The sequence below is a fragment of the Arachis hypogaea genome, chromosome 12, assembly GCF_003086295.3.
Source record: "Arachis hypogaea cultivar Tifrunner chromosome 12, arahy.Tifrunner.gnm2.J5K5, whole genome shotgun sequence".
Classification (NCBI taxonomy): domain Eukaryota; kingdom Viridiplantae; phylum Streptophyta; class Magnoliopsida; order Fabales; family Fabaceae; genus Arachis; species Arachis hypogaea.
Window position 1 is genome coordinate 91,268,592 of NC_092047.1, and position 72,089 is coordinate 91,340,680.

The window sequence follows — 72,089 nt, forward strand, 5'->3', positions numbered from 1 at the left end:
CTAGCCTAGAATTTGTTCATCAAAAATTAATTTTTTTTTTATCATTTTACAGGCATTTCTATTGTTAGTTACTTAGCTCTATTTTATCTCTATTACTAAGAGGTAATTTAATTGGGATAAAAATATTACTTTTCATCCTAGTTATTTTTGCAATTATGACTTTCTACTAACATTCAACAACTTTTTTGTTAATAATAAAAAGGTTAATTACTCTATTGGTCTTTATAGTTTTGTGAAATTTTTAATTAGGTCTCAGTATTTTTTATTTTTAATTGAGTCCATACACTAAAATTTTTTTTTAATTGGGTCCCTACACTTTTTTTTTCTTTTATTTGGGTCCTTGCACCAATTTTTTTTTTTAGTTGAGTCCCTATAAAATTAAGTCAATTACTGCTAAAAGGGACTTAATTAAAAAAAATTGGTGCAGAGATCCAATTAAAAAGAAAAAAATATAGAGACCTAATTAAAAATTTTGTAAAACTATAGAGACCAACAGAATAATTAAACCTAATAAAAATTTGAACACCTGGGTCATATCCCCCTAGCTAGGATATAACATGTCCATCCTTCATATTATTATAGCTTGCATATATATAAGTTTGAAAATTTTTCAAACATGAGTTTCAGTAAACTTAGCCATGGTCTGAGTTAATATATATTAAAGTATATATACTTTTTGTCCTTCACTTTTTAAAAAATTTTAAAAATATTTTTAATATTTAATTTATTTTAATTTTATTTTTAACATTTTTTATAAATTTCAATTCTATTTCTATAATCAAATTTTTTATAGTTAACATATAATGAATATTTTTTTTTTAATTTTACCTTTTTTTTAACCTTTTCTCCCATAATCATCATACACTACTCTTTCCTCTCTCTCAGCCATCTCAACAACCACAGTTAGCCATTACTTTCATCATGCCATTATTCTCACCTTTGTTATGCCGCTACAAATTCCAACAAAATCTCACCATATTGGAGCTCCTCCCAATTCCAACTTAGTATTGTACTGCTCCCATTACCAAAAAAATGTTTATTAAATACGGATATTTCTGACATATTTTATCTCACGAAAATACAGACATATTTTGTGAGAAAATTTTTGTCGAAAACAAAGAAAAATGGATATGCATGAACTTACTGACAAAAAGGAGAATCTATTGATACTTTTGTCGAAAAAATTAGTGTCTTTTCTTGGAAAATAATTACCGACAGAAAATATGTCTATATTCAAATTATCAAAATATTGCGTTTTAATTAAATTATTATAGACAGAAGATCTGTCTGTTATTTAAAATATTCCGTCAAAAATATTGAAATAAGGGTTTGGCATTACGTGCTCCTCATTTCATAGAACACTTCTCATAGCTTTATCCCCAATCCTCCGCGCCCATCCTCTCCAAATGCTCCATCGACGGCACCTCCCGGCCTTGCACTGCCGTTGATGCGAGCTAAATATTGGTTTAGAATTTTTGCGAATTAAAAACTCGAATTCGTTGTAAGCATAGTTTCAAACTGGCAAATAACCATATCAAAATTTAGAAAGGTTATCACAATTCAAATCAAATACCAGGAGTTTTAAATTCTGGGTCGTTCTCCCCCAAAATTGCAATCCGGTGTGCGTATTATTGGCTATGAGAGATCGAAATTTGATAGCAATAAACAAGAAATGTAAATAGTAAGGAATTAATGAACAAAGCAATATCTAAACGACAAAAGAAATTAAACTGAGAGCAATAAAGCAATTAACTAGTAAAAGAAAAAAAATTCAAGTGCAAAAAGGATCTTGGCAAGGGTTGAGAGCCAAGGATTACTATTCTTGTTATTGACCACAAAAATGATAATTACGAAGAGTTAATTCCATTTAGTCAACTCCTAACATCGAGGGTAAGTCAAATAGGTATAATTGATCTCAATCCATAAATTCTAACCAACTTCCCAATTTAATTTGGTAGAAGATTAGCATTAGTAGAAACCAAATCAACTAACAACCCTAAATCATGAATCAATATCGGATATTAATGATTCAAGGTCACTTAAGTCCTCAATCCCAAGTTAAGAATACAAAAATCTACTCTAAAAACAAAGAAAGACATTTTGTCAAACACTTAAAAAGCATAAAAGTAAAGCACCATAAATTGCAATAATAACAAAATCTATAACTGTCTAAGACAAGAAAGCAATAATAACAACTCAATTAAGCATGAATAAAACATAAAACATCAAATTGCATTAAAAGCAAACAAAAATTCGACAATGTTCATCAACTAAAAAGTAGCAAAATAGAGAAATTAATAAGAAAAACTAGGCAAATTAAGAAACTAGAACAAGAAAATATAAAGAAAACTAAACTAAACTAAAATAAGATCAAAACCTAAAAATAGAGAGAAATTAAACTAAGAAACCTAGAATTCTAGAGAGAAATTGGAGTTTCTCTCTCTAGAATTTGACCTAAACCAAATTGAAAATCTAAACTAACACTACTTCCTCTACTACTTGGTTGATTTTCCTTGAATTCTTGCTTCAAATGCTTCAAAATGAGTTGAATTGGGTCTAAAATGGGTTTGAAATCGCGATCCACGTGTTAATTTAAGTGAGTCACGTGCTGCGAATCGTGCGTACATACAAGCCATACATATGCACACCTAGAAAATGTCCAATCTTCATTTTTTTTATGAATTTTTCACTTTTGTATGATTTTCCTTCCTCCTTCCAAGCCATCCTTGCCTTCTAACCCTTGAATTACTCAAACAACTATATCAAAGGCATCAAATGTGATAAAAGTGAATTAAATTTGGCAATTTAAAGCATAAAAGTATGTTTTTAATAATTAAGCATAATTATGAAGAAATTCACAAAAGCATGCAATTTCAAGAAATAAATGCAAGGTAAGTGATAAAATCCACTATTTTCAAGCCAAAATAATTGTAAAATATGGATTTATCAATTCTTCCATGTAAAATTCGGTTAATTAACGGCTAATTAACCCATAAATGAGAATTTATTCTAAAAAGCCAAAAATGTTATTTTTATGGCTAAATATGATAGAGGAAATTGAGACGAGAATTTCGGTACCAATTTTATAGAAAACGGACCAAGATTGGACCGAACGGGCCAAACCGGGCCAACCGGACCCAAAGTGGGCCCTTGGCCCAACTAAACTAAACCAAAACCCTAGTTTTCAGTACTCTCTCTCCTCACTTGACACACTCACACGCTGAAAATGGTGGAGAGGAAGGGAAGAACACTCTCTCAAGTTCTCTCCCTTGGTTGATCTTCAAACCACCATAACTTTTGATCTAGAGCTCCGATTGCCGCTCCGTTTGTGGCCACGCGTTCACCGCGGAGAGCTCTACAAAACCCATACAATCAATCTTGAGGTAAGCTACGTTTTTCTCTTCGAAATTCCAGCCCTTGTTTTCGAGTTTCATGGGTGAAATGTTGAGATTTTGGATTCTTTGATGTTATAGGACCCAACTCTCTTGAAGGAGAAGGTTAATCTTGTCTCCTTGAACCTTGGGTGTGGTAAGATTCTCAACCCTAGTGTAATTTGTTGTTCTATGATGTTTGGGTATTGAGATGTTGTGTATGGATATGATGATTGTGGCTTAGGTTGTGTATATGTGAATATTGGAGCTTGATTGGTGATTTTGGAAAGCTTGGGAGAGGGCTTTGTGTGATAAAATCTATTCTTGGAGGTGTTGAGACCTTGAGAGCTTGTGGACAAGTGGTTTGGAAGTGCCCCGGTTGAGCTTGGGAAATCGGCTAAGGTATGGTTTCGGTTTCCCGTATCTAATATGTAATGTGGTAGGAAATACTTAGACTAGAGGCCCTAAGATAGGCATTGAATTGTTGGTGTTGTTGAATGGTTGAGATATATGATGTGTTCATATATGTGATTATGAATATTGATGCCTTGATTGTGTGATATATGAGAAAATGCATGTTGTGATATATGCTTGATGAATGATTGAGGTTGAATTGATGGGTGGTACCATGTTGATGGTGAGTATGATGATGATTATGTATATTGATGGTTGATTGGAAATGGAATTATTGGAAATTGGGAAGAGGGAGGATGTATGATATGATATTGTGTTTGTCCTTTAGCCATTGATTGAGAAGTGTTAAAATGGTTAGATGGTGATTTTGGGAATTTTTGGGTAAAGGGTCAATGTGAGTTGAGGATGGTTTGTTGTTGATTTTGGTACATTTTGAATGATTTCAAAGAGAAGGGTTGAAATTGGCATGTTTTAATTGATTTTGAAAAGAGTTGAAAGTGGCTTGTTTTGAAGATGGCACTTTGTGGTTTTGTATGAAAATATGGTTTTTGGGCATACTTTGACGGGACATAACTTGGACTACGGATCTCTGATTTGTGCCAAATCTGTTTAGAAATGAAATTGGATCCGGGATGTCCATGCCGTTCGAAAAACGGGTGAAAAACGATTTGAAATGAGGGAGTTATGTCCGTCGGAAGATTGGGAGTTGAATCTGTGAATTCTGCAGCTTTTAACTTAGAAAAATTTTAGCAGAATCACCCCCCGCGCGTAGGCGCACTTGGCGCGTAAGCGCCGTTCTTCGAGAAAAGCACCATCCACGCGTGCGCGTGGTGTGCGCGAGCGCGTCGATGCGCTGCATCGAATGCCCAGCCATTTTCCAGAGAGTTGTGCCAGTTTTGTGCCTGGGGCGCAAGAGTACCCACGCGTACGCGTGGCTGACGCGTGCGCGTCGTTTGGCTAATTTTCAACCCGCGCGTTCGCGCGTATGACGCTTGCGCGTGGAGTGCGCGTACGCGTGGCCCTGTTTTCATCCCAAAGTTGATTTTTGAGTTTTAAAAGCCAAATTTCATACTTCTAAGCCTCTGATCTCACCACTTATGTCTTAAATCATTATGATATGCCTAGCATGAGAAAAAGGACTAGTGAATGTGGTAACTTGCGAGTGAAGCAAGGGGAAAAATGAATGATTATTGAGGATCAAAGATGATTATGTGAGATGCGGAGAATGGCAGTGGAAGTGCTTGTTATGCCATGGGCCGAAGGGCCATAATTGTTAATGAATTGGCTGGTTATGGATTTAACCGTGAGCCGGATGGCTGGATTATGCCGTGTGACGGCGGAGCCATGTTTATGGCTAAGTATAAATGCATATATGCTGTTGAATAAATTGTGAATGTTTGCACTTCTACCATTGGAGATGAGGGTTTCCCTGGGTAGTAGCAGTGGCTAGCCACCACGTGCTCCAGGTTGAGACTCGAAGCTCTGTTAACCCAATGTCGTAAGTGTGGCTGGGCACTGTGAAAGGCCCGGATGAGCTCGCCCCCATAAATATTCACCAGTGATGGTGATGGATAAATATTCACCAGTGATGGTGATGGATAAATATTCACCAGTGAGGGTGATGGATATGGATCATGATTATGATCAAGTTTATGATGAGTATAACTCGAGTTGGGGATGCACGACAGAGGGACAGTCCAATGGTTAGCTACCAGGACTTGTCGGGTTGGCTCTATAACCGACAGATGATATCATCAGCCACTAGGGACAGGCATGCATCATAAGCATACTACATGAATTGTTTGAGATTGCCTATTTGACTGCATATTACTTGCTAATTGTCTAAATGCCTTATCTGTTCCTATTTGTAAATCTCTTGTCTGATATAACTATGTTTGCTATATTATACTCCTGCTGGTGGTTGGGAGGTCTGAAAGAATTGGAAAGGGAAGTATTAGTTAGACTGAAGAATCTTTAGTCAGTTGCCACTTACGGTTTAGTTTGTTTATAAGCTTTGATATTATCTGGGGGAAGTTCTAGGATTGCCTTCGGCTTTCCTCTATTATTATGTATTATATATGTGGAAGCTGTTACCGTGCTGGGGACCTCTGGTTCTCACCCATGCGGATTTTGTGGTTTTCAGATGTAGGACGTGAGGCTTCTCGTTGAGGCATGCTGGAGACTTCTGGATTAGCGAAGATCCTTTGTTCTCGGGACTCTGTTTTGGGTTATATATCTTGTTTAGATACTTTTATCTCCATTAAATAATACAAACTATGATGACTCCTCTTATAGGAGGTTTTGGAGAATAGGTTTCTGTATTTGTGTCCCTTTGGGTTTTCCTTGGGGTTTTCCTTATTTTACTATATGTATATATTGCTATGCTCGGACCGGTTATCTTCGCGGCCGGACTTTGAGTCTTGATATTCCCGTTTTTGACACTCTTTATATACATGATCTTGCGCTAGCTTATCCTTTGCTCGTTACGTTATCGATCGGAGTGTTGCGCTTTCGAGTTACGGTTTTTGTTTACCCCTTTTTCTACAAAGGCTCCTAGTTATAATCAATTATTCATAATACTATACATACTAAATTTTTGTTTTAGAGGTCGTAATACCTTGCCATCTCTGAATTATGACTTAAGCATAAGTCTCTGTATGGTAGGGTGTTACATTCCACACGTAAACAATAGCATGTCCTCATGCTAAACATAAAGAAAGACAAGATCAAAGGATGGCACATTTATTAAAAAGTAAATTATATATATATATATATATATATATATATATATATATATATATATATATATATATATATATATATATATATATATATATATACTTGGTTAAAACAAATCAATTTCCAAGATACATAAAGGACTAAAATAATATAACAATAAATGCAATCCCATAAATCAATTTGAGTTCCAAAAAGAATGTCACAACTTGCAAGATAAGAGGTCATAATAGGTGGAAACATAGAATTGAACAATCGAACTCCTCACTGGATGTGTATACTCTCTAATCGCTCAAGTGTATAGGATTGATTCACTCAATTCTCTTCTACTTTTTCTTTTTAAGACTTGTTTTTCTTCTAACAATCAAAAAATATTTAATGCATGCATACGAATATCATGAAAACTTCCAAGGGTTGTAATAGGACTAGGATAAAGGTAAGGATGTGTTTGGTCAAGTGGACGACGAATTTGAATTTTTGATTGGTTTAAACTTCCACCTAACCTACAATAACCTATTCAATTATAATGCAAAACCTAACTACCTATATTCATTTTTCACACGCTCATGCATTATGTAGCAGAGATTTGCTCTCCTATGGCAGATATCCCTTTAGTTAATACATTATTTTCTTTTTCATCTTTCTTTTCATTTTCTTACTTCTTTTCTTTCTCTCTTCTTTTCTTCAATCTTTTAATTCTTTATCATAAATCAACTTCACATTCTTCCCTCGCTTTTCTCTAAGTATCTTATGAAAAAAAATTGTAAAGTACTTTAATTAAGTCTGCATTCTCTAAAGCTTTTAAGATCACTCTATTTGCTCTTCTCTAACATATAATAATATTAATAATATCTTTACTAGATAATATTCTTAATAAAATAATAATAAAAATAATATAAATAAGATATTTTAAATAATAAATAAATAATATATTTATATCTTTTCTTAAAACTCAGTTTATAAAACTTTACTTTTAAACTTTTATCAATTACTTTCTAAATCACGAATCTTTTAATATTCCATTTTTTAACCTCAATATTTTATAAAATTATATTTAAATCTTCAATTATTTTAATATTTCTAAAAATAGCTTGAACTTTTATAAGATACCCATTTTATCCCTAAACTTTACTTATTATCCAAAATACCCGAAAAACGTACATAATTATAAAATTAACATCAATTTTTTATTAAATTACTATTTCATTAAAAAATATAAATTTTAATTCCCCGATTATAACTTTATCAAAAAATTGAATCTCGTTTCCAAAATTTTTCAAGTTTTCAACTTGAGTTTTAAGTCCATTTTTTTAAAGCTTTACTATTATCGATTTTTTTTCAATTTTTAATTTAATCTTTCAACTACCAAATCTCACCAATTTCCTCAAAAATATCATATCACAACAGTCCCAAAATTATTAAAACAACCACTGCTGAGCTATTTTTCAAAGCCAAATCAACAAATCATAAGCAACAACAATAATTCAACATAAACTCATTTAAACTCAAACAATTATCAACCAAATCAACATTCACATATCAAATTCACATTTAATTATTATAAAGTTACCAAACCCTACCTCTATACAAAATCAAAATACTCGAGGCTACAGAGAAGCTTTCTGACCGAGCTGTCGAAGAAGAAAATGTCAGAAATTGTTTGTGCCTCCTAGAACTCCAGTTGGCCGAACTCAAGGGAAAGGAGAACTATTTCACCGTCAACTTTTATTGGACAAAAATGACGTCAACATGTAGAAAAAGAAAATATAAACACTTTTATCGGATTAAATTTTTTATTGGAGTTATAGATATCAAAAAATAGAGACCGGAAGATTGGAGATTCCACGGTTCTCCTCACCCACAGTTCACTCTCTTTGTTTCTTTTTCTTAATGGTTCAGTTGATATATATATGAGAAGAATGATGATGATGGTGATTAATGAAAGAAAGAAAGTATATATATGGTATTAAGTATCCACATGTCAAGCTTATATATACATGCATACCATCCCCATTTCAATTTCTTTCTTTTAATTTTAGATTGGTTTGAGCCAAGTAAATGAATCCACGTTTTATATATATATATATCATGCATATGAGCCAAGTTTCAATTTTTCTTTTTTCATTACCTTAAAGGTTTCGACCACTTTTTTTTTTCTTTTGAACGTTAATAATAATAATAATAATAATAATAATAATAATAATAATAATTTTTTTATCTTTTTTAAAATATCTCATTATAATAAAAATTATTTAAAAAATTTTAGTGGATTTTAAATTTATAATATCATAAAAATTTAATTTAATTATTTTTAAAAAAATAATTTTAATTTTTTTTAAATAAAATGATAAATCATAAATAACTCATTATTTAATTTTTAAAAATTTATGTCGTTATACTTGTCTTGCTTGTTGCTCTTTCTTGCTCTTCTTCCTTCTTGTTTGTGCTTGATTTCTTTCAAGATCTCATATAACAAAAGAAAAAAATTCACACACTTAAAGTAATATGCAATAAACCATGAATTGATTACTTAATATAGCAAAAATCATTAGTTTATGGACTGAAATTAATAAGAAAAAACTACTAAAGATGTAGATACATCACCAATGTTTTTTTTTTCCACACTTGAATGATGCAGCACCCACTAGCATAAACTAATCAGAGATCTAAATCGGGACATTTATTTTTTTTCACTTAGGATTGTGATGTGCTAAGATTAAAAAACAAAAAGGGATTAAATAGGCTTAAAATTGGCTAACAATGGTAGATAAAAGGGTAAGGTCATTTGGATAAATAAGCTAAAATGAACTAAAGGCCTCAATCATGTAAATGTATTCATTCATAAAATATTGAAGAGAATAACACACAAAAATTAAGATAGTGGTTAATATAATGTAACCATAGATTGAAGTTCAAATCTCACTTGGTTGTGTGTTCAAACTTTAATCTGTAAGACTCGGTTAAATTATAATTAATAAATTAGTTATGAACAAAGAAGGCTAAGAAATTAGAATTTATATTTTGGGGAGATAAAAATAATTAGGATACAGATTAAAACTCTTATATTAAAAGCTTTTGGCCCAAAGTTGGGCCAAAGGACTAAGAAAATAAAATTGGGCCACACCAAGCCCAAGTCCACATATATAAGCCCATACATAGATTTATTTCAGTATCATTCTTCCCCATTTGTGTGTGAGCCACGGATTGAAGAGAGAAGAGAGGAAAGGGAAAAGAAACCCTAGCTCTATCATTTTTATTTGGCCATAACTTTTTCTTCGGAGCTCCGATTGACGAGCTATGGCCACACATTTGTCTCGGATTCCTCTTAAATTCTATCTAGGAATTGTAGTAAGTAAATAGGAAATCAATTTTCAATTTTTCATTCTCTTCCAATTCGCATTTTTGGAAATATGTTGGTAAAAAATTTGTGATTTTGATTCTTTAGGGGTACCTTAGCATGAATTTAAAGTGGGTTCCATTCCAATTTTGAGTGAATTAAGATGAGGAAGCTTAAATTCCTTTATTATCTATAATTTTGAGTAAAATCCTAGTATGAATATTGAGTAATTATTGTAATTAGATTGTGTGGCTTGTCTTGGCTTGTTTAGAATTAGATTTGGCATTGATTTGGTGTGGAGTTGATTTGTGGATCAAAGTGATGAGATTTTGGTGGAGGTTGAAATTGCTGGAGAAGAGTTTTCCAAGGTTGAAACTATTGTCATTAAGGTACGGGTTTTAATTTTGGATACGCACTGTGTAACACTATGTGAAAACCTAGATTAATTTTCTCTAGGATAAGATTGGATGATAAATGGTGTATATTGATGATGGATTATGTATTAGTATGATTTTGTGCATTGAATTGTTTGGTATGTAATTTGTGTTGGTTTGAATGAAATTGGATATGAATGTTGTGGTATGATTGAATATTGATAAGATAAAGTGTGAACTTGAAAAAATGAGTATGAGTTTGATTGAGTTTGAATGAAATTGTGATTGAATAAATATTTTGATGTGATTGCCTATTGAGGCTTGATATAAAAATTGGGTCAGAGATCGTGATAGGGTGAAAAAATTTTTTTACTGGGTAAGTTGAGGTAAGTAATGGTGTTATTATGTTGTGATTGATGAAGTGATGATGTTGAGTTGGATAATGATCTAATTTAGTATGAATTGTTGCTATGTTGTAATTAGTTGAAATAATGATTGAATTTAGTTTGGTTATGAATTTTGGATATGGGAGTGTTATGAGTTGTTGTTGAGAAAGGATATATATGATGGAATGTGTTAAATGAGTTATGATTGGGTTGATTAGGCTTGAAATGGATAGGAATTGATAAGTGAGTGTTTGAACTATTTAGAAATGGTATTGGAGTGGATTTGAACTAAATTGCTTTGAGATTTGATGAAATTGGAGAATTAAGAGGATTTGGTAAAAAATGGATTTTTGACCAATTTCAACGGGGCATAACTTAGTGCTCGAAGTTCGGATATGAGTGAAATTTTGTCTTAAATTAAAGCTAGTAAAAATATCTTTAAAATGGTTTAAGAATGAAGAAAAATTGATAATTGCACAAAAAGTTATAGAGGTTTAAATTTGGAGGTTAAAAATTAAACTCTGCAAATGTTGTAGAAATTTGGGGTCATGCGTACGCATGAGGGGTGTTACAAAACTGAAAGAGTTTCGTGCGCATACCGTACGTACACAAAAAAGCTATGTCATACATACGCACGATGCATGTGTACGCACAACTTGCATTATAGAATTGATTATTTTTCGTGGGTGTTTCGTGCGTACGTGCAAAAAGGGGGCTCGTGTGTATGCACGACTGTCCTATTTTTCAAGAAAATGTGATTTTAACTGTTTTTGCCTACCATTCTACTTTTTTACCTCTGTAAACCCTGTTTAAGGTTCGAGAACTAGTTTTTATACTCTAGAAGGAGTGAGAGCATGTTGATATCATGGAAGACAGTTCACCTGAAGCTGGTGGCAGGATTACTCGTGGGGAAGACGAAGGTAAAACTATCTCCTTTACAGTTTGCAAATGATATCGTGCTCTTCTATCCACCTAATTAGGTTGTTATAAGGAACTACAAGAGGATTCTGGAGTGCTTTCGAATAATGTCAGGGAAGACAATCAATTTTTAAAAGTCAGACATTATCCTAGTTAACTGCAATAGTGAAGAGGTGATGGATATGAGGAGAGCCATGCGTTGCATTATAAGGTCATTACCAATCACATACTTAAGAGTGTCACTAGGTGCTAGCCTAAGGAGAGTGGCAACGTGGAAGCCAGTTTTGGATAAAGTAGAGAAAAACTTAGTTGGAAGTTAAACCTACTAACAAAGGTAAGAAGACTAGTGATTATTAAGTCAGTTATTAACATTCTACCATTGTACTTCTTGGGAATCTTTAAAATGAAAAAAGAGGTAACAAAAAAAATAATTTTACTATAAATTAAGTTCTTTTGGGGAGGAAAGAAATATAAGAAGGCTATGCCAACCATAAAATAGAGCACTATTCAAAAGCCAAAGGAGCATGGGGCCTCGAAATGGGAGACTTGGTGATGATAAATGTGACCATATTGTTTAAATGGTAGTGAGGATTCTCGGATGAAGGTGACATGCTGTGGAAGAAAGTGGTAGCATCATGCTATGATGTAGATATGTGATTACTGGTAGAGAAATACTTATGTAAAGGTGCTAATGGTCTGTGGAAAGAAATAGTCGGCATTGTTGACAGTAACAATGTGTTCAAGGAGATGTGCAATAAAGGGTAAAGGGTGTGTGTTGGTCATGGAACTAGAACTAGGTTTGGAAAGACAATGGGCTAGGACAAAAACACTACTTGAAGATATGTTTCCATCTCTTTATAGAGTATCATGTCAAAAAGAAAGTATGATTAGTGATTGTGGTGAGTGGTGTGGGTCAATTTGGGTTTGAAACTTTTAATAGAGGGGAACATTTTTTAGAGCAAAAAATGGCACAAATGAGTGAGTTTAATAATATTTTAGAAAATATGACTTTATTTGCATATTACAAGGACAAAGTGGTGTGGATCTTTGGCTCGGAAGGGACATATAACGTGAAGTCATACATCAATACGGCTACCAGGAAAATTCTAGGAGCACCAAATGCAAAGCACATTTATGATCAGATTTGGAGAGGGCCAGCTCCTCCAAGGGTGAAAATGTTTATCTAGATGGTAAGGACAGACGGACTGAATACAAAGAACAAGTTGGTGAAAAAGAATACGATACCTCAAGGTGAAGATGAGTGCGTGTTCTGCAATAAAGCTCCAGAAAGGGTAAATCATTTATTGATACATTGTAAATTTGTTTCAAAGTTATGATAGCTGGTCTTATATAGTAGTAGAGTGTGTTAAGTAAGGGCTAAAGATATTATGACATGATTTGAAAATAAGGGTAGTTAGAAAGTTTGTAATATGACAAAAAAAATAATTTATTTTTTTTCTTTGCTATTTGATGTGTGAAAAATGATCCAACACAAAATTCACCGGCAAGTATACCGGATCGCATCAAGTAGTAAAACTCACTTAGAGTGAGGTCGATCCCACAAAGATTGATGGATCAAGCAACTTTAGTGGGTGATTAGTTTAGTCAAGCTAACATTGAGTGAATTGTGTGACGTTGATCAACAGAAAATAAATTGCAGTGAAATATAAATGGCAGAAAGTAAATGACAATAAACGTAAAGGGCAAAGAATGTAAATTGGCAAAATCTTAAATGACAAGAAATGTAAATTGCATCAAATGTAAAGGGGGTGGGTGCTGGAAATTTAAAGAAAGCAGCAAGCAGAACTTGGAACAATTGCATACGAATTAAATTGCATGAAAAGTAAAAGGAATTGGGCGCTGGAAATTCGGAAATTAAGCAAGAGAATATAAGTAGCACTCAAACAGAGAAGTAACTTGCAACAAATCTTAAACAGAAAGCAGAATTGCTTGAAGAAGCAAACAGAAAGTAAATTCAACTCAATTGCAGAATCAAAATTTAAGGTTAAAGATCTCAGAAAATCAATGAGACTAGAAAACAAGTCTAGATCTCAATTCCTTCCTTGATCCAATAGCAAACAAGATGCAGGAAAATTAAAGATGAAAGCAATGAAAAGAACTTTGATTCAAATCACAATTCACTTGAAAGTTTGCAGAAGAAGAAAACAGAGAGAATTCTCAAGGTGAGATTGAAACAGAATTTCTTCAATTCTCAACACAAGATTCAAAACAAAAATGAAAACTAAGAGAGAGCTCTCAAATCCTAATGCTCCTTAGTGAAGCCAGCCTCTAATGCTCTCTATTAGAGCCAACCTCCCTAATGAGATGAAACAGATGCCTTTTTATAGGCTTTTTACAAAATGAAAATGAAAATAAAATTAACAAATTACAATTAAAATGAAATTTCTATTCTAACTATCTCATGTGCCTTTGAGTAGTGTCAATTGGGCTTTTGGCCTTGATGGAATTGGGTTGAAGATAGCCTCTGTTGATCGTTCTTGGTCTTGAGAAGAAACCCGTTTGCATAATGGACTTTGGAGCCTTTAAGTTTGAGTCAAAGTTTGAGGCAAACTTTAACCCAAACGTTGGAGTGTTAAAATTATGCAGAACGGTAATTATCTGTCACTCACGTTTGAGGTCTAACGTGAACTCAAACGTGCTCCTTTCAAAACTACTTTGGCACCAACGTTTGCCTCCAAGTTTGAAGCAAACTTGGGCGCAAACTTGGCCTCCCCTGGGTATAGATGTTTCACCAACGTTTGCGCTCAAGTTTGAGGCAAACTTGGTCGCAAACGTTGGCCTCCCTGGGTATAGATGTTTCACCAATGTTTGTGCTCAAGTTTGAGGCAAACTTGGTCGCAAACGTTGGCCTCCCTGGATGCATACGTTTCACCAACGTTTGCCTCCAAGTTTGCGGCAAACTTGGGCGCAAACTTGGGCTTCTCCAGGGTATAATTTTGAATTCAAGTCTTGGAACGCTTCTTTGTCCTCTTGTCAACGTTGCCAATTTCATGCCCACTATAGACTATTATATATGGTTGAAAAGCTCTAAATGTCAGCTTTTCAATGCAACTGAAAGCACATCAATTGGACATCTACAACTCAAGTTATGCTCCTTTGAAGGGGATAGGGTTGCTGGCTTCGGAGTGCAACGTTTGAGGCGACGTTAGCACTCAAACGTGGACGAAAACGCCAGATTCTGGAGGCTCAAACGCATTGTCCAACCCATACTATTATATATTGTTGGAAAGCCCTAAATTTCTACTTTCCGATGCCATTGGGAGTGCGTAGTTTGGAGCTTCACAGCTCGAGTTATACTCCATCGAAGGTGCAGAGGTCAGCTGGCCTTACTACAGGTTGACACCATGTTCATCTATGCACTTTTGGGGCAGTTTTCTCCCTCAGATTTAGTGTCCACCATGCAGTGCCATATATGCTTGGAAAGCTCTAGATGTCTACTTTCTATTTCTTTTTGAATCACCTCATTTGGAGCTCTGTAGCTCAAGTTATTTTTGTTGGAGGTATACCCCTTCAGGCTGTGGGGAGCAACATTTCCAGCAACGTTGGAGCACCAACTTTGGCTCCAACGTTGCTTCCCTTTGCTTCTTTTCATGGTCTTCTTGTTGCCTCTTTGCCTTTCCTTTTCTTAGCTTACTTTCCACCTATCATCAACCAAACAAAATGCATGAAAGCTTTGCTAATCTCACAAGAAATTGCATCATTCATAATCAACAAGTAATCATAGCAAAATTCTTATGAAAATGCATCAGAATAACAATGTTTGATTAAATAAAGGCATGTATGAATTTCTCATCCAAATATTTATTTATTGCCTGAGAATGCATGAAAATCAAGTAAAAACTAATGAAAAAGGCTTGTGAAACTAGCTTAAGATGACTTGTCATCACTATTATATGGTCAATTTGGAGATATAGAAATGCAACTATTTTTGAGAATAAAGTAGTTCATTAGAAAAGTGCTCGAGGACAAGTTAAGGAGCTGGTTAACCAATGGAATGTTAAAAGGAGAGTAAAAAAGATTATGATAGTAGAGAGAATTCTAGAAATCATTGATAATACATGCATATAATGACTGTGTACAATGTATATGAGTGATGCAAACAAATATATAGTGGGAGAAAACTTAGCTGTGGGTGGTAAAGAGTGTGGTGCTATATGGAGAAAGTGGTAAAAAAGAATTCTATTGTTGTTGCGAATTTAAGTGGCATACAAATAGTGATACAATTTTTATTAGAAGTAGCAGGGATTAAAGAAAAGGATATTAAGTTAGAGACTACTAATAAAGAAATGGTAGAGTAGATAAAAGGTAAAAAAGAAGTGGGATGGGATCAAAGATTTTTAAGGAATAAAGCAGTAACCATACAAACAAGTCTTCAAACATGAGTTTGGAGTTTCGATGTGATAAAGAATTCATATTCAAAGTAGAATGAACAAATATGACGTTGATGGAAATAGATGCATGGACAAAATTGATACATTAACAACTTCGAATTTGACAGAGCAGGGACAACATATATTGAAGCATGTGGAAAGACTTTGTTGTTTTGTTAAGAACCCTTTTTATTTATCTTTGTTTTATGATTGTAGTCTTGTGTTTCTTAGCTTGTTTTATTTGACAACATATATTGAAGCATGTGGAAAGACTTTGTTGTTTTGTTAAGAACCCTTTTTATTTATCTTTGTTTTATGATTGTAGTTGTTGTGTTTCTTAGCTTGTTGTATTTGTGTGACTTTTCATTGATTTTTTATGGCAATGCTGAAGGAAGTCTAATGTTGGGTCATGTAACTTGTATGATCTCCTTTTTTGGGGGTTGAGTGTTTTCAACGATCTAAAAAAAAATAATCTTTTCTTTCAATTGTAATAATTTGAATTGTTAACTTAAGGGTTATATCAACACCTTTATAACCAATACCTCCATTCAATACAATTTCAATTCACAAAACAAGTCATAAATAATTTATCACACCCAAGCAATACATGTAAATACATATGATAAATGTCTGCCTTATTAAAAATGAGCTAACATGTTAATTATATGTTAGATCCAACAACATCCAAGAACCTTCATCAAACATAGTCTCTTTATCATGCATCTCATAAGAGAAATACATAGCTTTCTCAGAAGCTTGAAAATCATTGTGGACTGTAAAATCCCAAATGTTTGAAGAGAAAAATGAAACACACTTTATATGGATGTGGATACCACTTTCTTGTGGATGCATTTTTAATGGATTAAGTGGAGTACCAAAGCAGATAATATCGTCAATTGGGTGCAATAGGCTGTTATAGATGGTATTAAAGCATGTTCCCTAATTGATAGGTCAACAAGGACATTGTGCTCTATTTTGAGGTGGAATGCAAAACACATTGGTTGGAGAGAAAAATAAAACACATTTTATAAATATGTAGATACCTCTCCCTTGTGGAGAAATTTTGCTAAATTGAGTAGTTTTTGTCCTCGATCAAGAACAAAACTGTGAGGTCTAGAGTGCCAAGCAGGCAGAGTACCTTCACGTACCCGACCATATATCACGTATGCGAGACTCTACTATACTTGACCATCGTGTACACGAATGAAAACTACGTACGTAGGACATCACTTCTGATCTCGTCCCACCTTCACTTTCCCAAACTCGCAGATATATGGTCACCTTTTGCATACGTAAGGCATCGCATACTTAAAACTACGTTATGCAATGATCTTCTGCTTTTTCAATGTCGGATATTCAAAATTTATCGTATATGTAAGGATCCATTTGCTATCAGATCCCCTATAAAATTATTCTGCAACATTCGATGTTCAAAAATTTATAACTAATGTTAAAAAACCGTGTAACTTCTATTCTTTGGAGGTATAAAATTAAACTCAATTATCTTTTTAACAAATTTATTAGAACCTCAATTGCTCTATATACCATTATGGTCATGCGAAAGTTTTGTAACATTTTGTAGAAAACATTGCATAATATTATCAAATTCTATTTTCTTTCTACATCCAACAACAGCAATTATCACATATGAACCAAAATCCAAATAACTCCTAAAATCCTTACTCCATACTACAAGTTTAAATCCCATATATTCTATCCACTCATCAATATCACATCCATTCTAAATTCAATAAATCATATTTCAATTATCCTTAATTCAAAGTACTCCTATCCACTTATAACAACAATACCCAGCATCATGTTCTAAAATCAATTATCAATGCTCATATATGCAATAATCTACAATATCAACATCAAAATTCGGTTAACTTATAACCCAATCAATTATCATAAATTTCATCAAATTCTCTAAGCAATCAACACATATCAATTCATTAACAAAATCTAACCTAGAGTTCACATGTCATTAAATAAAAATTATCCAAAAATAAATTCTACTTTGGGTGTCAATACACGTAACACTGTAGAGTTGAAATTTGAGCTCTAACCTCTTCTTATCCAATTAAAAATTTTATTTTAGCTAAACCCACAACTCATGATTTCAAAAATTAAAAAGAAAAAGAGAGAAATCACTCCTCTTACTTTTATTTCTTGAAAATCCAATTGCTCTTCTCACATAGAAAGAGTGGAATTGAATTATAATACAAACAAATGAGCTATTGGGCCGATTCATTAAGAGTATGTTTGGAAAGTCTAGAATCAGAATTCTTTTGAGAATTGAATTTGTTTCTTTATTTTAGAACATAAAAAATATTTGAATTTATCCTCTTTTAAAAATTTTAATTCTCATTTTTAAGCCAAAAATAAATCAGACCTAAAATAGCTCTGATTTGCAAATCTATTCTAATGAGATTTGTATTTAAAGTTAAAATATCCAAATTAACTTTATTATAATTTTTATTTCAAATATATTTATTTTCTTTTGAAAAATCTATACGTATAAATTTTTTTATTAATTAATTCTAATCAAATTGAACAATAAAATTTGGATGAGTAGGTTAATGAGAGTAATAAAAATAAATTTTGTTGATTTTAAACTAATTTGATTAGATTTAGTTGACCAAAAAACTTATACGTAAAATATTATTCTTTTTTTTATTGATTTTATCTTTCTTCTTCCTTGAACCCCTCCAACCTTCATCGTTCTCTTCTTCTCTACGCTTCACCATCATTTATCATCACATCACATCTTCTCTCTCCTCTTCTTTCCGTTCGCAATTACTATAAGAAATAGTTTCTTTAATTAAAGGTAAAATACTAATGTTAAATATATTTTTGATATTTATTTTTAATTTAATTTTTTACTCCAAATTTAAGAATTGATGTAAGAATTGAATTACAAATCAATTATTTCAAGAATTTAATTCAATTTCGTCCCAATAAAATTTTCAAACACACCCTAAAATGGATTAAGGGTAATTTTGTAAATTTGGCCCTTGGATCTGTCCATGGCCTAAAATCAAAGTTATTTGTCTGAGCCTGTGTACTAAATAATTTTTCGGTTTATTTCGTTTTGTTTAGTCGTCTCGGTTAACGAAATTGTGTTTAATTTCTTGTGACACACTGACACGAAATTTATTTGGATTATGATATAATTATACTTTTGCATTCTAATAAATTTTTCTAACCCTTAATTTATATGTGGATCCACTAAAAAGATTGGGTTAGTTGAACTAAATCAAATAGTTTAAACCATTCCCAATTTAATTAAATTACGAGATTAACTAATGACATTCTGATCCTCAAAAAAATAAAAAGACTAAAATACAATAACTACCTTTAATCATATAAATATTTTTTATTAATATTTTGTATTATTAATTCACTAGTACTCATGGTTTCATAAACCCTTATACTACTCTATTTTATTGAGTTTTGATGTGATCTATTATGCAAGTGTTTATTGAGTCTGAAAGAGTTTTCAATAAAATAAAAAGTTGAAATAAATTATTGATTTATCGTTGAATAATTGGATGTGTTATAATAGATGAGACAACTCTGCTATATATAGCAAGCTACTATAGAATTCTGTTGAAACAAAAAATAGAATAACAGAATTGAAAACAAATTAGGCTTGACTATCACTTAACAACTGTGTCTTGATCTTCTTGATCTTGATCCTCTTGATCTTGATCTGTTATATTACGTATTCTATCTCTATTATCCTTCCTCAAACTCATGGTGATTTTGGAAATAACATTGAGTTTGAAACAAAACTTCTCAAAAGTAGGAGCTGATAAGGCTTTAGTGAAAATATCAACAACCTGTTCTATAGAGGGTATGTGCACAACCTTCAATTGATTCTGATTAACCCTCTTACGGATAAAATGCATATTCAAGTCAAAGTGTTTTGTCCTGCTATGAAGAACAGCATTTTCAACAAGCAACACAGCACTGATGTTGTCACAGAAAAGAGTGGGGTCCCAGAGAGTGAAATGCGCAGTTCCTTTAATAAATTTTGTAGCCAGATGATTTCAGAGTCTGCTGCAGCTAACCCGCGATATTCAACTTCTATGCTAGACCGGCTCACTAAAGATTGTTTCTTGCGAGACCATGAACAAGATTTGATCCCAAATAGATTCCATATCCACAAGTAGACTTTCGGTCATCAATATCTGACCCCCAATCCAAATCTGTAAAACCAAATAGCCTTAAATCAGTAGAGGCATGAAACAATAGACCTTGATCAATAGTACCAGCTAAGTATCGCAAAATCCTCTTTACACATTTCCAGTGTGTGAGAAGTGGGCATTGCATATACTAACTAACCTTATTTACCGAAAAGAAGATCTCAAGCCTGGTAAGAGTTGCATATTGCAATGATCCTACTATACCTATATAGATATGGATTGTCGAATTCATCATCTCTCTGACCTGAGAGTTTTAAATTTGTGACCATAGGAGTAGGAACTCCTTTGGAATTTAGCATGTTAGCCTTTTTTAACAGTAAGTGAATATATTTTGATTGAGACAAATAAAAAGAATCTAAGGATAATTTAGTAGCTTTTATCCCTAAGAAGTAGCTAAATTCTCCAAGATCTTCTAAAGAGAAGGCATTGTTTAATTGAGTAATGGTGGTTTGAATGACATTGTTATCATTACCCATAATAAGAAGATCATCAACATAAACTAAAATGTAAAGAATAATGTTACCAGAGGATTTAACAAATAAGGAAGGATCTTACCTTGTTCTGTAGAAACCAAAAGCAGCAATAATTGAGGCCAATTTCAGAAACCAAGCTCGAGGAGCTTGTTTAAGACCATAGATGGACTTATTTAACTTACATACATATGAAGAATCACCTTACTGAAAGCCTGGTGGCTGAGACATGTAGATAAGTTCCTTAAGATCCCCATTCAAAAAGGCATTATTGAAGTCCAGCTGCCTGATTGTCCAATAAAAACTCAGGGCCAAAGAGAGCACCACCCGAATTGTAGAAGGTTTGATCACAAGAGCAAATGTCTGATCATAATCGATTCCTTCAAGTCAATGATTGCCTTTGGCCACAAAACGATCCTTATACTTCATGATTTGGCCATTGGGATGTCTTTTGATGGAAAAAATCCAAAGACAACCAATAACTTTGTTTGTTGTTGTTGAATTGACCAGTGTCTATGTATTGGTCTTGTATAAGGCTTGTAATTCTTCCAACATAGCATTCTTTCAGTGTTCTGATTTTAGGGCAGTAGCAACGAATAAGGGTATATTATTAACAAGATCACATGAGGTGGAGAGTGAGGCAGTAAGGACTTTTGGTTTAAATATACCAGACTTAGATCTGGTTTGCATAGGGTGAGTGTTAGAATAAATTCTGGTAGGAGGAGAGTTTTCAAATTGAATAATAGTGACATTGATTGGGATGTTGTAAAGATGGAGAGATTGGTATGGCTGAGCTGATTTAACTTGTGATGTTGGAAGGGGAGTAGTAGGTTCTAAGTTCTGAGTGGAATCAGTAGTGGTCTTAGGGACAAGACTCGAAGGAGAAGATGACAAGGATTCTGTCATACTTGAAGAAGATGGAAGAAATGAAATAAGAGGTAAATGGAGAGTTGTATGAGGAAATTGACCAGGATTCTAAGTTGTGATTGAATTGTGATTAGTTAGCCCAAGTTTATATATCGAATTGTTAATTCTTGATAATTTGCATTCTTGATTGGCTAGTTTTGAACTCTGAGAATAGATTCTTAAACAATTAGTTAATTTTAACTTGTAAGTTCTAAATTTTATTCGGATGAAGATAGTGTTATGTGTTATTCTTTAATTTTGGTTTTTATTGTTCATATTTGTAAGGGTACAAAATTGATGCCAACATGCTAGACTTTATATTGACTGAAATATGCTAGAAGAGTCAAGAATTATAAATTCGATATGATACAATTTTATGTTAGGAAAAAGTTGTGTTTAGTTGAATTTGTAGAACTTATTTTATTGTAAAAGAATCTTAATGACATGTAAGATATTTTAATTATATATATGATTATATATCAGATAAATGTTGAGTTAGTGGGATTAGAAAATTAATTGATATATCAATTATTAATTAAATATTTTAAAATCAACTTTCTATTTTTGTAACTAAAAGAATAAAAAATGTTACAAAAGTAAATAGTATTTTGTGACAAAATATTATGACACAAAAATCTAAATTATTACGAAAAATATTTTAAACGTAAAAAAGTGTTACTACTTTCGTAACAAATTTTGGTTTTTGTATCAAAAAAATTTGTTACAAAATATTACTTTGAATTGTAATAGTTTCATGATTTAATAATATGAGTATATAAGTATACAAAAAATAGACAAAAAAACCTTAAAGAAAGATTAATCAGGTGGATGATAATGTAGAACTTCAAATGGTGATAGATTGTTAGTGTTAGAGGAAGGGAGTCTATTAATAATATATGTCAAAGAAATAAAAGCATCATCCCAATGAATTAAACGGATTGAGACAGTGGCTAAAAGTGCCAAGCCTACTTCAGTCACATGTCTATGCTTCCTCTCTGCCCTCTCATTTTGTTGATGAGTATAAGGGTAGGAGAAGCAATGAGATATACCTTCTTGAGCTAAATATTGAGTGAAGACATTAGAGAGATACTCCCTGCCATGATCAGTCTGCAGTTGTTTCAATTTTAAACCAGTGAAAGTTTCCATTTCAACTTTGTACTGAAGGAAGGCTTGAAAAGCTTGTGATTTAGTATGAAGTAAATAAATGCAAGTATACCGAGTATAAGCATCCACAAAAGAAATATAATATGTGAAACCATGATAAGATGTATATGGTGCAGGGCCCCAAATGTCACCATAAACCATTTCTAAAAGGGCATGAAAATTAAATTCATCTAATTGAAAAGGCAACAAGTGCATTTTAGCCTGACAACAATATTCACAAATACCAGATTTTATTAAAGTAGAGAAAATAGGTAGATTACACTTGTTCATGACAGAAACAACAATTTGGATGCACAATGACCTAAACGTTTGTGCCATAAATTGTAAGTGTCTAATTGAGAAGCATAAGCAGCAGGTACAGAAGTACAAGAGATAGAATTCGATGGAGATATATGTCTTTTCTTAGGTGCAGATTTTGTGACAGCAATGTTATCAAACTTTTACACTCCATTATATGGAGCTCCTTGTAGAAGAATCTCCTGGGTGTCCTGAGATTTCACATAGCAAACATTAGGGTGAAACTCAAAAAAGCATGCATTATCAGTGGCAAACTTATGTACACTCACTAAATTTTGTGTAATTTCAAAAACAAATAAAAGTTCGTTCAAAAGAAAGTGTTTCTTTGAATCTAAATTCACCAAATATGAGTGTCCAACACGAGAGATACTATTACCTGATCCATTACCTAGAAGGAGTTGGTCTTTACCAAGAAATTCAGAGGGCGCCAAGATAGATTGTGCATCATTTGTGACATGATTGCTTGTCCCCGTGTCAGGAAGCCAGCTTGCATCTGAAAAAGTAGATGGAGCAGCCATATAAGCCCTTGGATTGTGATAGGTAGTAGGAGGTGGTAACAGTTTAGATTGGGTTGGAATTTTTGCATTAGAAGATGAAGCTTGATATTGTTGATTAAAGCGATGAAAACATAACAGTGCAGTATGACCTGTCCTTCCACAGACTTGACAAATTGGTCTAGAATCAGAATTTGTAAACCTGACTCTGTTAGAACTTTTTCCTTCTCGACCTCTTCTTGGAACATAATTTGTGGTATTTGGTGGTCTAGGAAGGGAAGATGATGATTGAGTATAGTGTTCTTGTATCGTTCCTAAAGCAATCTTTTCAAACCTTTCAATCATTTTTTCATGTCCAAGAAGAAGTGCTTCGGCTTCAATAAGAGTAATGGATTCTGATTTTTCCATTACTATTGAGAGATATAAAGCATAATCTTCATTAAGACCATCTGTAATGGCTGATATATGATCTTCTAGGGAAAGAGTGTAGTCTATTGATGCCATGGAATCAACAATATCTCGAATCTTCTTGAGATACTCATTTGCTGTCATACCTTGTTACTTTACAGACTTCAATTCATTCTTCAATTGCTGAATCTTGATCTTGGAGGTCTTTGCAAATATTCAGTTATAGTTGTCCAAGCTTGATGCGCATACTTGCAATCCAACATTCGATTTTTGAATGTGAGATCCAGAGAAGAAAGGAGCCATGTCATAAGGTAATCATCTTTTTGCTTCCAATCCTTGTAAGCTTTTGATTCTGTACCAGCTTCTTTTGCAGAATCGGATTCAAATTGTGATGGAACCTTGTCAGCAGAAAGATGATCAGCAAGGCCATTAGCATTTATAACGTAAAAGGCAAGCTTCTGCCAGGTTCGAAATGTGTTTTCAGTAAATTTGTCAAGAGCAGGTGCAGTAAAGAGTTGAGGAAAAGGGGAAAAAGAAGAAGTGGGTGGATTCTGATGAGGGATGATTGAGGCCATGGATCTATCACCTATGCTCTTGATACCATGAAAGAGTTTTCAATGAAACAAAGAGCTAAAATGAATTGTTGATTTATCATTAAGTAATTGGATGTGTTACAATAATAGATGAGGCAACTCTGCTATATATAGCAAGCTATTATAGAATTCTGTTGAAACAGAAAACAAAATAACAGAATTAAAAACAAACTAGACTTGACTATCACTTAATAACTGTATCTTGATCCTCTTGATCTTGATCTGTTATATTATATACTCTATCTCTATTAGAATCTTATATTTTTAAAAGAAAAAATGATTCTATAAATTAATTATTTAGCATTTAATTTAAATATGAGATTTTATATTCAAATAAAATATGCAAAAAGATAATTTATTCTCTATGTTAAATAAATGTACAATTAAATTTATCGTGCAATAACACACAATAGAGTGTAATTTACTCTCTAGTTTTCGAAAAATACCAGCATAATTGTCTAAATTTAATATCCTAGAATACATTATGATGATACTTTTTATATAGTTAAACATAACATTTCTCTCCATAGTAAAAAATTTTATTATAACAACATAGTACATTATTTTTAAATTATTCAAAATATTCCCATTCCAACAGAATAGTTCTAAAATAAAAGTAAAGGTAGTTTTCCAGCAAATTGGCGAAAAAAAAATTGTTTACGAAATTATTGTTGGGTTTTAGGTGTGAATATAAGTCACACATTAGATAAAAATAGATTAAGTAAAAATGTATCTTATAAAAGATTTATAAGCCCATTTTCATGAGATTTCGTATCAACATACATAAAATATTTGATCTATTATTATAATTACTCCTTCGATCTGTTCATCCAAACTTCTTGTGTTTCTTTATATCCCCTTAGCTAGAACAGCACCGTAGATAAAAATAAAAATAAAAATAAAAATAATAGTGAGACCAATGATACTGTTATAATTATCAAATCATGGTCTCATGATATGTCCTAACCTTTTGGTTGGTAGTAATAGCAGTCAGCTTTATTGAGAAATGTGTCTGAGAAGACAAAAGCAAAGACCAAATAATAGTAATAATATTAAAAAATACTGTAATACGAATTTCGGACTAGCAGACGAGATACGTTAAAATAAAAAATGAAAGTGTTTTATCCTATTTGCATATTAGAAATATTGTTAACCTTTTTTATTTATTTTATTTATGTTAGTAACGAAAAACATTTATAAAAAGTTGGTTCATATTTAATATTTGTTTGTGTGTCATTAAATCGATAAAAAATAATTTTTTTAATAAAAAAATATTTTTTATTTATTTTTTAATATATTTGACAAATTTTTAATAGTAAAAATAAAAATATTAAAAAAATAAAAATATTTTTTTTAAAAAATTACAATTTACATTTTTTTTAAAAGATATTTTTTTAGAAAAAATATTTTTTACATAATAAATAAACAAAAAAAATACTTTTAACTTATTTTATCTAAATATAATTAATAAATAAAAAAATCTTTTTATATGAGATATTTAAATATAAAATTACTTTTACTTTTGTAAAAAAGTTTTTCAAAATATATAATTTAAAAAAAAAATTTTTTTCGAGAATAGCGCTCAAACAAATTCTTAGAATAAGATATATAATAAAATGTATAAACGTAAATTAATTTATATATGTCTATAAATTATTATTTATATAAATTTTAAAACGTTTATTTTAATAAATGTATTAGAAAACTTAAATTTCAAATATTTTTATAAAAAAGTTTTAATTAATTCATAAATAATTGAAGAAACAGCAAAATCCAAAGAAGAAAAGGTTGCCAACCAGCAAAGTCCTCTCACTGTTGTTGCTGGGGTCACAGATCTGACACCACTCTTCTCTCCTCAGATTCCTTTCTTATCTGCCTCTCCTTCTTCTTCTTCCTCCTCCTCTCTTCTCCTTCATTCCTAGCTTCTACTCCTACTACTGCCAGCTTAGCAAGCCATTCAAACCCATGCAAAACCACACATTCTTTTTTGAAATTCTACTTTTACTTCTATTTAAGAAACAGAAGTTTAATAGGAAAGAAAAAATATATATAACAATTTTTTACTTGAATATGTTTATATTTTGAAATTAGAATTACATATATGTTTAAAAAAATAAAATCAAATATAAAAGGTATATTAATAAAAAATAAAAAAATATAATAATTCTCTTTTCTTTATTTTTAACATGATTAAATATCATATTTTCATATATATGTTTTTAAACAATAATTCAATCATTCATTATTAAAAAATATTAATAGATAGATAATATCCTTTCTTATTTCAACAAACTTAAAAAAGAACTATAATAATTTTATTTAAATTTAGAGAACTAAACTTCAATTTAATTAGTTTAATATTAACTCATTATTGGACTAATGACACCAACTTCATTATCAATAAACTTGCTAAATTTTTAATTAAGTTGATTTATTTATTATTTTTACTTTCGACACTAGATCAAATTTGACAAGATAACTATTATAATATGTTGAGTTTAATGAATTAACATGAAACTTTTTTAAAAAAACTATATATTTTGTTGCGGTAGCAAATACAATATAACAATAAGCGTAAATATATACATCTATATATAATTATTAAACTTTTTTCCAATTTTTTGTGAGGGCAAATGCTCTCCTCTCAATCTCATACACATGAGTTCGTCTCTAAAAATAACAATAATTAAACTTTAAACAAATCTTTTGTTCACAAATACTTCAATATTATGTCATAATATATAAACATTCTTATTAACTTAAATTATTAGATAAACCTCTCTTCTTTTGTTATTATTTTCTTACTTTGCATAATTTTAAATCTCCATCCACAACCACAATTGCAATAGTAATAACGAAATACTATATATTGTTATTATGATGCCCACCGAATCCGCACCAACAATATAATTCTAGCTGTTGCATATATTTTTTTCTCCAATTTCTATATCAAACCACTATATTAGATATATAATTATTCATTTGTCTTATTCTAACAACTTAAATTTTTATAATAAATAATTTTATGATATAATATTAAAATTTTTAAGACCAAATTAAAGGTATAACATATAATCTTTGTTATCCAAAAATAAGAAAATATTCAACATAATGCAAACTATATGGAAAATGAATAACTTAAACACACAATCACACTTCAAGTCCTGAAAAAAATTCCTGGTGTGAGAGGCACTGCAACAAAAATAACTACTTAAGACCATGGATGATTCAAAACTGTGATTTCAATCATGGTTCTCTTAGGTAATTATTTTGATTCTTTTATCAAATAAACTAAATAAGTTCCACTCCAAATATCCTCTAGATCATTAGCTAGTAACCGTTATTGTTATAGCCATATGATTATTGGCACAAGAACAAGATATGCATACAATAATAATCTATTCAATTATCTTAGAACAATAAGTATCACTCATATGAAGAATAATAGGGTTAAATATAAAACAAGTAAAAAACAATGACAATTAAAATCTGTAGAACTGTCCAAAATTTAAAGGAAAGATAGGAAGAGCACTTTAAAAAGTAAAAGTAAATCTAAAGAGAAAACACCACCAATATATTCAAACAATACCAAACACAAATTTGAAATCCCCTTTTCCTTTTCTTTTTCCTTTGTCATCCTTATTAGAGATACAAGGACAAAAAGCAGACAAAAAAAAAGAAAGAAAGAAATATTTAAAGAACAAAAGAGATCAAGCATATATTCGCCATATATACTAATTAAATGTCCATGCCATCAACACCATATATATCAACATACATCACCATTTACACATGAAATTAGAAGAAGAAAAAAATGAGTACATAGATACATAGATATAGTGTCTCCCGCTATACATTTCAATCCTTAGAAATATATAAATATATAATATATATAATTGTTTTAATAATTAACAGTGATGATGATAATAACAAACCTCTCAACGTAGAACAAACAATATTAATGTTTTTGATCTAATAATAATAGTAATAATATTAAAGATGACAGTTACATAAATCTGCCGCTACAAATCCCCGTGCCATCTTTAATTAACTATTATGAGGCTTCATTCAGTTATTCCCTCTCTATGCTACTTACCGGTTTTGAATAGGGTTTGGACCACTTGGAACTTCATGTTCATCAGCTCCGAATTCTCTACTACCAGCATCTTTAGATGATGATGAAGAAGAAGAAGTATGTGAGATATGATTATGAGGATGATGGGTTTTCTGAGGTTGAGGGTGCAAGCTTGTATAAGAAGAAGACATAGTTGATTCTGATGGTAATGACTTTGTGGGTACATGGGAGAAATTGAAGAGTAAGAGGAAAATGAAGAGAAAAGCAAGGAATTGAAACAAAGAGTAACAGTGTGATGATTTTGAGAAAACGAAGGTTTGTGATGATGATGATGATGAAGAGTTTTTGGATTCAGCCATGCAATTTGAAAGAAAAAACCACCCCCCAAGAGCCAAGAAAGGGTTCAATATCCATGTACCAGCCTAGAACCCAAGGCTTTGATGAGAGAGAGAGAGAAAGAGAGAGAGTGAAGAGAAGAAGGTTCAGAAAAAAGTGATTAGTGGAAAGGTGGGTTTTGGGAATTCGATGCACATTTTAGTGTGAGAACAAATGTAAGATCTGACTGATCACCAACTTAACATGCAAGTTTTAATAAGTGAAAGTACATAAAATTAACTTTTAATTACTTAATTTTTTGCTGTAAATTTTTTATTTTATTTATATTTTAAAATTTAAAATTAATAAATATAATATTAACTGATGTGAACTAAAAAAATAAAATATTAGAGGATGATTATAATTTATTATTTTTAACAATTATAATTAATTATAAATATTTAAAAGTATAATTTAAAAATATATTATTAAATTAGTAAACTAAAAAAATTAAATTAATAATTAAAAATAATAATAAAAAATAGTAAATTTTAATAGTGTTCGAACATTTTTTTCTTAAAAAAAGTTGGGTCGATAGTTAAATACGGTTTAATATGAAAGCTAAGGAGGTGGTGGTGCCCATTACCCATACATGCATAGCTATACGGCTTAATTAATTACCGTAAAGGCCACGTTAGGTATATATTATCTTCATTTTAATAACAAAAATATTATCTGTACGTTAAAATTAATAATTAAAATTAATTACTAATAAATAAATATATATATATATATATAATTTAATTTATTTTTAATATATATTTATATTTTAATATATATTTTATAGTGATAACTAACTTTAATCATTAATTTTAATATACATATGTAACATTACTCTTTTAATTATATAGGTATAACATAATATAATACAACCGCCATTTAAGCTTTATTGTTGCCCGAGATTGATGATTATTAGGTGTAGTATTTTGCCCCTGTTAAGAATTGTTTTTCTTTTTTAAAAATAATAAATATTCAAATTAGCCTTTAAAAAAATTTAAATCTTGTATTTTAATTTTTAATAATTATTTTTTATTTTTTAAAATTATTTTTATCAGATAAATTGGTTTTTCAGATATTTTTAATTAAATTTTTAATATGTATATTTCACAAATAAAAATTTCTAACTATAATTAAATTTTAATAAATATCCTTGTAAGATAAATTAGTTTTTTTTTTAAATGATAAAGAGATGTATCTATTCAATGAAATTAATTTTTTTTTAAATGTTTAGAGAATAAAATTTGTAGAGACCAAAGTGTTCCATATAAAATTTTCTATGAATCAATTTGGATATTTATTATTCTTAAACAAAAAATTCTTAATAGTAAGAATAGTAACATTAGTCAAATTTTTAGGTATCTAATATGCTTTTACTTAGTTGGGATAGATAATTATCTGACTCAGGATGAATTTTAAAAGAAGGACCAAATTTAAAGAATATTCGTTCTAGTATTTATATATATGTAAATAAATTAATGAAATAATTAATAATATGTTGTTTAATATTATATTATTTGTAAACATAATTATGATTATATAAATTTTAAAATTTAATTTTATTATTAAATTTTAATAATTATAATTACTAATAGAAACAGAACAAGTACACGCAAGAGCGAATTAGGATTCAATTTTTTATTATCTACTAATAAAAATAAAACTAATTTTATAAGATTATTATAAGACTAACCAGGATTAGATAAAGCTAGCAAGAATCCGCCGTTACTCACTTCATTACTATCCTTAATTCACAGAGGCATGATGCTTCTTTGTAAAATTTCAATCAAGTCAAATGAAAAAAAAAGTTAAAATTATATTGGATTTAGTTATCATATATTATAAGAGTACATATTAAAATTATTATTGATAATATTTTTTATTTTTTATTTTAATAAATATATAATAAATATACTAAAAATTTAATTTTATATTTTTCTATAAAATATTTTAATTGATAACTTTAATTTGTATTTTTACGACATATGTTAACAAAATTTTATAAAAAAAATTAATCGATTGGATTAAAAATACTGAAACAAAACCTAATATATAATATTATATTTCAGAGCTCATAATTTTTTATTTTTACCTATTACATTATAATTTTGAATTTTTTTAAATTTGAAGATAAGACAAAAGCATTTTATTATTAAATTCTTAACAAGTTATTGATAAACACTTAAAAGAAAAAGTATTAAATTTTTTAATGCGTTGAATGTATAAAATTCTATAAATTCTTAACTCGTTAACACTGAGGCCGTCTATTAACCACACATGAATAAACATAAAAGGCATGTACAACGTTTTTTCTTTTGAAGTGTGTGTGTGTTTTGTTTTTTTGTTTACGCCTCAACGGTTGTTAATCTTTTGCATTGATTGTGTCAAACAATTTTTTATGCAATTTTGCTAGGGAGCTAATTAGGGATATAGACAATTGGAGTTAATTAATTAAAAAATAAATTAATTACAAAAAAATTATTATTTTAATTTTTTAAATTTTAAAATTAAAAATAAAATAAAAAATTGATTGAGTTGGTTTATATTATAGTTAATTTTTTAGATTTTTTTATGCATTGTCAAAGGACAAAGATGTTGTTAGAGGACGACAAAAATAACTACAGTTCTGATGTTTGCAGTGATGGACCTAAAAAATTTTAAGAGTGGGGGCAAAAATATATCTTAAAATAAATTTCGTTGGATATTGTTAATTATATTAAAAATATAATAGAGATCTAAAATTTAAAAAGAGTTAGTGAATACTTTTATTCTTAAAATACTATTTATTATATATAATTTATAAAAAAAATATGTTTTTATTTCTAAAATTTAAACTTAAAACATTTTAATTAAATTATAAATAATTTTTCATCATAACTAATTTTATTTTTATGTATTTTTATATACATTTAATAATAAAAGACTGAATCAATTGGCATGTTAGCGCCTATTAATACACTAGCATTTATAATTTGAAACTATAATTGTATATAAATACCATGAAAAAATAAATCTATATATGAAAAATATGTTTATATCAAATAATAAAAACTTAATTTATAATTACTTTTCTTTCTTTCTTTTTGAAATAATTAATTTTTTATATATTTTTTAATTTAATTTTGATATACTGTTTGATTAAAAAATTTATACATCTATTTAATTATGTATTATAATTTAAAGATATCTTTTACATTTATCACGTAAATAATTATCTAAAAGAATAAATATAATCAAATAACTATGTAAAAAAAATATACATATTTTAATATATCAAAATTAACTTTCATACTTTTAAATAATTATTCTACTACTCATTATAATTTTCAAATATTAATTACCTCATATTGAATTAGGAAGTTTATTTTTTATAATATTTATGACATAAAATACTTTTTAATCTAAAATAGTTATTACAAGCAAGATTATTTAAAAGATAAAATTAAAAAATATTATATCATTTTAAAATAAAAGATATTAATTAATAGATAAATACTATTTTTTTATCTCAACTAATTTTTTAAGACAAAAAAATACTGATAATTTTACTTATACTTAAAAAATAAAGATTTAGTTTGGTAATTAACAAATTGATTGAATTTAAAAAAATTATATTATCACTATTGATTAATTTTTTTATTGAGTTAATTTATTTATTTATTTTTAATTTTTATATTAAATCAAATTTAACAAAATAAATATTATTACACGTTAAATTTAATAAAAAAATATTTTTAACATGAATCTCAAAATAAAATTTTATAAACTTTTTGTGGAACAAAAATAAATTATATTAAAACAAATATATTAATTTATATAAAATTATTTTTTTTTCTTAAATCTAGTGGGGGCAAGTGTCCCCTCCTCTAATGCCGGGTCCGTCCCTGGATGTTTGTAATATGAAATATGTTTATATTTTAAAATAAATTAAAAATTATACATGTGAAGTAAAATATTTGATTTTTTTTTATTTTTAAAAATTAATATTCAATTATTCACATTACATACGACCACACAGGACAATATGTGTTTATTAATTATTACATTAATTAAATTTAAACATGATGTATGCTTTAATAATGTAATTCTTCACTATACAATTCTTTAATGAAACCTACGAGAAGATATTTGAGAGAAAATTGAATGACAATTGATGAGAGACACACACTTGACCTATTAAGGGAGAAAAAAATTGGAAAAAATCAATTCTGGTAAATTAACTATAAAACAGGATAGATGAGAGACATTAATAAATTATAAAAATATTCCTAAAAATAAATTATATATTCCTAACAATAATAATTAATAATTCGAAAATTATCTAAAATGGGTAGATTTGAGCCTGAACGTGAAGTTCAAACTCCTTTTCGAATGAGATGCTTTTCTGAATCTTCAACTTACTGACGTTGTCCAAGCTCTTTGGAGAGATTAGTGGAGGGTACTTGTAAAGGACTCTAATACTTAAGTTAGCAAGAGTTTTAAGCAGATTTTTAGTAGATTGGAGTTCAAAAAAATACCCAAAGATATCAGGATATTTATAATTGTAGGTGGTGAGCTAGTGAGCACTTATAAAATAGTTCCACTTTTGGTGATTAATAATTACTCTATTTTGTTAGGGAGTTTCTTGAGAATCCCTTTTAGATTAGTAGGAGAGATTGTAAGAGTTGTTATAATCCCATATTTAAATATGTGAGCTTAATTATAGGAGCAGTTAGGATTCTGCGTGTCAGGTCGTACAGATAAGGTCGGGCGTGTAGGTGAAGTGAGTATGAACTCTGCATAAGAGTCAGATATATCAAGTCGGTCCTATGAGATCGGGCGTGCATGTAAAGTGAATTTGGTCTTTGTATTTGCGCTTTGTCTATTTTTGGGCCTAGCTAAGTTGTGGATCATTAGGGTATTAATAGTGCCCCTGCTCGAGGTAGAGTTTCATGAAGTCGGACTCGAGCAATTAGATGATCAAGTTGAAATGTCAAGTTGTAAAGAAGTAGTTTGTGGTCTAAAGCCAAAGAGATTGGTCGACTCAACATGATTCGAATGATGTAACGTTTCTCACTCCGTAACTGTTCACGTGCTTTTTTTGTGCGCTATCATTTTGATGTAGTATAGTTGTTACTTTCTTAAAAGTTTTCGTTTTGTAATGTGATATTACAAGTCATTTTTATGTTCAGTCAGACTTGCTTTTCTTATATGACTTGTTTAAGTTGTTTTTTTTAACTGAGTTATTTAAGGCTTAATGACTTGTTTTAATACAAATCATTTTTGAAACTTACAGATTTGATTTTGTATGACTTATTTGATACAAATCATTTATTTTGAAACTTGTAATTATTTTTAAGTATAACCTCGTCTAGCTCATTTGATGCGAGTAGTATTAAGATTTCACGATTTGAGGCCTTTCAAATCATTCAACTAGAGACATGGATATTTCTTAGTCTGATTTTATACAACTCGTTTAGATTTGAGTTGTTTTAGGACTTTACAACTTATTTTAAGTACAACTTGTTTAATTTGGGTCCTTCTAAATATAAGATCATCTTTATAACCATCGAAGTATCGCTGTTCAAGGTCGAACTTCATGAAGTCGGACTCGAGCAATCAAGTGGATCGGATGGTCAAATCGGATTGTCGAAGTCGAATTTTGATGAAACCTTTCAATGATTTATTCAACTTGTTCGATTCGAATTGTTTTTAAAGTGATAGAATTTTGTACAACTTGTTTTTAATACAAATTGCTTAGAACATATGGTTTTTTTACTAGATTTCATTCAACACATGAGCTCGAGTTATTTTAATTGGAGGATTGATTTTATGTTTTGATTTTGTTCGAAACGTTTTTACCATCCTTCCATTCCCTTCCAACACATTTTTGTACGAGTCGTTTGGTTAGAGGATTATTTTTTCATTTCATTTTGTTCGAGACATTTACAACTCTTTCTTTCCTTTCTAACTCGTTTCTATACAAGTCGTTTGGTTGGAGGATTGTTTTCTTGTCCTTTTTGCTTTTACCCTTTTTAGGACTTTATTAGATTTTACGATGCATGCTTCAACTTGCATGCTTTTGACTTGTAATTTTCGACTTTTTCCTAATCATTTTTCGTACGAGTTTATGGGTTATAGGATTTTTTTACGATTTCAATTTCACTTCAATTCTTTATACAATCCATCCTTGAACTCGAACCTCGTCGCTTCATAGCCCTCGACATTCAAAGTCAATGTAGCTATTTTCGTGCTTTTTCGAGCATGAGTTCAAGTCGTGTAGGTCGGATTCAATGAAGACCTGTAGAATTGTAGATAACTTGCTTTATTAATCCTTTTGAAAGCAATTACATTAAGGAGCTCTTCATTCTACTCCTGCTGAGGAGGTCATATAGACTGGCCCTATTGTGGAGGTCGTGCAACTTGAAAAGGTCGTACAAGTTGCCCCCACTAAAGAGATCTCGCAGCTCGTTCTACCTGAAGAGGACTCTCGAGCTACTGAAGTTGGCCCTGTGCCTTAGCTTTGATGGCTTGATTTGTGGGTTTTTATGGAACAATTTATTTTGTAATTTTGGATACTGTTTTGTCCCCCTTTTTTGGCTTTGTTTACAGTACCTTTTTGCTTACTTTGCAACTATCATGCTTTATTATTTTTATGATTTTGGCATCACTTAAGCATGCTTTCATTTAGAGTGGTAGTTTACAAGTCTTTTTTGAATGACTTGCATTCATTGTATGACATGTGTTTTGTCCAAGTTATATTTCTCTCAACTCATGAGTTCGAGTTTTTTTAAGTTATCATGTCATGTTATAACTATTGGACACCAATTTCAACCTAGTCGCTTTATCTGAGCGACCATTAAAAGGTTGACTCGTGATTTTTGCGCTTTGCTGATCATAAATTGACGCCTTAGGTGAAGGGATTATATGCTTATTCCCTTCTCCTTCTAGTTTTTACAAAGTTATCATCCTTGTATATGATACAACTCATTTTACCTGAGTTGTTTAAAAAAACTTGATCGTAGGTACGGCCCGAAGCCTTTTTTATCCCATTTTGTCTGACCTTAGGAGGTCGTTATTAAAGGAATTAAAAAATTGCCAAAAAAATATATCATTTATTCAAATGATTTACAAGGATTTTCTAATTGCTACCCACAGTTTTTTGTTAACTCTTAGCTCTTACTATGATGCCTCGTTAAACCCTGTCTAAAAAAATTCTCTTGGGAAAAAAACAATAAAGTAAGCAAAAAGAGTACACCAGGGAGCAAGATTCATTTTCTAACCGTAGTATCTTTTCATATTACAAGCATGCCATAACTTGGGAAACTCATTACCTTTGAGATTGGACACTTTATAATAACATTTTCCTACGACTTCAGTAATCTTAACTACAAGAAAAATGCTGAATACTGTCAAATTTAACGTCAGACATTAGCAGCGATTTAACCAGCGAATTTACCATCAGATTTCATAATAAATTCATCATCCAAAAAAATTACTGTCAGATTTGGTTTTTCAACGTAAATTCACGGGTAATATTTGGAGAAAAAAATGGAAAATTTGGCACAATCATCTTCTTTTTCGTTTCGAATTTCTCTCTCTAACTCGCCTCCCTCTCTCTTATCATCACTGCCTCCTCCTCTCTTATCTATCTCCTCCTTCTCTGCCGCCAGCCGTGCTTATCACCACCAACATTCCCATCACTATTATCATCGTCACCTCCATCACAAACCACCTCTTTTTCACGACCTCCTCCTCCGCTCTCTCCAACGAGACACACTAAGGTGACTGGTGCACAAAATTGTGATCATCAGCAATGGCGCCAAAAGACTTAGAGCTCTCAAATGTGAATCACACTTTGTCACAATTCTGCACAACTAACCAGCAAGTGCACTGGGTCGTCCAAGTAATAAACCTTACGTGAGTAAGGGTCGATTCCACAGAGATTGTCGGCTTGAAGCAAGCTATGGTCATCTTGTAAATCTCAATCAGGCGGATTCAAGTGGTTATGGAGGATTGATAATTAAAAGATGAATAAAACATAAAATAAGATAAAGATAGAGATACTTATGTAATTCATTGGTAGGAATTTCAGATAAGCGTATGAAGATGCTTTGTTCCTCTTGAACCCCTGCTTCCCTATTGCCTTCTTCTAATCATTCATACTCCTTTCCATGGCAAGCTTTATGTTGGGCATCACCGTTGTCAATGGCTACTTCCCGTCCTCTCAGTGAAAATGTTCTACGCATGCTGTCACTGCATGGCTAATCATCTGTCGGTTCTCGATCATGTTGGAATAGGATCCATTGATCCTTTTGCGTCTGTCACACGCCCAACACTCGCGAGTTTGAAGCTCGTCACAGTCATCCCTTCCCAGATCCTACTCAGAATACCACAGACAAGGTTTAGACATTCTGGATCTCAGGAATGGCCGCCAATAATTCTAGCCTATACCACGAAGGTTCCAATCTCAGATTAGAAACCCAAGAGATACGCATTCAAGCTTGTTTGCATGTAGAACGGAAGTGGTTGTCAGGCACGTGTTCATAGGTGAGAATGGTGATGAGTGTCACATAATCATCACATTCATCATGTTCTTGGGTGCGAATGAATATCATGGAGAAGAAATAGACTTGAGTTGAATAGAAAAACAATAGTACTTGTATTAATTCATGAAGAACAGCAGAGCTCCACACCTTAATCTATGGTGTGTAGAAATTCCACCGTTGAAAATACATAAGAACAAGAGGGTCTAGGCATGGCCGTGAGGCCAGCCCCCAAACGTGAAAAGGTCTATCAAAGTCTGAAAATACAATAGCAAAAGGTCCTATTTATAGAAAACTAGTAGCCTAGGGTTACAGAAATAGGTAATTAATGCAGAAATCTTTTTTCGGGCCCACCTGGTGTGTGCTTGGACTGAGCATTGAAACTTCCATGTGTAGAGACTTTTCTTGGAGTTAAACGCCAGCTTTTATGCCAGTTTGGGCGTTTAACTCCAGCTTTTGTGCCAGTTCTGGCGTTAAACGCCAGAATTCTTGAGCTGACTTGGAACGCCTGTTTGGGCCATCAAATCTCGGGCAAAGTATGAACTATTATATATTTCTAGAAAGCCCAGGATGTCTACTTTCCAACGCAATTGAGAGCGCGCCAATTGGGCTTCTGTAGCTCCAGAAAATCCACTTCGAGTGCAGGGAGGTCAGAATCCAACAGCATCTGCAGTCCTTTTTCAGCCTCTGAATCAGATTTTCGCTCAGGTCCCTCAATTTCAGCCAGAAAATATCTGAAATCATAGAAAAACACACAAACTCATAGTAAAGTCCAGAAAAGTGATTTTTAATTAAAAACTAATAAAAACATAATAAAAACTAACTAAAATATATTAAAAACATACTAAAAACAATGCCAAAAAGCGTATAAATTATCCGCTCATCACAACACCAAACTTAAATTGTTGCTTGTCCCCAAGCAACTGAAAATCATATAGGATAAAAAGAATAGAATATACAATGAATTCCAAAAACATCTATGAAGATCAGTATTAATTAGATGAGCGGGGCTTTTAGCTTTTTGCTTCTGAATAGTTTTGGCATCTCACTTTATCCTTTGAGGTTCAGAATGATTGGCTTCTATAGGAACTCAGAATCCAGATAGTGTTATTGATTCTCCTAGTTAAGTATGTTGATTCTTGAACACAGCTACTTTATGAGTCTTGGCCGTGACCCTAAGCATTTTATTTTCCAGTATTACCACCGGATACATAAATGCTACAGACACATAACTGGGTGAACCTTTTCAGATTGTGACTCAGCTTTGCTAGAGTCCCCAATTAGAAGTGTCCAGAGCTCTTAAGCACACTCTTTTTGCTTTGGACCACAACTTTAACCGCTCAGTCTCAAGTTTTCACTTGACACCTTCACGCCACAAGCACATGGTTAGGGACAGCTTGGTTTAGCCGCTTAGGCCAGGATTTTATTCCTGTGGGCCCTCTTATCCACTGATGCTCAAAGCCTTGGATCCTTTTTATTTTACCCTTGCCTTTTGGTTTAAAGGACTATTGGCTTTTTCTGCTTGCTTTTTCTTTTTCTCTTCCCTTTTTTTTCGCATATATCCTTTTTTTTTGCAAGCTTTTCACTGCTTTTTCTTGCTTCAAGAATCAATTTTATGATTTTTCAGATTATCAAATAACATTTCTCCTTTTCCATCATTCTTTCAAGAGCCAACAATTTTAACATTCATGAATCAACAATATCAAAAATATGCACTGTTCAAGCATTCATTCAGAAAGACAAAAGTATTGCCACCACATCAAAATAATTAAACTGTTTTAAAATTCGAAATTCATGCACTTCTTTTTCTTTTTCAATTAAAAACATTTTTCATTTAAGAAAGGTGATGGATTCATTTTCATAGCTTTAAGGCATAGACACTTAGACACTAATGATCATGTACTAAAGACACAAATATAAATAAACATAAAGCATAATTTTCGAAAAACAGAAAATAAAGAACAAGGAGATTAAAGAACGGGTCCACCTTAGTGATGGCGGCTTGTTCTTCCTCTTGAAGATATAATGGAGTGCTTGAGCTCCTCAATGTCTCTTCCTTGCCTTTGTTGCTCCTCTCTCATAACCCTTTGGTCTTCTCTAATTTCATGGAGGAGGATTGAATGCTCTTGGTGCTCCACCCTTAGTTGTCCCATATTGGAACTCAATTCTCTTAGGGGGGTGTTGATTTGCTCCCAATAGTTTTGTGGAGAAAAATGCATCCCTTGAGGCATCTCAGGGATTTCATGATGAGGAGTTTCTTCATGCTCTTGTCCATGAGTGGGATCTCTTGTTTGCTCCATCCTTTTCTTAGTGATGGGCTTATCCTCATCAATGAGGATGTCTTCCTCTATGTCAATTCTAGTTGAATTGCAGAGGTGACAAATGAGATGAGGGAAGGCTAACCTTGCCAAAGTAGAAGACTTGTCCGCCACCTTGTAGAGTTCTTGGGATATAACTTCATGAACTTCTACTTCCTCCCTAATCATGATGCTATGGATCATGATAGCCCAGTCTATAGTAACTTCAGACCGGTTGCTAGTGGGAATGATTGAGCATTGGATGAACTCCAACCATCCCTTAGCCACGGGCTTGAGGTCATGCCTTCTTAGTTGAACCGGCTTCCCTCTTGAATCTCTCTTCCATTGAGCGCCCTCTTCACAGATGTCTATGAGGACTTGGTCCAACCTTTGATCAAAGTTGACCCTTCTAGTGTAGGGGTGTGCATTTCCTTGCATCATAGGTAAGTTGAATGCCAACCTTACATTTTCCGGACTAAAGTCTAAGTATTTCCCTCGGACCATTGTAAGCCAATTCTTAGGGTCCGGGTTCACACTTTGATCATGGTTCTTGGTGATCCATGCATTGGCATAGAACTCTTGAACTATTAAGATTCTGACTTGTTGAATGGGGTTGGTGAGAATTTTCCAACCTCTTTCTCGGATCTCATGTCGGACCTCCGGATACTAATTCTTTTTGAGCTTAAAAGGGACCTCGGGGATCACCTTCTTCTTGGCCACAACTTTATAGAAGTGGTCTTGATGCACCCTTGAGAGGAATCTCTCCATCTCCCATGACTCGGAGGTGGAAGCTTTTGCCTTCCCTTTCCTCTTTCTAGAGGTTTCTCTGGCCTTTTGGTGCCATTAATGGTTATGGAAAAACAAAAAAGCTTTAGCTTTTACCACACCAAACTTAGAAGGTTTGCTCGTCCTCGAGCAAAAGAAGAAAGAAGAGAGTAGAAGAAGGAGAAATAGAGGAGATGGAGGGGGCTTAGTGTTTCGGCCAAGGGGGAGAAATAGTGTGTATGTTGTGTGAAAATGAAGGAGTGAAGATGGGCTTATATAGGAGTGGAGAGGGGGGGTATGGTTCGGCCATTATGGGTGGGTTTGGGAGGGAAAGTGGTTTGAATTTGAATGGTGAGGTAGGTGAGGTTTTATGAAGGATGGATGGGAGTGGTGAAGAGAATGATGGGATTTGATAGGTGAGGGGTTTTTGGGGAAGAGGTATTGAGGTGATTAGTGAATGGGTGAAGAAGAGAGAGAGAGGTGGGGTAGGTGGGGATCCTGTGGGGTTCACAGATCCTGAGGTGTCAAGGATATCTCATTCCTGCACCAAGTGGTGTGCAAAAATGCCCCTTTCTGCCAATCCTGGCGTTAAACGCCAGGCTGCTGCCCATTTCTGGCGTTTAACGCCAGCTTCTTGCCCATTCCTAGCGTTAAACGCCAGTCTGGTGCCCATTTCTGGCGTTAAATGCCCAGAATGGTGCCAGACTGGGCGTTTAACGCCCATTCTGCTACCCTTACTGGCGTTTAAACGCCAGTAAGTTTCTCCTCCAGGGTGTCCTGTTTTTAATTCTGTTTTTTATTCTGTTTTTGCTTTTTCAATTGTTTTTGTGACTTCACATGATCATCAACCTATAGAAAACATAAATTAACAAAAGAAAATAGAAATTTAACATAGATAAGTAAAAATTGGGTTGCCTCCCAACAAGCGCTTCTTTAATGTCAATAGCTTGACAGTGGGCTCTCATGGAGCCTCACAGATGTTCAGAGCAATGTTGGAACCTCCCAACACTAAACTTAGAGCTTGAATGTGGGGGTTCAACACCAAACTTAAAGTTTGGTTGTGGCCTCCCAACACCAAACTTAGAGTTTGACTGTGAGGGCTCTGTTTGACTCTGTATTGAGAGAAGCTTTTCATGTTTCTTCTCCATGGCTACAGAGGGATATCCTTGAGCTTTAAACACAAGGTAGTCCTTATTCACTTGAAGGACTAATTTTCCTCTGTCAACATCAATCACAGCTTTTGCTGTGGCTAGGAAGGGTCTGCCAAGGATGATGGATTCATCCATACACTTTTCAGTCTCTAGGATTATGAAATCAGCAGGGATATAATGGTCTTCAATCTTTACCAAGACATCCTCTACAAGTCCATAAGCCTGTTTCTTTGAATTGTCTGCCATCTCCAGTGAGATTCTTGCAGCTTGTACCTCAAGGATCCCTAGCTTCTCCATTACAGAGAGAGGCATGAGGTTTATGCTTGACCCTAGGTCACACAGAGCTTTCTCAAAGGTCATGGTGCCTATGGCACAAGGTATTGAGAACTTTCCAGGATCTTGTCTCTTCAGAGATAATCTCTGCCTAGTCAAGTCATCCAGTTCTTTGATGAGCAAGGGGGGTTCATCCTCCCAAGTCTCATTACCAAATAACTTGGCATTTAGCTTCATGATTGCTCCAAGGTACTTAGCAACTTGCTCTTCAGTAACATCTTCATCCTCTTCAGAGGAAGAATACTCATCAGAGCTCATGAATGATAGAAGTAGATTCAATGGAATCTCTATTGCCTCAGTGTGAGCCTCAGATTCCCATGGTTCCTCATTAGGGAACTCCATGGAGGCCAGTGGACGTCTATTGAGGTCTTCCTCAGTGGCGATCATTGCCTCTTCCTCCTCTCCAGGTTCGGCCGTGTGGGTTATGGTGATGGCCTTGCACTCTCCTTTTGGATTCTCTTCTGTATTGCTTGGAAGAGCACTAGGAGGGAGTTCAGTAACTTTCTTGCTCAGCTGACCTACTTGTGCCTCCAAATTTCTAATGGAGGACCTTGTTTCAGTCATGAAACTTTGAGTGGTTTTAATTAGATCAGAGACTACAATTGCTAATTCAGAGTAGCTCTGCTTAGAATTCTCTATCTGTTGCTGAGAAGATGATGGAAAAGGTTTTCCATTACTAAACCTATTTCTTCCACCATTATTATTGTTGAAGCCTTGTTGAGGCCTCTGTTGATCCTTCCATGAGAGGTTTGGATGATTTCTCCATGAAGGGTTATAGGTGCTTCCATAGGGTTCTCCCATGTAATTCACCTCTTCCATTGCAGGGTTCTCAGGATCATAAGCTTCTTCTTCAGGGGAAGCTTCCTTAGTACTGCCTGGTGCAACTTGCATTCCAGACAGGCTTTAAGAAATCATATTGACTTGTTGAGTCAATATTTTGTTTTGAGCTAGTATGGCATTTAGAGTATCAATTTCAAGAACTCCTTTCTTCTGATTTGTCCCATTATTCACATGATTCCTTTCAGAAGTGTACATGAATTGGTTATTTGCAACCATTTCAATGAGTTCCTGAGCTTCTGCAGGTGTCTTCTTCAGATGAAGGGATCCTCCAACAGAGCTGTCCAATGACATCTTAGACAGTTCAGACAGACCATCATAGAAGATACCTATGATGCTCTATTCTGAAAGCATGTCAGAAGGACACCGTCTGATCAATTGCTTGTATCTTTTCCAAGCTTCATAGAGGGATTCATCTTCCTTCTGTCTAAAGGTTTGGACTTCCACTCTAAGCTTGCTCAATTTTTGAGGTGGAAAGAACTTTGCCAAGAAGGCATTAACTAGCTTTTCCCAAGAGTTCAGGCTTTCTTTAGGTTGTGAATCCAACCATGTTCTAGCTCTGTCTCTTACAGCAAAGGGAAAAAGCATAAGCTTGTAGACCTCGGGATCAACCCCATTAGTCTTGACAGTGCCACAGATTTGTAAGAATTCAGCTAAGAACTGATGAGGATCTTCCAATGGAAGTCCATGAAACTTGCAATTCTGTTGCATTAGAGAAACTAATTGAGGCTTAATCTCAAAGTTGTTTGCTCCAATGGCAGGGATTGAGATGCTTCTCCCATAGAAATCGGGAGTAGGTGCAGTAAAGTCACCAAGCACCTTCCTTGCATTGTTGGCATTGTTGTTGTTTTCAGCTGCCATGGCTTCTTCTTGTTTGAAAAGCTCTGTTAGGTCCTCTACAGAGAGTTGTACTTTAGCTTCTCTTAGCTTTCGCTTCAAGGTCCTTTCAGGTTCAGGATCAGCCTCAACAAGAATGCTTTTGTCCTTGCTCCTGCTCATATGAAAGAGAAGAGAACAAGAAAGTATGGAATCCTCTATGTTACAGTATAGAGATTCCTTGAGGTATCAGAGAGAAAGAAGAATAGAAGGAAAACGTAGAAAGAGAAGAATTCGAACTTATCAAGAGGGATAGAGTTCGAATTGTTGATAGTAGAGGAGTGTTAGTCCTTAAATAGAAGGATGTGAGAAGAGGGGAAGAATTTTCGAAATTAAAGTAAAAGATTTTGAAATAATTAAAAGAAATTTTAAAAATTTGATTGATGATTTTTGAAAACTAAAATTGGGAAAGAAATTAAGTGATTTTGAAAAAGATTTTGAAATTAGAAATTAAAAAGATATGATTGAAAATTAATTTTGAAAAAGATGTGATTGAAAAGATATGATTGAGAAGATATGATTGAAAATCAAATTAAAAAGAGAAAGTTTTAAAATTAAAGTTGATTACTTGACTAATAAGAAATTAGAAGATATGATTCTAGAATTAAAACTTTTGATCCTTTCTTAACAGGCAAGTAACAACTAGAAAATTTTGAATTAAATTTTTAATTGTAGCAAGGATTTTTGAAAACAGTAATAAAATATAAAAAATGGAAAGAAATTGATTTTGAAAGGATATGATTGAAAAGATATGATTTGAAAAAGATTTGATTTTGAAAAATTATGAAGATTTGAAAAATTTTGAATTAAAAACAAAATCTTCCCTCTAGTGTCATCCTGGCGTTAAACGCCCAGAATGGCATCCATTCTGGCGTTTAACGCCCAAAATCCTACCTTTTTGGGCGTTTAACGCCCAGCCAGGGTTTTCCTTCTTCATTGGGCATTTTGAACGCCCAGCTTTTTCTGTTTGATTCCTCTGCTGAATGTTCTGGTCTTCAATTCTCTGTATTATTGACTTGAAAAGACATCATTTTTTAAAAAAAGTTTTTGGATTTTTCAATAATGAGAAACAACCAAAATAAAACTAAGATCAAATAGATAATGCATGCAAGACACCAACTTAGAAATTTTGTATACTAAGGACAATAACAACTTGAAAATGCATATAAGAAACAACAAAAGACACAAAACAAGAGAATTTAAAGATCAGAGCAAGGAAATCATCAAGAACAACTTGAAGATCAATGAAGAACATAATGCACATATTCAAAAAAAATGCAAGAAGAATAAAGACATGCAATTGACACCAAACTTAAAAATTGATACTAGACTCAAACAAGAAACATAAAATATTTTTTATTTTTATGGTTTTATAAATTTTTTTTTGTGATTTTTCGAAAATTGAGTGGAAAAGAAAATAAAGGGATTCAAAATTTTTAATAAGAGTTCCAGGAATCATTGCAATGCTAGTCTAAGACTCCGGTCCAGGAATTAGACATGGCTTACTAGCCAGCCAAGCTTTCAATGAAAGCTCTGGTCCAAAACACTAGACATGACCAATAGCCAGCCAAGCTTTAGCAGATCATTGCTAACAACAGCAAAATTGATAGAAATCAACAAGCTCTTGTGATGATAAGTTGAAACCTCGGTCCAATAAGATTAGACATGGCTTCACAGCCAGCCAGACTTCAACAGATCATCATGAAACTCTAGAATTCATTCTTAAAAACTCTGAAGAACAAAATAGAAATTTTTTTTGTATTTTAAAAAAATTTTTCGAAAATAAAAAGTAAAAATAAAATTACCTAATCTAAGCAACAAGATGAACCGTCAGTTGTCCAAACTCGAACAATCCCTGGCAACGGCGCCAAAAACTTGGTGTACGAAATTATGATCATCAACAATGGCGCCAAAGGACTTGGAGCTCTCAAACGTGAATCACACTTTGTCACAATTCTGCACAACTAACCAGCAAGTGCACTGGGTCATCCAAGTAATAAACCTTACGTGAGTAAGGGTCGATCCCACGGAGATTGTCAGCTTGAAGCAAGCTATGGTCATCTTGTAAATCTCAGTCAGGCGGATTCAAGTGGTTATGGAGGATTGATAATTAAAATATGAATAAAACATAAAATAAGATAAAGATAGATATACTTATGTAATTCATTGGTAGGAATTTCAGATAAGCGTATGAAGATTCTTTGTTCCTCTTGAACCTCTGCTTCCCTATTGCCTTCCTCCAATCATTCATACTCCTTTCCATGGCAAGCTTTATGTTGGGCATCACCGTTGTCAATGGCTACTTCCCGTCCTCTCAGTGAAAATATTCTACGCACGCTGTCACCGCATGGCTAATCATCTGTCGGTTCTCGATCATGTTGGAATAGGATCCATTGATCCTTTTGCGTCTGTCACATGCCCAACACTCGCGAGTTTGAAGCTCGTCACAGTCATCCCTTCCCAGATCCTACTCAGAATACCACAGACAAGGTTTAGACGTTCCGAATCTCAGGAATGGCCACCAATAATTCTAGCCTATACCACGAAGGTTCCAATCTCAGATTAGAAACCCAAGAGATACGCATTCAAGCTTGTTTGCATGTAGAACGGAAGTGGTTGTCAGGCACGCGTTCATAGGTGAGAATGGTGATGAGTGTCACATAATCATCACATTTACCATGTTCTTGGGTGCGAATGAATATCTTGGAGAAGAAATAGACTTGAGTTGAATAGAAAAACAATAGTACTTGTATTAATTCATGAAGAACAACAGAGCTCCACACCTTAATCTATGGTGTGTAGAAATTCCACCGTTGAAAATACATAAGAACAAGAGGGTCTAGGCATGGCCGTGAGGCCAGCCCCCAAACGTGAAAAGGTCTATCAAAGTCTGAAAATACAATAGCAAAAGGTCCTATTTATAGAAAACTAGTAGCCTAGGGTTACAGAAATAGGTAATTAATGCAGAAATCTTCTTCCGGGCCCACCTGGTGTGTGCCTAGGCTGAGCATTGAAACTTCCATGTATAGAGACTTTTCTTGGAGTTAAACGCCAGCTTTTGTGCCAGTTCTGGCGTTAAACGCCAGAATTCTTGATCTGACTTGGAACGCCTGTTTGGGCCATCAAATCTCGAGCAAAGTATGAACCATTATATATTTCTGGAAAGCCCAGGATGTATAATTTCCAACGCAATTGAGAGCGCGCTAATTGGGCTTCTGTAGCTCCAGAAAATCCACTTCGAGTACAGGGAGGTCAGAATCCAACAGCATCTGCAGTCCGTTTTCAGCCTCTGAATCAGATTTTCGCTCAGGTCCCTCAATTTCAGCCAGAAAATACCTGAAATCACAGAAAAATACACAAACTCATAGTAAAGTCCAGAAAAGTAATTTTTAATTAAAAACTAATAAAAACATAATAAAAACTCACTAAAAACATACTAAAAACAATACCAAAAAGCGTATAAATTATCCACTCATCAGTGACCTCACTTTGCTGCCACCAGCTGCAGTGTCATTGCCGCAACCTCCATCTCTCCCCTAATATCTTGCTTTGTGCTTCATTTTAGGTTTTGTAAAATTTCCTGTTAATCTTCTTGTTTTAAATTCATTAGGAATAATTAGATTTTAATTCTTGGTTAGTAATTTAATTTAGTTAAACTACTTTTTGTTGTTAGGTTGATTTAGAGTAAAATTAGAATTTTTCTTGGTTCATAGGTAATTAAGCATACTATTGTAATTCTTGGGTTTGTAGTTTGAATGTTTGAATTTATTAACTGATATTTTGCTGAACACTGCAATAGAATGCTGAATTTTGTGTAATTGATGCTGAATTTTCTTATTAGAAAAGCATATTTTAGAGAAGGTAGCAGGGGCTTTAAATCAAGCTTGGGTGGCCCCTCCTCCTTATTAGGAATGTGTATGGCTTCTTTGGGTGGTGGAAAATTATCAATCTCAGCCACACCATCCTCAACAGGGGGCTCTAGTGAATCATTGAGCACCTCCTCATCTAGTGCTTCTCACACCAAAGGATCTATCAAATCAATTTTCATGCAATCTTCTAAATCACTAAGATGTTGCATGACCTTGAACACATTGAGTACAATTTGTTCATTATTAACTCTCAATGTCAATTCTCCTTTTGGCATATCAATCAAGGCCCTCCTAGTGGCAAGAAAAGGTCTTCCTAAAATAATGGAAGCATTGGCATCTTCCTCCATGTCCAAGATAACAAAATCAGCAGGAAATATAAAGGTTTTCACCTTAACTAGCAAGTTCTCAACAATGCCAATTGGAAACTTAATGGAATGGTAAGCAAGTTGTAGAGAAATTCTAGTGGATTTTACTTCATCAATTTGAAACTTTCTCATCAAAGATAGTGGCATTAAATTGATGCTAGCCCCAAGATCACATAGAGCTCTTTCAATGGTAACCTCACCAATGGTGCAAGGGATAAAAAAACTCCCAGGATCTTTCAACTTTTGAGGCAAATTCTTTTGAATTATAACACTACACTCCTTGGTAAGCACCACTGTTACATCTTCTTTCCAATTCCTCTGCTCTGCCAACAACTCTTTCATGAACTTGGTATAAAAAGGCATTTGCTCTAAGGCCTCAACAAAAGAAATATTGATTTGAAGCTTTCTAAAGACCTCCAAGAACTTAGATAATTACTTGTCCTTGATTTCCTTTCGGATCCTTTGAGGATAGGGAATACGAGGCTTGTACTCTAGCACCTTGATCTTCTTAAATTGTGGCTCTTTAGAAGCTTGAGGTGAAGGTGCAGGGAAATTGTTAGGCACGTGTTCCCCTTGAGAAATGTCATTCTTTATTGCCTCTTCCTCTGACTTGTCATTGCTTGTGGTCTCCTTACCCACTACTTTGCCACTTCTCAAACTTATAACCTTGCATTCTTCTCTTGAATTTGGAATTGTGTCATTGGAGAATGTATTGGTTAGTTTCTTAGCAATTTGCTTGGCCAATTGACCCATTTGGACTTCTACGTTTCGAATATAGGCCTTGGTTTCATGCATGAAATTTTGAGTAGTTTGGACAAAAGTAGAGGTGTGTTGTGAGAGTTTTTCTAAGTTAATTTACATATGGGAAGGCTTTTGAGGGATTTGGGCTGGTTGTGGTGGTTGGTAATGGTTGTTGAAATTGTTTTGGTGAGGATTGTTGTTGAAGTTATTTTGCCTCTGACCTTGATTTCTCCACCTAAAGTTTGGGTGATTTCTCCATCTAGGGTTGTAGGTCTTAGAGAAAGGGTCATTATTGGGTGGCTTAGAAAAATTTTCCATATAATTCACTTGCTCTAGAGAGGATTGGCCAAACTTACATCCTTCACCTTGAGAAATTCCTCCACTCATATCATAAGAAGCATCTTGTATATTCACTACGGAGACTTGCATGTTCTCAAGTTGTTGAGTAATAGCATTGATCTATTGAGACATGTCTTTATTCTGTGCTAGAAGAGTATCTAATGCATCAAACTCCATCACTCCCTTCCTCATGGTTCTCTCAGAGGAATATAGATACTGATTGTTAGCCACCATCTCTATCAACTCCAAAGCTTCATCAGTGGTCTTCTTCATGTGTAGAGATCCTCTAGCTGGGTTATCCAATGAGATCCTTGAAGCAAGGATAATCCTATCATAGAAAATCTAGAGTTGCACCCAATCAGAAAATATGTCCGGAGGACACTTCCTCAACATCTCCTTGTACCTCTCCAGGCTTCATAAAAAAACTTTCCGTCTAGTTGTTTGAACGTCTGATATCCGTTCTCAACTTTGTCAACCTTTGAGGTGGAAAAAATTTGGTCAGGAACTTGCTCATTAAATCCTCCCAGGTTGCTATACTCTCCTTGGGTTGAGTTTCAAACCATTTTTTAGCCCAGTCCCTTAGAGAAAACGGGAACAACAACAGCCGTTAAATCTCAGTAGGGACTCTATTAGTCTTGACTGTGTCACAAATTTGAAGAAAATTAGAGATATGTCGGTTAGGATCCTCTTGAGGACTTCCACCAAATTGACAATTTTGTTGCACCAAAGTGATGAGTTCGGACTTCGACTCAAAGTTATTAGCATTCGCAGTAGGAGTGACAATGCTACTGCCACGATACCCAAGACTTGGAGTAGTGAAGGATCCAAGAGTCCTCCTAACTTGTTGGTCATTTAGGACATTAGGGGCAATAACATTGTTGTTGTTAGTTTCCATATTGAATTCAGACTCTTCTTCAATTTTTTCTTCACACTCTTCTTTAACTCTTTGGTCTCTAGCTTGTTTTTATTGTCGCCAAAGAGTTCTTTCAATTTTAGGATCATAGTGAAGAGTGTCTTTATCCCTGTTGTTCTACACAAACAAACACACAAAAAACAAAAAAATTGGGATTTCCCACATCAAAGTGAAGAGAATCCCCAGTGAGATAACTAAAAAAATAAATAACAAGAAAAGAAAGGGTCTAATCTAGGTAATCAATTAATTGGGTTGTTGTTAATCTCAATTAATTCCTAGCAACGGCACCAAAACTTGATTTGAATTTTACAAACCACAAACTATCGGCAAGTGCACCGAATCATCTCAAGTAATACCACGGGAGTAGGTTATTGTTCCTACGAAGATTAACAGATTAAGCAAGCAATAGTCAATTAATTATTCTAGTCAGACAATTAAAAACTTAGAATCTCAAGAACACTTAGAATAAAAACAGGGAATTTAACAAAAGCAATATAGTAAGAAAACAATATGATTAAGAAAGTTAAGGGTTCAGAGATGTTGAGACTTCCAGAAAAATGCTTTTCACTCTCCACCTTGATTATGCAAAGATGTACTTATAGCAAATCATAAATAATTAAACTCCAATTCTTTGGTAATTCAATTTTTCTAATCCTAATCAGTTATCAATTTCTTGATTAATCAATTGTGACAAGAGGTTAAGAACGTTCATTGATTTAAAAATCACACAATTCTCAAAAACCAAACTTGGTTAATTCGATGTCACTTATCAAGTCCAAGTTCAAAACCTAAGAATCATGGGAAGAAGTTTTCAAGCTTAATTCAATTAATTAACCTTTTTAAGATATTAAGAGAATTCAAGTCAAAAGAGAATTATTTTTCAACACATTCAAATCTTTTAGATGAAGAACAAAAACTTTTTCTTAAGAAAACATCATTGCATTACTCAAAGTAGAAAAGCTATAACATTAGTCCATAGGAATCAATAGTTCTCTTAACCTTAACTAAGGAGATTAGTGACTCATGCTTCAAAAGAAAACATAGAATTATGAATTGTAAAAACTGGCGAAAAAGAGACTCACGTATATGACACCTTTTCTTTTTATACTAACCCTGAAAAAAAAATTCCCAAATTCAAAACTAATTCAAAATCATTTTAAATCAGAATCAAATCTAACTAATTAATATTTTCCTTCTCAAGTCAAGCTTTAGATCTTTCTCCTCATGATCCTCAATCAATGCTAGAATTCATGGATTTAGGTTAAACCTTGAGTTAATCACTTAAGTGTTTGAAGAATTAGAGGACTTGGTGAATGAATTAAGGCCCCTGGGAGTGTCCCATTTAGTGCGTGGAATGTATGGCCTCATGCGTGCAACGTGTGGCCTAGTCTTGGGACTGTTAGCCTCTGTTTCATACTTCACGTTGCACGCACACACCTCCCACATTGTACGCATGGAATTCGTTGGAGAATCACCCTCTGTTAGCTTGATAAACCCCAATTTTGTGATTTATATTGTGTTGAATTTAGGGGATTTTATCAACTTATCTCACATTTATTCAATGAAATAGCATGGTTTCATGAAATTCTCCTAATTGTGCTTAATGGTTAAAAACATGCTTTTTAGGCTCTTAATTTGCTAATTTTAATTCACTTTAATTCCATTCGATGCCTTGATATGTTTGTTAAGTGATTTCAGGTTTAAAAGGCAAAGATTAGGTTGAAGAAATGAAGAAAAAGCATGCAAAAATGGAGAATTCATGAAGAAATGAGATTTTGGTAATCTGCCAGCGACGCATGTACGTGGCCCACGCGTGCGCGTGGGAAGGAAATCTACCAGAGACGCGTGTACGTGGCCCACGTGTACGTGTGGGAAGGAAAGTTTCTAATGACGCGTACGCGTTACCCAGGCGTACGCGTGATAAGCAGCGCGTGACCTCATTAAAGGCAATAAGCTGGGGGTGATTTCTGAGCTCAAGGAGGCCCAAATTCAACTCACTTTTTATGCTTTTGAACCCAGGAATTGGAAGGGAAGGGGGGAGTAGTCATAGTTTACTTTTCATCATATTTTAGGTTAGAATTCTAGAGATAGAATCTCTCCCTTCTCTCTAGAATTTAGGGTAGTTTAGGTCAAATTTCCTTAAATCCAAGTTTTGATTCCTGTTTTTAGTTCAACTCTCTTTATATTTTATTGTTCTATTGTCTTAATCTTAGCTTTCCTTGTTAATTTCCTTATTTTGCCATTTTTACTTTCATGAACCCTTGTTGGATTTTTATTTTCTTTTAATGCAATTTTATGTTTTCATGTCTTTTTATGTTCATCTTAATTGCTATTGTTGATTTCTTGTTTGTGTTAGTTATGGGTTTCATTAATTCTTGCAATTTGTGATGTTTACTTTATTGCACTCTAGGTATTTGATAAAATGTTTTTACTAGTTATAGAGTAGTTTTCTACACTCTTGGCCTAGGCTAAAGGAATTGAGTGACCTTGAGTCATTGGGTCTAATTGGATTGGTGATTTGGGTCCCTTGTTGGTCAATTTAATACCCATTGACACTAGCCTACTACTAAGTCAATTAGTAGCTAGGTTAAGACTTATGGGTTGATGTTGATCAAGCCTATTTGACTTACTTCAAGCATAGAAGTAGACTTGATGGGTTTGGTCTCTCATAATTGTCAATATATGATTTGTAGACAAGGATGGTGATCTCAATTTTCATGCCTTAGCCAAGAGTTCTTTTCATTCCCTTTATTAGTTAATTGTCATTTACTTTCTTGTTATTTACTTTTCTTGTCAATTACCAAATCAAACTCCCTTGTTCATTCATAGCCAATAAATGAGCATTTCATTGCAATTCCTTGTGAGACGACCCGAGGTTTAAATACTCTCGGTTTTTATTGGGGTTTGTACTTGTGACAACCAATATTAAACTTTGATTGAGAATTATTAGTTGGTTTGGAACTATGCTTACAACGAAGTTCTTTTTCTATTGAGAAATTCTAAGCCGGTGATAATTCATCACATCATATCTCCTTCACATTGCACGCACAGAGACTCACGTTGCATGACTAGCTTTTGGCATCAATTAGCTCTCTGTTTTCTTCTCATGTTGCACTGTTAGGTGTCCCACGTTGCACGGATGGTCTCCCATGGTGCAATTCCTTTCTATTTCTCTTCTCACGTTGCACGGCTAGGTATCCACATGCAACGTACGGCTCTTTGCACCAATTCTTGTCCAGGGAGCTCTCTGTTTGGTCCAGAGAGCTCTCTATTTGATTCTCCTTCTTGTGCCTCTTGTTTAGGATGATTCCTAACCTTTTCTTCCTCTTTGATCTTTGCTAATTCTCCTATAACAATTGAATTCAAACTAACTCAAAGTCAGGGGCGAAGCTTCGTATGTTCCAAGGGAGGCAGTGCCCCCTCCCCCCCTCCCCCCAAAAATTTTGTTTACAAAAATAATAAAAAAAATCAAAGAGTGTCCTCCCCCCTAAAAAAAGTAGGCCTCCCCCCTTTGGAAAATATATGCTGTCCATAATTCCATTCAAGAAATGGGTTAAAAAGTAGTGTGTTATTTGGGCTATGGATAGTGGGTCATATGCTTAGTTAAAAAAAAAAGAAAACCCTAATCCATATTAGAAGTGAAGAATCTGAAAAGGCAGTAACAAGAAGTCAACAAATCACTTCTTCCATTCTTTCCTCTTCTTTCATTCAGAAAACAAAACATCACTCCATATTTCCATTATCATTATAACTTAGAAGATAGCAAGTAGTCTTTGGTCTTCCATTATCATCTTTCATTTTTCTTTCTTTTGTAAGTTATTTTTTTATTTGTTTTTATGAAAAATTTATATATTTATTTATTTATTTATCTAGTTTATAATATTATAATAATAATTTAGGTTTTTAAAAAAAAATTGAAGATGAAAATCATATAATTATAATGTTATCCTTGTATTGTTTTTATTTTTTCATTATTAATTATTTGTGACATTGATATTATTGATTTGCAAAAAATAAAATAAATTGAGTTTAGTTAAGTTGCATAATGTTTATCTTATTATCTATGTAAATTCTTAAATGTAGGAATTTAGTTGAATCATGAGCAAGATGAAAATAATAGATACTTTTTTAAAAAAGACTAGCCAGAAGAGTGAAAATGTTTCTAATATTGTTACATCAACACCAACCTATTCAATACTTGAGGCATCAAACATGAATACTTTAGCTCCTCAACAAGATAGTTAAAAGTCAAAGCGTCCATGACTTAATCCTGAACAAATGGAAGTATGTCATTTGGTATGAGATCCAGGAATTCGACCAATGATTTGGAAGTTTTATCCAACTAAAAGAGATGAAATTCGTCGAGCTTATCTTAAAGCTGGACCAAATCAACCAATACTTGATAAGTATCCATTCTCGAGTGATACAAGTCGTCGTCGTCATTTTCAAGCTTCTTGGTTTGAATTATACCCTTCATGGTTAGAGTATTCTATTGAAGATGATGATGTATATTGTTTACCATGCTACCTATTTGCTATAGAATCTTCAATCAACACAGGTTCAAATGCTTTAATTGAAGATGGCTTCAGGAATTGGAAGAAGGTAAATAATGGAAAAGATTGTCCTCTTTTGAATCACATTGGCAAAGGCCCCAATTCGTTCCATCATAGGGCAACGAAATCATGTGATGATTTGATGAAGCAATCACAACATGTTGATACACTTATGAAACGACAAACATCAGAGAAAATTGAGAATAATCGACGTAGACTTGGAGCATCTATTGATTGTATTAGATGGTTGACTTTTCAAGGTTGCGCTTATAGAGACCATGATGAAAGCTCGAGTTCAGGTAATCGAGGTAACTTTATTGAATTGTTAAAGTTTTTGGATTCTTACAATAGTAGTGTTCAAAAGCTTATTTTGGAAAATGCTCCTAGATTTGCTAAATATACTTCAAGTGATGTTCAGAAAGAAATTATACATGTTCTTGTTACAATGGTAAGAAACTCAATTAGAAAGGATATTGGAGATGCCAAATTTTGTATTATCATTGATGAAGCTTGTGATGAATCTAAAAAAGAGCAAATGGCTATTGTTTTGAGATTTTTTAATGTGGATGGTTTTGTTCGTGAACGCTTCTTTGATCTTGTACATGTTAGTGATACTAGTGCCTTGACTTTGAAAAAAGAGTTGGTGTTTGTGCTTTCTATTTATAATCTCCAAATTGAAAATATTCGAGGTCAGGGGTATGATGGTGCTAGCAATATGAGAGGGAAATGGAATGGTTTACAAGCTTTATTTCTCAATGATTGCTGACCAGCATATTATGTACATTATTTTGCTCATAGATTGCAGTTAGCACTGGTAGCTATTTCAAGGGAAGTACTTCAAATTCATGAGTTTTCACACAATTGACTGCTATTGTAAATATTATTGGTGCATCTTGCAAACTACATGATCAACTACAAGAAGCTCAAGAAATTAAAAATGCAAAATTGATTGCCAATGATGAGCTAGAAACAGGTCAAGGTGCAAATCAAATGGGCACTATACAAAGAGTTGGAGATACAAGATGGAGTTCTCACTTTCATTATGTTTGTAGCTTGATAAGAATGTTTGCAGCTACTCATACCGTTCTTAACAACACTATTGATGATGGTACAACTTCTGCTCAAAGAGGTGAGGCTTATGGTGTCAACAAAGTGCTATCCTCGTTTGAATTTACTTTTTTGTTACATTTGATGAAGGAAATTATGGGATTACTAATATTTTGTGCCAAGCATTACAATAAAAATCTCAAGATATTTTAAATGCAATGCATGTTGTTTCCACATCAAAACTACTTCTTCAAAAATTGAGGGATAATGGTTGGTGCAATTTACTTGAGATTGTTAAGAAATTTTGTGAGAAACATGAAATTGACATCCCTGATATGAGTACACAATACACGGTTGGAAGAGGTCGATCTCATCAACAAAAGATAACAATCGAGCATCATTATCGAGTAAATGTGTTTTTGGCAGCAATTGACTCTCAAATTCAAGAGTTAAATAGTAGATTCAATGAGGAAACCATGGAGCTTTTGACTATAAGTACTACTTTGGACCCTAAAGACAATTTTAAGTTGTTTAATATTCAGAATATATGCAAGTTAGCTGAAAAGTTTTATCCTTCAGTTTTTTCTGATCATGAAAGGATTCTTTTGAATGCTCAATTGCAACATTATGCATTTGATATACCGAATCATCTAAAAGATGTTGGGACACTTTCTGAGTTATGTCAAAGATTGAAAGAAACAGGAAAATCAAGAACTTATCATTTGGTCATAATGTCTTGACTCTTCCAGTATCTACAGCAACAATAGAAAGAGCTTTTTCGGAATAAAAATTGTTAAAACAAGGCTTCGGAGTAAAATAAAAGACGAATTTCTTGCAGATAATTTAGTCATTTACATTGAGAAAGAAATTGCAGCTACTTTCAGTGCAGATTCAATAATAGATGACTTTGAATCAAGAAAAAAATGTTGAGCTCAATTGTCTATGTAAGTTGCAAATTTTAATTTATTTCAGCTCTAATAATATTGTTACTAATTTTTTTATTGCATAAGTTATGGTTGTGATTTAAATTATTTACATGAAGGTTGAGGCATAATACATTTTTTTAATAATTTTGCAGGAAATGTCTAAAAAGGAATTGAATAGTATTTGAAGATTCTAAAAATAAGTATGTAACAACCTATATTTACAATATTTAAAATTAATTTTGAGATATTTGTGTTTAATTATTTTAATATACAATATGTTCAGTTATTTTATAAAAAGTAAATTTTAAGTTTTAGTTGTTATTTTTAACTAAAATTATATATATATTTTTTTTGTTAAAATAAAAAACTAAAAAAAATATTGGCCCCCTGATAAATATTGTCTAGCTTCGCCCCTGCTCAAAGTAATGTTCATTAAATCATGAAATCATTTCTTTTCTAACAAGAATTATCAGCTTATTGAATAAAATTCTAAAGGAAAAATAACTAAAGATGCGGATGCATCACTCAGCGACCTTCATGAAGACTAAGGCCGGGCTAGTATGTAGTGTCTTTAATTTTGTTAATAACTAAGTTATATTCTCTTACATATCTTCTGCTAGGCATCATCTTAATCATATTGTTTCAATGCAACATGTGTAGTCGAAGTCGTTGGATTGCGAGCCGATATTGGCAGAGACGTTCAAGTACACCCACACGCTGAAGGAGCACAAAGAGAGATTTACTGATCAGCGGTCTCAGGACCATTATGTGAGTAAATATACATCTGATCTACCTTTGGTATAAAATTATTAGAGATTAACTGTATAGTTGTCATACTGTGTTACACAGGAATCCTATACGCAGAGACTAAAGGTCGCAACTCAGCAATCTCAGCAAAGTGGGGAGGACGCCGCTGATGACTTCGTTGCTTCAGTCGTCGATCCTAATATGGTTTGGCACGAGATTGCCTCAGCACCGTACAAGAACCGCGTTGATGTGTTGGGGTCATTCTTCGCCAGTAGCCTCCGCACCTCAACGTTGAGGCTGTCGTCAGACTCTACCACCAATCGAGCCGTCGAGCCCAAGGAAGGCATGAATTTGAGGCTACAGATGCACGAGCTCCAACGCAGCCTTCACCAGTAGGCTCAGGAGCTGAACAATTATTGGGAAAGATATCAGAAGATCTTCACCTGCGTGACAGACACCGATGAGCCTAGACCGGAGTGGAGGGAGCAACTAGAGAGGCTTCAGCGAATAAAGGCTCAGATGGAGGTGTACCAGGCCCAAATGCATACCGCTGGCATTATCCCCGTTGGTGCCAGCATCGCGGCTAGTGGCACAAAGACATTACCGCCTTCTGTGCCACCTCTTTAGGGCCACAGGGCCGACAATGACGACGAGGACTACTTGGATCTTTAGTTATTAGTGTTTTGTTTTATTATTTCATTGTATTTATTTGATGTACTTGACTTTTAATTTATTTGAATATTGTATTATTTATTTTAAATAATAGGTTTTTATTTTTTATGAATTAACCATTAATTGTGTGAAAAATAAATTTAAATAAAAGATTAAAATTGGCCATTTATTTCAATTTCTTTTAAAAAAAATTGACATTACCATCGGATTTACCAAGGGAAGAATCCCGATGGTAATAATGTGGGAAAGAACATATCTTGGCGCCAGAATTACCGTTGGAAAAACCTGTCGATAACCAAATCGTTTTTCGAACAGGTCATTTGTCGCAGTATTTGACAGTAATTACCGTCGAATGAAAAAAATCTGATGGTAAACATTTACCGGCGGCGGCGAGGTTTATGTCATTTGATATCTTCCGACGGTAAATCCGATGGTAACTAATTACCATATATTTTTTTCATTTTTTCGACGAAAAATTCGACGGTACTCAGCATTTTCCTTGTAGTGCTTGTAAGGTCCTTTCCAGTTGGCTGCTAGTTTTTTTCACCCGACTTCTACACTCTGATATCACTTTGGATTAGAATGGAATCATTTGCAATGAAATTCCTTGTTATGAGTTTCTTGTTGTACTTAGCCACCATTATTTGTTTTAGTACCTCCTCTCTTATCCGAGCTTGTTCTCAAACTTCTGGGAGGAGGTCAAGTTCTTCTTTGTGAGCATGAATGTTGCCGACTTCATTTTAAAATCTTACCCTTGGGCTTTTTCGTTTATCTCAATGGGAATTATGGCTTCAATGCCATATGCAAGTCGGAACGGAGTCTCTCCAGTCATAGATTGGGGAATTGTTCGATATGCCCATAGAACCTGGGGGAGCTCTTCAATCCATGTCCCATTTACGTCTTGTAGCTTTCTCTTGAGTCCTATCAATATGACTTTATTTTTAGCTTCTACTTGTCCATTGGCTTGGAGGTGTTCCACTGATGTGAATTGATGCTTAATTTTTAGGCTTGCCACCAAGCTTTGGAATGTTGGGTCAGTAAATTGAGTAACATTATCAGTGATAATGGAAAATAGAAGTCCAAACCTTGTGACAATGTTCTTATAGAGAAATTTTTGACTTCATTGAGCTATGATGGATGCTCGGGGTTCTGCTTCAATCTACCTAGTGAAGTATTCGACCCTTACTATGAAGTATTTTACTTCCTTGGGCGCTTATGGAAATGACCCGAGTAAGTCTAATCCATATTTTACAAAAAGCCAGGGAGATGTGACACTGATGAACTCTTCGTTCGCATCTTGCCTTAAGGTCGGCTAGTAGAAGCTAGCTCATAGCACTTTCTTTGGCAGTGATTTTGCCCCTAGATGATTTTCACATATACCACTACGGACTTTATCTAAGACTTTTGCTATCGTTAAGGTCGGGACGCATTTTAGTAAGGAAGTGGATATTCTCCTTCTGTAGAGAACATTTTGAACTAGGGTGTAATTTTGAGCTTTCCTCATTAACCTCTTTGCATCCTTTTCTTCTTTGGAGAGATATTGAATTTTAAATATTCGATAATGGGGGTCATCCATCTCAAGTTCATGTTGGAGACTGTTAATGTGTCCAACATGTCGACTTCCTTTGCCACTGAGGGTGACTGTAGAGTTTCTTGGATTAGACTTCTTTTATTGTCTCCTGGCTTTGTGCTAGCTAGCTTGGAGAGAGCATCAGGTCGGGTATTTTATTCTCGAGTTATGTGTCTAACTTTAGATTCTTGGAACTTGGCTAATTAGTCTAGTGTTTTCTCCAAGTACCTCTTCATATTGGGATCTTTAGCTTGATAATCACTATTTACTTATGAGGTTACTACCTGGGAGTCACTAAACACCACAACCTTTAAGGCACCTACTTTTTTGGTCATTTTTCGCTTGGAATCTTGTTCTTGAAGTCGTACTTCGAGAAAGAGGTCAGATTTTTCTTGTAAACTTGGAGGTTTCGACCTCATTGTAAAGTCTGATTCTTAAAAGATATCGAATTTTTCTTCGTAAGCTCTAAAAGAGGTTGGATTTTTCTTTGTAAGATTGGATGTTCTCGACCTCACTGTAGAGTTTGATCTTTAAAAGAAGCCAGATTTTTCTTCGATAACTCTAAAAGAGGTCAGATTTTTCTTTGTAAGATTGAAGGTTCTCGACCTCGTTGTAGAGTCTGATCTTTAAAAGAAGTCAGATTTTTCTTTGTGTGATTAGAGGTTTTAGCCCTCATTGTAGAGTCCAATCTTTAAAAAAAGTCAGATTTTTCTTTGTGAGCTTGGAATTTTTTGACCTCATTGTAGAGTCTGACCCTTAAAAGAAGTTGGATTTTTCTTCGTAAGCTCTAAAAGAGGTCAAATTTTTCTTTGTGAGCTTGGAGATTTTCGTCCTTATTATAGAATCTGGCCCTTAAAATAGGTCAAAATTTTCTTGTGGGGATGCTTCTAAAGTTAAAACTTTATTGTAGCATTTATGCCTCGACTATTGATCTCCATAAATGGTGGCTATCCCCTCCTTTGTTGGAAACTATTTGGTTTAGAGGCGTCTAACCTATTACTGGATTGTAGGTAGATGGAGTGTCTACCACGATGTAGTTAGCACTAATGGTACAAGCTCAAGGACTTTTGCCAAAGGCGGTACAAAGGCTTGTGTAGTGATCACTATTTGTGTTTTTTCTAATCCGGATAGAGTGCTTGGGTACACCTTTAAGTCCTTTTTGTTTGACCCGAACTTATCAAAGGCAGCTTTGAAGAGGATATTTGCAGAACTCTCTTTGGTATTTTCTAGTACGAAAGTTATAGTGTAGAGGTCGGGTTTTATATTGCCTTCCCGGACCTAGTAGACTTCTTTGAAGTTGCTGAAATGGTTACATGGATCAGTAGATCTATCATTGGGATCTATGTCGGGATGTTTGAAATTTCTTTGGACCTTGGCATGCATGACCTCCTCAGAGAAAAGATCACAATTCCCTCCAATGAAGATTAGGTATTTGTCATCCTGACTTTCTTTTTCCTTTAGCTCGGTTTTTAGTTTTCTTAGTTTAACTTCCATTTCTCTTCTATTGTGTAGCTCTTTCCGGAGTTGTCTCTCTGATTCTCTTTGTCGTTCTAACTTATTTTTCAGTTGTTCGAGTCGACTTTGATGATCATGGAGGAGTCCCATGATCTTTGCAGTATTCTGATTCCTTGATCCCTCAGAGATGTGAGCCTGAGAACTCACTCTATGTCCACCACATGTCCGTTTGTCTTTATTTTGAGGTGTTATTGTGAATAGAGAGTGCTCTATCATCATCGCAATGGTCTCCATTTTTTAATCCGGAGTTGGACGCATTTCGTTCTTTTTGATATTGATCATCCACCATTATCAAGGGTTGAGCTCTAGGTCCCCGGCAACGGCACCAATATTTCGAGAGTTACTTGAAACGGGTGGATTTGGGTCTAAACATGAGGTTCAGACTCCATTTGGAATGATATGCTCTTCTGACTCTTCAGCTGACTGATGTTGTCCGAACTCTTTGAAGAGGTTACAAGGGATTTCGATGCTTAAGTTAGCAAGGGTTTTAGGCAGGTTTTTAGTATATTAGAGTTTGAAGAATACCTGAGGGTATCAGGGTATTTATAGTTGTAGGTGGTGAGCTAGTGACCACTTATAAAGTGGTTCTACCTTTGGTGGTGGGTAGTTACTCTATTTTGTTAGGGAATTTATTGATATCCCTCATTCTAGATTTGTAGGAGAGATTGTAGGAGTTGTTATAATCTTATATTATGAGGCATACCTAAAATACACTGTTAAGTGATTTAGGTTTGAAAAAGAAGTCAGAGGTGCGATGAAGGTGCTAAATGTGCCTTCACATCATTTTTAAAAAAATGGTGGAATATCTATAAAAGACTCTAATACTTAAGTTAACAATAATTCAAGCAGGCTTATATGAATTGGAATTAAGAAACACCTGAGTTTGATAAGATATTTATATGAGAAGACAAGGACTTAATCATCACTCAATAATCTTTATCTGTAGGTAGTAGGCAGCGATTTCTTTCCTTATCGCATGAAAAGTTACTCTACGTTAGGAGGTGATTATTGATCTGTAGCTAATACCTGGAGTAGTGGTAGGAAGCAGTGACTTGCTCCCTAATAAGTCAGGTTCGGCATGAATTGTGGTAGTACTTGGTGCATGAAATTGTGATCTCAATGGCGCCAACAACTTGGTACGCACAATTGTAATATCACTCTTCTTCACAATTTCGCACAACTAACCAGCAAGTGCACTGGGTCGTCCAAGTAATATACCTTACGTGAGTAAGGGTCGATCCCACGGAGATTGTTGGCTTGAAGCAAGCTATGGTCACCTTGTAAATCTCAGTTAGGCGGATTCAAATGGTTATAGAGTTTTAATAATTTAAAAGATAAATAAACATAAAATAAAGATAGAGATACTTATGTAATTCATTGGTGAGAATTTCAGATAAGCGTATGGAGATGCGTTGTTCCTTCTGAATCTCTGCTTTCCTACTGCCTTCATCCAATCCTTCATACTCCTTTCCATGGCAAGATGTATGTTGGGTGTCACCGTTGTCAATGGCTACTTTCCGTCCTCTCAGTGAAAATGGTCCTCTACGGTTTTCCGCATGGCTAATCATCTGTTGGTTTTCGATCATGTAGGAATAGGATTTACTATTCTTTTGCGTCTGTCACCACGCCCTACAGTCGCGAGTTTGAAACTCGTCATAGTCATCCCATCCCAGATCTTACTCGGAATACCACAGACAAGGTTTAGACTTTCCGGATCTCAAGAATGCTGCCAATTGATTCTAGCTTATACCACGAAGACTCTGATCGCAAGGAATTGAAGGCTCTGTTGTCAGGAGAGGCAATCAAACGCATGGACCAAGAATCCAAGAGATACACATTCAAGCTTGTTTTCATGTAGAACGGAAGCGATTGTCAATCACGCGTTCATGAGTGAGAATGGTGATGAGTGTCACATAATCATCACATTCATCATGTTCTTGTATACGAATGAATATCTTAGAATAAGAATAAGCATGAATTGAATAGAAGAACAATAGTACTTTGCATTAATACTCGAGGAACAGCAGAGCTCCACACCTTAATCTATGGTGTGTAGAAACTCCACCATTGAAAATACATAAGAACAAGGTCTAGGTATGGCCGTGAGGCCAGCCTCCCCAAATGGCATATGAATTCAAAAATAGGGAAAAAGACCCCTCGTACAATAGTAAAAAGTTCTATTTATACTAAACTAGTTACTAGGGTTACAGAATTAAGTAAATGATGCAGAAATCCACTTCCGGGCCCACTTGGTGTGTGCTTGAGCTGAGCATTGAAGATTTCACGTGTAGAGGTCTTCTTTGGAGTTGAACGCCAGTTTGTAACTTGTTTCTGGCGTTTGACTCTGCTTTGCAACTTGTTTCTGGCGTTTAACGCCAGAATAGGGCAGAAAGCTGGCGTTAAACGCCGGTTTGCGTCGTCTAAACTCGGGCAAAGTATTGACTATTATATATTGCTAGAAACAATGCCAAAAAGCGTATAAATTATCCGCTCATCACAACACCAAACTTAAATTGTTGCTTGTCCCCAAGCAACTGAAAACAAAATAGGATAAAAAGAAGAGAATATACAATGAATCTCACAATATCAATGAAACTTAGTCCTAATTAGATGAGCGGGGCTAGTAGCTTTTTGTTTCTGAACAGTTTTGGCATCTCACTTTATCCTTTGAAATTCAAAATGATTGGCATCTATAGGAACTCAGAATTTTAGATAGTGTTATTGATTCTCCTAGTTTAGTATGTTGATTCTTCAACACAGCTACTTTATGAGTCTTGGCCGTGGTCCTAAGCACTTTGTTTTCCAGTATTACCACCGGATACATAAATGCCACAGACACATAACTGGGTAAACCTTTTCAGATTGTGACTTAGCTTTGCTAAAGTCCCCAATTAGAGGTGTCCAGAGTTCTTAAGCACACTCTTTTGCTTTGGATCACGACTTTAACCACTCAGTCTCAAGCTTTTCACTTGGACCTTCATGACACAAGCACATGGTTAGGGACAGCTTGATTTAGCTGCTTAGACCTGGATTTTATTCCTTGGGCCCTCCTATTCATTAATGCTCAAAGCCTTGGATCCTTTTTACCCTTGCCTTTTGGTTTAAAGGGCTATTGGCTTTTTCTGCTTGTTTTTTCTTTTTCTTTCTTTCTTTTTTTTTGTTTTTTTTTTTTTTGCCATTTTTTTTCACTGCTTTTTCTTGCTTCAAGAATCAATTTTATGATTTTTCAAATTATCAATAACATTTCTCTTTGTTCATCATTCTTTCAAGAGCCAACAATTTTAACATTCATAAACTTCACTATCAAAAATATGCACTGTTCAAGCATTCATTCATAAAACAAAAAGTATTGCCACCACATCAAAATAATTAAACTAATTTCAAGATAAAATTTGAAATCCAAGTACTTCTTGTTCTTTTGTAATTAAGCACATTTTTCATTTAAGATAGGTGAAGGGTTCATGGAATTATTCATAGCTTTAAGACATAGACACTAGACACTAATGATCATGTAATGAAGACACAAACATAGACAAACATGAAGCTCAAAAACCGAAAATAGAAAAATAAATAGAAAAGAAGATTAAGGAATCAGTCCACTTTAGTGAGGGTGGCGTCTTCCTCTTGAAGAACCAATGGTGCTTTTGAGTTCCTCTATGTCTCTTCCTTGCCTTTGTTGCTTTATCCCTAGTGATTTTGGTGCTCCTATCCTTAGTTGCTCCCAATAGTTGTGTGGAGGAAAATGTATCCCTTGAGGCATCTCAGGGATTTCTTGGTGAGGAAATTCCTCATGCTCTTGTTGAGGTCCATGAGTGGGCTCTCTTGTTGTGCAGTCAAATGCTCTACTACTGAGCTATGGACCCTTGAGATGAATCTCTCCATCTCCCATGACTCGGAGGTGGAAGCTTTTGTCTTTCCTTTCCTCTTTCTAGAGGTTTCTCCGGCCTTAGGTGCCATAAATTGTTATGAAAAAATAAAAAGCAATACTTTTACCACACCAAACTTAAAAGGTTTGCTCGTACTCGAGCAAAAGAAGAAAGAAAGAAGGGGAAGAATTAGAAAATGGAGGAGATGGAGGGGGAGAGAGAGAGGTGGGGTAGGTGGAGATCCTGTGGGGTCCACAGATCCTGAGGGGTCAAGGATGTATCATCCCTGCTCCTATTAGGCGTGTAAACGCCCTTGCAGTGCAATCCTGGCGTTTAACGCCAGATTGCTGCTTGTTTCTGGCGTTAAACGCCAGGCTGCAACATGTTTTTGGCGTTTAACGCCAGATTGTTGCTTTTTTCTGGCATTTAACGCCAGTCTGGTGCTTCTTTCTAGCGTTTAACGCCCAGAAAGGTGCCAGACTGGGCGTTAAATGCCCATTCTGCTACCCTTACTGGCGTTTAAACGCCAGTAAGTTGCTCCTCCAGGGTGTGCTATTTTTAATGCTATTTTTTATTTTTCTTTGTTTTTTTTTTGCAATTGTTTTTATGACTCCACATGATCATCAACCTAAAAAAAATAACATAGATAAATAAAATTGGGTTGCCTCCCAATAAGCGCTTCTTTAATGTCAATAGCTTGACAGTGAGCTCTCATGGAGCCTCACAGATGTTCAGAGCATTGTTGGGACCTCCCAACACCAAACTTAGAGTTTGAATGTGGGGGTTCAACACCAAACTTAGAGTTTGGTTGTGGCCTCCCAAACTTAGAGTTTGACTGTGGGGGCTTTGGTTGACTCTGCAATGAGAAAAGCTTTTCTTGCTTTCTCTCCATGGTTATAGAGGGAGATCCTTGAGTTTTAAACACAAGGTTGTCCTCATTCAGTTGAAGGACCAACTCTCCTCTGTCCACATCAATCACAGCTTTTGCTGTGGCTAGGAAGGGTCTTTCAAGGATGATGGATTCATCCTCATCCTTCCCAGTGTCTAGGATTATGAAATCAGCAGGGATGTAAAGGCCTTTGACCTTTACTAGTACGTCCTCTACCTGTCCATAAGCCTTTTTCATGGATTTGTCTGCTATCTCTGATGAGAATTTGGCAGCCTGCACCTCAAAGATTCCCAGTTTCTCCATTACAGAGAGTGGCATTAAGTTTATGCCTGACCCCAGGTCACACAGAGCCTTCTCAGAGGTCATGGTGCCTATGTTACAGGGAATTAGAAATTTACCAGGATCCTGTTTCTTTTGAGGTAAAGTGTGCTGAACCCAGGTATTCAGTTCATTAATGAGCAATGGAGGCTCATCCTCCCAAGTCTCATTACCAAATAGCTTGGCATTCAGCTTCATGATTGCTCATACATACTGGTCAACTTGCCCTTGAATAATGTCTTCATCTTCTTCAAAAGATGAATAGTCATCAGAGCTCATGAATGGTAAAAGGAGGTTCAATGGAATCTCTATTGTCTCTAGAAGAGCCTCAGATTCCTTTGGTTCCTCAAAGAAAAACTCCTTATTGGTCATTGAACGTCCCAGGAGGTCTTCCTCACTAGGATTCACGTCCTCCTCCTCCTCTCTAGGTTCGGCCACACCAAGTAAGGTTATGGCCTTGCACTCTCTTTTTGGATTCTCTTCTGTATTGCTTGGGAGAGTACTAGGAGGAGTTTCAGTGACTCTTTTACTTAGCTGGCCCACTTGTGCCTCCAAATTTCTAATGGATGACCTTGTTTCATTCATGAAACTTAGAGTGGCCTTAGATAGATGAGAGACTATATTTGCTAAGCTAGATGGATTCTGCTTAGAATTCTCTGTCTGTTGCTGAGAGGATGATGGAAAAGGCTTGCTATTGCTAAACCTATTTCTTCCACCATTATTAAATCCTTGTTGAGGCTTTTGTTGATCCTTCCATGAGAAATTTGGATGATTTCTCCATGAGGGATTATAGGTATTTCCATATGCTTCACCCATGTAATTCACCTCTGCCATTGCAGGGTTCTCAGGATCATAAGCTTCTTCTTCAGAAGATGCTTCTTTAGTACTGTTGGATGCATTTTGCAATCCATTCAGACTCTGAGAAATCATTTTGACCTGTTGAGTCAACATTTTGTTTTGAGCCAATATGGCATTCAGAGCATCAATTTCAAGAACTCCCTTCCTCTGAGGCGTCCCATTACTCACAGGATTCCTTTCAGAAGTGTACATGAATTGGTTATTTGCAACCATGTCAATGAGTTCCTGAGCTTCTGCAGGCATTTTCTTTAGGTGAATGGATCCACCTGCAGAATGGTCTAATGACATCTTAGATAATTCAGACAGACCATCATAGAATATATCCAGGATGGTCCATTCTGAAAGCATGTCAGAAGGACACTTTTTGGTCAGTTGCTTATATCTCTCCCAAGCTTCATAGAGGGATTCACATTCTTTTTGTCTGAAGGTTTGAACATCCACTCTAAGCTTGCTAAGCTTTTGAGGAGGAAAGAACTTGGCTAAGAAAGCCGTGACCAGCTTATCCCAAGAGTTCAGGCTATCTTTAGGTTGAGAGTCCAACCATATTCTAGCTCTGTCTCTTACAGCAAATGGGAAAAGCATAAGCCTGTAGACCTCGGGATCAACCCCATTGGTCTTAACAGTATCACAGATCTGCAAGAATTCAGTTAAGAACTGAAAAGGATCTTTTGATGGAAGTCCATGAAACTTGCAATTCTGTTGCATCAGAGAAACTAATTGAGGCTTTAGCTCAAAATTGTTTGCTCCAATGGCAGGAATTGAGATGCTTCTTCCATGGAAGTTGAAATTTGGTGCAGTAAAGTCACCAAGCATCTTCATTGTACCTCCACCATTGTTATTGGTTTCGGCCATCTCTACTTCTTTTTCGAAAATTTCAGTAAAGTCCTCTTCAGAGTGTTGTGTTTTAGCTTTTTTTAGCTTCCTCTTCAGAGTCCTTTCAGGTTCCGGATAAGCTTCAACAAGAATGTTCTTATCCTTGCTCCTGCTCATGTGAAAAAGAAGAGAACAGAAAAGAAGAGAAATCCTCTATGGCACAGTATAGAGATTCCTTTATGTGAGTAGAAGAAGAAAAGAATAGAAGAAGAAAAATTCGAACACAGAGAGAAAGAGAGGGTTCGAATTTTGAGATGAAGAGAAGTATTAGTAAATGAATAAATAAATAGAAAGAGAGGGAGGGAAATTCGAAAATTATTTTTGAAAAAAAAGTTAGTGATTTTTGAAAATTAAGAGAAGAAATAAAATTAAAATTAAAATTTGAAAGAGTTAGTTAATTAAAAAAAGAATTTTTAAAAAAGAGGAAGGTGATTTTCGAAAATTAGAGAGAGAAAAGTAGTTAGGTGGTTTTGAAAAAGATAAGAAATAGTAAAACAAACAAAAAGTCAATTAGTTAATTGAAAAAGATTTGAAAATCAATTTTGAAAAGATTTTGAAATTGATTTTTGAAAAAGATATGATTTGAAAAAGATACGTTTGAAAAGATATGATTGAAAAGATATGATTGAAATTTATTTTGAAAAAAATTTGGAAAGGAAATTAAAAAGATTTGATTTTTAAAATTAAAATTGATTACTTGACTAACAAGAAACTAAAAGATATGATTCTAGAATTTAAAGATTGAACCTTTCTTAACAAGAAAGTAACAAACTTCAAATTTTTGAATCAATCACATTAGTTGTTAGTAAAGTTTTCGAAAATTATGAAATAAAATTAAGAAAAATATTTTGAAAAGCAATTTTAAAAATTTTCGAACATATAAAAGAAAAATGAAAAAGATTTGATTTTTAAAAGAGTTTTGAAAAGATAAGATTTTTAAAAATTGAAATCTTGACTTGACTAACAAGAAACAACTAATTTTAAAAATTTTTGACTAAGTCAACCCAAAGATTTCGAAATTTATGAGCAAAATAAGGAAAAGATACATTTTCTTTTTAATTTAATGAGAAAAGAAAAAAACAACTAAATGACCCAAAACATAAAAATTTTGGATTAAAACAAAAGATGCATGCAAGAACACTATGAATGTCAAGATGAACACCAAGAACACTTTGAAGATCATGATGAACATCAAGAACTTATTTTTGAAAATTTTTCAAGAAAAGAAAAACATGCAAGACACCAAACTTAGAGATTTTTCATGTTTAGACACTATGAATGCAAAAATACATATGAAAAACAACAAAAGACACAAAACAAGAAAATATGAAGATCAAACAAGAAGACTTGTCAAGAACAACTTGAACATCATGAAGAACACATGCATGAGTTTTCGAAAAATGCACAAATTTTAAAAACATGCAATTGACACCAAACTTAAAATTTGACTCAAGACTCAAACAAGAAACACAAAAATATTTTTGATTTTATGATTTTATAAATTTTTTTTGGATTTTTTTTGAAAATTATTTTTGAAAAAACGCAAACAAATAAAAAAATTTGAAAGATTTTTTTGAAAACTTTTTGAAAAGAAAATTACCTAATCTGAGCAACAAGATGAACCGTCAGTTGTCCAAACTCGAACAATCCCCGGTAACGGCGCCAAAAACTTGGTGCACGAAATTGTGATCTCAATGGCGCCAACAACTTGGTACGCACAATTGTAATATCACTCTTCTTCACAATTTCGCACAACTAACCAGCAAGTGCACTGGGTCGTCCAAGTAATAAACCTTACGTGATTGTCGGCTTGAAGCAAGCTATGGTCACCTTGTAAATCTTAGTCAGGCGGATTCAAATGGTTATAGAGTTTTAATAATTTAAAAGATAAATAAACATAAAATAAAGATAGAGATACTTATGTAATTCATTGGTGAGAATTTCAGATAAGCGTATGGAGATGCGTTATTCCTTCTGAATCTCTGCTTTCCTACTGCCTTCATCCAATCCTTCATACTCCTTTCCATGGCAAGATGTATGTTGGGTGTCACCGTTGTCAATGGCTACTTCCCGTCCTCTCAGTGAAAATGGTCCTCTACGGTTTCCTGCATGGCTAATCATCTGTTGGTTTTCGATCGTGTAGGAATAGGATTTACTATCCTTTTGCGTCTGTCACCACGCCCAACAGCCGCTAGTTTGAAATTCGTCACAGTCATCCAATCACAGATCCTACTCGGAATACCACAGACAAGGTTTAGACTTTTCAGATCTCAAGAATGCTGCCAATTGATTCTAACTTATACCACGAAGACTCTGATCGCAAGAAATTGAAGGCTCTGTTGTCAGGAGAGGCAATCAAACGCATGGACCAGGAATCCAAGAGATACACATTCAAGCTTGTTTTCATGTAGAACGGAAGTGGTTGTCAATCACGCGTTCATGAGTGAGAATGGTGATGAGTGTCACATTTATCATGTTCTTGTGTGCGAATGAATATCTTAGAATAAGAATAAGTATGAATTGAATAGAAGAACAATAGTACTTTGCATTAATACTCGAGGAACAGCAGAGCTCCACACCTTAATCTATGGTGTATAGAAACTCCACCGTTGAAAATACATAAGAACAAGGTCTAGGCATGGCCGTGAGGCCAGCCTCCCCAAATGGCATATGAATTCGAAAATAGGGAAAAAGACCCCTCGTACAATAGTAAAAAGTTCTATTTATACTAAACTAGTTACTAGGGTTACAGAATTAAGTAAATGATGCATAAATCCACTTCCGGGCCCACTTGGTGTGTGCTTGGGCTGAGCATTGAAGCTTTCACGTGTAGAGGTCTTCCTTGGAGTTGAACGCCAGTTTGTAACTTGTTTCTGGCATTTGACTCTGCTTTGCAACTTGTTTCTGGCGTTTAACGCCAGAATAGGGCAGAAAGCTGGCGTTAAACGCCAGTTTGCGTCGTCTAAACTCGGGCAAAGTATGGACTATTATATATTGCTGGAAAGCCCTAAATGTCTACTTTCCCAACGCAGTTGAGAGCGCGCCATTTGGACTCCTGTAGCTCCAAAAATTTCATTTCGAGTGCAGGGAGGTCAGAATCCAACAGCATCAGCAGTCCTTTGTCAGCCTCTGAATCAGATTTTTGCTCAAGTCCCTCAATTTCAGCCAGAAAATACCTGAAATCACAGAAAAACACACAAACTCATAGTAAAGTCCAGATATGTGAATTTTGCTTAAAAACTAATAAAAATATACTAAAAACTAACTAAATCATACTAAAAACTATCTAAAAACAATGCCAAAAAACATATAAATTATCCGCTCATCAATACTCATGTCTCGAATAAGTTAGGTAAGTGGACCCGTGTCTTCTTGATTGGGTGCTTCTTAGTGATTTTTGGATCAACCATCTTAGTTTAAACAGGCTCATAAATAATGAATTAGCTTTTTCTAACTCTAAATTCTAAATACTCTAAAAATGAACATTTTAAAAAAAATAATTTTATAATAAAAAATGGCTAATATTGATTTATTTTTTCAAATTTTATGAGGGTTGATGGCATAATGACGTCTCCTTATGAAATATTACTATTAGAGAGCCATTTTTTTCATTCATGGGCCATATTGTAATTGAAATATTATGCATAAAGAATCTTAATCTTAAAAGTGGAAGCCCGGCACATATAAAATAAAAAGAAGAACGTAAGGTATTAAAAGGAGACATTGTAGCTAGCTTTTTCTTCTTTTATATCTGGCCGCTTGCTCAAGAAATCTTTCTTTGACTTGAATAACAACAACGAATATATAAGCAAGAAAAAAAAAAGGAAAAACAAAAAAATTGTTCCTTGATTGCGGAAACCTTTTTGCCTTGCACACACAAGGATGTAGAACCCCTCTTTTTGTGCCTTGATTCTACAATAACAAGTAATAAAATTACACCTTGTCTTGCAAATTCTATGCCAATTCAAATTCAATTGGTCATTCAAAAAAAAAAACATGGAATTCTTGTTTTCTTGTGTGTTATTTATAATTTTTAAACAAAAGGAATCTAGTGTATGAAATAGAGACACACTCTAACTAGAGATAGATGGTGTGAAAGCATTGAACGTGCATGCCTAAAAACAAAGGAGGCATTCACATAAAAAAGGACTAATTTGCTTTGTCTGTAAGAATCGAATAAAATATTTCTCTCTTTCCACACACAAGTCACAACTCCTTTTTTGCTTCTTTTATCATAATATGTTTCATATTGTAAAAGAAAGAAAAGAAAGGTGGAAAACAAATATTCCATATTATACTTGGTTAACTTTGAAATTTTCAAACAGAA

The 72,089-nt window shown here is 33.8% G+C and overlaps 1 protein-coding gene, 1 long non-coding RNA gene and 1 other non-coding gene across 3 annotated transcripts in view; all 3 read left to right on the forward strand.

The window, feature by feature from the left end:
* Nucleotides 1-6,252, forward strand: part of LOC112727708 (uncharacterized) — a 13,236-nt gene extending 6,984 nt beyond the window's left edge. The window contains exon 3 of the long non-coding RNA XR_003165957.3: nucleotides 5,929-6,252. This is a non-coding gene — a long non-coding RNA (uncharacterized lncRNA). The remainder of the gene's footprint in view (nucleotides 1-5,928) is intronic.
* Nucleotides 6,253-43,173: 36,921 nt separating this feature from the next.
* LOC112731361 (small nucleolar RNA R71) lies at nucleotides 43,174-43,281 on the forward strand. Its single transcript, XR_003167142.1, has one exon. It is a non-coding gene; the product is annotated as a small nucleolar RNA R71 (small nucleolar RNA).
* A 10,967-nt stretch (nucleotides 43,282-54,248) lies between these two features.
* Nucleotides 54,249-55,247, forward strand: LOC112730243 (uncharacterized). The gene has a single exon (XM_025780340.1). It carries the CDS (start codon nucleotides 54,249-54,251, stop codon nucleotides 55,245-55,247), a length of 999 nt encoding a protein of 332 aa, XP_025636125.1.
* The last annotated feature ends 16,842 nt before the right edge of the window (nucleotides 55,248-72,089 follow it).

Coding starts and splice junctions, on each gene's coding strand:
- LOC112730243 (XM_025780340.1), top strand. CDS start 54,249: ATGATTTGGAAGTTTTATCCAACTAAAAGAGATGAAATTCGTCGAGCT.